Source organism: Telopea speciosissima, chromosome 9 (assembly GCF_018873765.1).
Source record: "Telopea speciosissima isolate NSW1024214 ecotype Mountain lineage chromosome 9, Tspe_v1, whole genome shotgun sequence".
NCBI classification, from domain to species: domain Eukaryota; kingdom Viridiplantae; phylum Streptophyta; class Magnoliopsida; order Proteales; family Proteaceae; genus Telopea; species Telopea speciosissima.
Window position 1 is genome coordinate 8,491,374 of NC_057924.1, and position 58,579 is coordinate 8,549,952.

The following is a 58,579-nucleotide window of genomic DNA, read 5'->3' on the forward strand; positions in this document are numbered from 1 at the left end:
TCCCTTCTAAATCAAGTGAACAACGTGGTTGCACTTGGCATTAAGTAGGCTGTATTAGAAATTCAATTTTTGACTTTTTTCTATTATGAGCAAGGGTATAAATGTAAAATGATTTTATTGTCTTTGACTCTGGACCAAATTTTCCTTCACCTATGAATCTATGATGAAGAGAGAATCTTTAATCCACAGGTTCTGGTAGTTGGATGGGACTTTTGGAAAACTGACAAGAGCATTTCAAACTTCACATAATGGGAAGCAAAGGAAATAATGAAACTCCAATGGCCAGATTATTTTCACCACCGGCGAGGAAAATTTTTCACCTTATTGTGTATTCCCTATCTAATCAAACTCCATTCAAACTATGTTTGATTGTTTCTCATCTTCGCTCACATTGAGAGCGACAAATAAGGTTAAAAAGGAACCTTGAAAAATTGATCAGGGCATTTCGGACTTCGTATAATAAGGAACATAGAGAATAATGACATTCCAATGGCTAGATTCTTTTTGCGACAGATTAGGTAAAAAAGGAACCGTAAAATCCAATAATTCTAAGAAAACTAAGAATTTACGACATCAACTACCAAAAGAAATTGAATCCAAAACCGAAATTCTTTGTAGAAAAAGAAATAAACTCAAAAACTAACTAATATGCAGAATTTAGAAACAAGTAACATGCATCATTACTCAATATTCAGAACAGAACACAATCTGGTAAATCAGATTTGTATACACTCTCTCCTGACCAAACAATGTGGAAAAATTGATTTGTATACAAATTACCTAATCTACCCTTAATGGGAAGTGCAACCACATTTTTTTGAGTTATAATCTCACATCAGTTTCTTTGGATCCTTGGTACCTTAATTCATATAGTTCAGGACTTCTCTCCACATAATACCTTAAGATTTTAGGTCTTTGGACCCTCCCCCACTTCACTTGAAACATGTCTTTTACATATTATTTCTTGGGTCTTTCTATGTGTCACTGTGCCTAATGAAGTAAAATGTTCCAGTATTTGCCACTTTGCAGTACATGAGTTAATCCATGTGATAGAAAATCTCAAATACATTTCAATAACCAAATTCTAATACAAAATAAGTAAGGAAAGTAGTTCAACCTCTACTTCAAAGTTTTATAAAAAAAAATTACCAAAATGACATCAAATGGAAATGAATATAAAATACAAGAATGATATCTTTTATAATTGTGAAAAAGAACATTACCTAGTCACGTGGCTCTTACGATCAAATACAGGATCGTGCAAAAGCAACGCCCTACCCCTAAGAAATCAAAAAAATCCTATACATGATGCTCTTGTAGACACTCTCATTGGCCCCAGCATCACTACTCATTTTAACTTTAAATTATACCAATGAAATACTTGTTTGATCCTCTATTGCATAGATTAACCCACGTACTGTCATGTGAAAAATTAATATAACGTTATACTTTACCCAAGATTTTATTGCACGGTATCGAAATGGATATTGGTAACCTGTAAAATTGATACGATATCGATACGGTATCAGCCTGAATTAACTGTATCAAACAACTTTATCTTTGATTCTCCTTTAAAAAATGAGTTTTTTTATACTTTTATCCCTTTTCGTATTGTGCTACCGATATAATAACAACACGATATTGATATCGATGACTAACAAAATCAGTATGTATCACCTGATACGGGCAATACGATACCAATATCTCAAACCATGACTATACTGCTTAGAGTGATGGCAAAGAAGACTTTTTCTTCTTTGAAGATATTTTCTATCAAATAAGACCGATAGAGATGGTCCAAATTGTAATTGTTGTCAATGAAATATGAAATTAAGTCTAAGATTGATGTTTGTGGTCAAATGAGGTGCAGATAGATATACATCAATATGAAAATGGTGGTCACTGATGAGCTCTGCTATTTTGGGTGGATATGTTAAAGTGGTCCCCAATTATCTTGGATTCTTATTAATTTTGAATCAGTTTTGTCGTTTTTCTGTAGACTACTACTACCACATTTTACCTACCGATAGTCAACTTATCTTATTTGCTTTCACCTAAACCTTGCACAGCACAAGTGGCCAAGTGGGTCATTAGTTTAAGGAAAAAAGATTCCTTGTAACCACTGAGGATTCCTTTCTATGTCATCTCACTTACATGGTTCTAAATATCGGTATCAGATCGCTTGTATGGGGCGGTTTTACATCTTGTCCATCTCAATCTCATATCAATACTGTATCGGTGGTATCGGTTCATCTCCATTTAATATTATTTTGGTAATTTTATTAAGGGAAACTATTCTTTGTGTTGGGGTATAGGTTGCGCCTAGACACATGGAGGGTGGGCGAAATTATCGTCCCACCTCCCTGAATAGCGGAAATACCACTCTCATGTGCATGGGCACAGCCTATGATGAGGCACAAATATCATCGACCATATTATTAAAATTTTGAATTAGAGTTTGAGCATCTCTCCTTCCTTACTTGAGACTAAAATTTATCCATTGAGATGTATGCTAAGTCTTCTATCACATGGACTAATTACTCATAGAGAGGGGGGAGGGGGACCCCACCTGGGCAGGGTGGTCATGCAGGGGTAGGGTGGTCATTTCTAACCCCCTATTTGAGGAACTTGGGGAAATGGAGTTGCCCATGACATGAAGCCGATAATGATTTTATGTACACCATCTACATCCTCAATTATGCCTTTTGAGCCACTCACTTTTCTTTTCCTTTTTGCATCTTTTTCCATCTTTTCTTTATTTTATATTTTTTTGAACCATAGATGATTTGAGGTAACGGTATCAGATTGCTCGATACGATTGACACTGCATGGTATGAAGATGATCGATATTGATACCTGGTTGGTACCATATCATTTAAACTGTACAGACAAGGGGTAAAATGAAAAAAATATAAAAACAAAAATTTAAATAAAAATCAGGGGATTAACTTATCTGATATGGTCAATCTATGCCAATATCATATCAATGTTGTATCAGTTTTGAGGATGACCAAATCTTTAGGGTGCCAATTCGGTATGGAACCGGGTATTTGGTTCGATTCCAAGTAGTGGCAATAGGATCCAGATCTGCACCAAGTCCCAGTTCAGTTCTAGAATTGAATACTCTAACTGATCCTAGTTGGTTCAATTCGGATCTTGTTACAATCCGGTTCTTGTATTCAGTTTTTATTTGATTACTACATCCGTTTACTGTATCTTGTTTAAATTCAGTTATGTCTCCGGTTCTCGTTCAATTCTGATATTCAGGAGACAGAGAAGATGAATCGATAAAAAGAAAAAGATAGACGGAGAAGATTAAGCAATAAAGAGAAAAAGGTGAAGAATTGAAGAGTTACAGTAGATATCATTATCGTGAAAAAATCTGTATTTAGTAAGACGTAAGGATTAAAGAGGCACTAAGGAGGGTTAAGTGGTTAACAGCAAACTTAAAGTCTTAAATCATTAAAACTCTAAACCTAATAAACTATTAGGATTTTGAATTAATTTTTAATTAAGTCCGTGTCCCTTTAATGGATAGATCCGATTCCAAATTAAATCAAATTATAAAGACATTTTCAGATCCAAGATTTAACCATATTAAATTTGATCCAGATCCATTTAGATTCAAGATCCAAATTCGGTATTTGATTGCTGGTTAGTCATTACACTTATGTTTTTATCAAAAAAAAGGCTCATTACACTTATGACCAATACCATGCCCATACTGATGGTCGAGACATGTGATGCAGCGCATAGACAAAAGTGAAAAAGTCCGTAGGTCCAGATTTCCAGTATGTCTCATCACCGAAGCTTTAATTTCCATCAAAAAAACAAACAAAAGAAGCTTTAACACTCTTTACTTTTTTGTTTTTGTGGTAATGCTGCACGCCTGCAACTTCAGGATCTCTATTTTAGGTCCGCATGTTTTTGTGGAACATTGTTCCAACGTTAATAAATTTAAAGAAGAATGTTATTTAATTATTGTATTGGCAAAAGTTTTTCTTTGACCGTGTGGGGACTGGGGGTGCATAGAAGAGAATCTTATCATTGAGTATTCTGCATGAGCTAGGTTTACCAAATTTTGTTTAAGAGAGGGTTGGTGCATTAATTTCTCTAAATGCCAATCGGTGTTTGGTATATGCTTTATTTTATTGGTAATAATAATATAGATTATTGTTTTTCAAGAAATGTGGTCTCTTTAAGTCTTTAGTGGATTAATGGTATAGTTTATTGCTTTTCAAGAAATGTGGTCCCTAATATAGTGGATTAATAGTATAATTTATTGTTTTTCAAAAAATGTGATTCTTTTGGTAGATTAATAGTATAATTTATTGTTTTCCAAGAAGTGTGGTTTCGTTCGTAGTTCTTTTAAACTTGATCCTTTATTATATAACACTCTTTGTGTTTTTAATTAAGAGTGCATCAATTATAACAAAAATAGTGAAATTAAGAAATTGTAATCCTCTTTTGATTGTTTCATATCTTATTCTCAAAAAGGTAGGGTATTTATAAGTTGGTTTTGCTCGACATAATCAGTATCCATATCTTCAAGCACAAGACCATCATTAATCAACAGTTTTTATAGTTTGTCCTCAAAGCCAGTACTACCATTGATTGCTAATCGGTCGGTCTGTGACAGATTTTTAATCAGTCTTTCTTAAGATTACTGGAGATGATGGATTGCATAGTAAAATAATAAGAAAAGCAAAAGAGAGAATCAGCAATAGAGAGAGGGTGATACATTCGACATCCTGATCCAACCATTCCAACCCCATCTCATTCGACCACGGTCCGAGCTTGTACTTCTACTTTCTATTGCACCAATAGCTCTCTCTACTTTGTTGGAAAGTCGAAACCAAACATGGCCCTTGTCCAACCATGATCCCATGCTTCCCCAAACAATCTGACCTTGTGCCACGGCACTTCAAAGGGAATATGAGAGAACTTACCTTAAGCCATTAAATGGTCAAAGTTGCAAGGTTCCCACTAGTTAATTGGCCTTAAACCATTAAATGGTCAAATAGTCCAAGTAAAACCAATTGATAGAAAATCCTCGCTAGATTGGGATCTCCCTGGACTTGAACAATTTATATAAAGGGTTGAGGTTACCTAGTCGAGGTCGACCACAGCCATTTCAAGGTCGATTGTGAGGATTGGGTTGGCAAAAAATGAAGCCATTGAGGCAACACAAGAAGCTTGAGGTTGACCGCACAAGTCCCAACAGCTAGAAAATTGCTAGTTTTCTAGCTATTGGCGGAGTTGGGCTATTTAAAGGGTAATTATGCATCTCCGCCCCCATCAACTTAGATCATTATTTTGTTTAAATAATTAGTATCTTTTGATCAATTGTCAAGTAGAAATCAAGTGAGCTACTAACTTATAAATCCAACCATTGAAGAGAGAGAGTTTGCGATTTGGAAGAAAGGAAAGACAACCCAAATCGTTAGAGAGGGAGAAACTAACAATATGAGGCAATATGTGTGAATTCTCTGCTCCATTCCTCATCTATCTCTTAAATTAATAGATAAAGATGTTGCAATAACTGAGTGCAGGGAATGTTCACGTATATAAACATATGTGAACGATTCACAGATGGAATCCACTCTATGAAAATGTTCTATTTGAACGGCTGTGAGTTATTCACGTGCATTAATGTACATGAACATTCACCCCCTCGTAATAACCCTACTTTGCTTTGATTGATAGAAGGTGGGAGATCCCACTGGGTTATCCACCTAAGATTCCTTTATTAGAAAGATCACTAATTCCTAATTAAAGAAATTTGCATATATGGATATAATATGTATGCCTCCAAAGAAATAGAACAATCAAGATCTTTCACTCGGCAATATCTCATAATGTACTAACTGGCATGGAACTAATTACTGCTAATACCCTAATCTGTAAATCTCTTATTAAGAGAATCTGAAACATCGATTGTACAATAAATACTTTTCAAAAATATTTAAATAATAATAATTTATTATAAAATATTATTTTTACAATTTTTTTAAACTAATTACAAAGCATACCACCGATAGCGAAATTTGGTCCAATCATGAAATGTCATTCTCAAACTTGACTTTCACCATGTATGGAAAGTGGATTCTTTATCGAATGTCTCTTTCATTTATAGGTGAACCCGTTGAGTCCAGAACACAGATATATAGTGGGAGAGACATCAACCGTTGATACACTAAAACCTAATATACTCAACTGCAACGATAAGGACCTCTCATGTTTGCGACAAATTGTAATCTAGTAATGAATATTTTATTTCTTATACAATTGACAGTATATCTATTCAAGATTTTCATGTGATCCGATTGTATACACACAATATATTTATTGCTACTTGTGTCTCAGAATCTCGATTCTTTAGAGCATGTACAAGGTGAAACAACTATAAGAACGGAATGCCCAACTCTATTCCTAGTCATAGACAACTTTTAAATTAAAACCTAATGACAACACACAACCATTAATATTATATAAATTAACGAATATTAAACAGTACTTTAAGAAAAAAGAACGTTGCTTGATCGTGTAGTCTTTGCACCCAAACATGAAAGTGCACGAAATTGAACAGAATGCCCAACTCTATTCCTAATCATAGACAACTTTTAAATTAAAACCTAATGACAACACACAACCCATTAATATTATATAAACTAACTAGTATTAAACAGTACTTTAGGAGAAAAAAAAACAGAACGTTGCCTGGTTGCGTAGTCTTTGCACCCAGACATGAAAGTGCATGAAATTGAACAGAATGCCCAACTCTATTCCTAGTCATAGACAACTTTTAAATTAAAACCTAATGACAACATACAACCCATTAATATTATATAAATTAATGAATATGAAACAGTATTTTAGGGGGAAAAAAACGTTGCTTGGTCGCGTAGTCTTTGCACCCAGACATGAAAGTGCATGAAATTACCTCCCCGTCCCCCATGAAATGAAAAATGCCATCCATGTTAATGACTCTACACATGTTTTCATTCCTTCCGTTCTAGTGCAAGAGCTATGCAACCAGGCAGCGGTCTCTTGCCTTATTAATATCAATTTGATTGACACACTTCTAACATAAACATATATCAAATTCATTTTGAATCTTTCTTTCTTGTCATCTTCATATTGTCACGATCATGACATTGACTTAAGAATATAAAACTGCCCAAAGTAGTACTCAGCATGAAGAGTCACTCGCTCCTCCATGTTTTTTTTTTTCTTTTTGTATCTTCGATTATAGGAATCATATGCCAAAGGTGATGCACCCAAAGAATCCGGATAGGAGGGAATATTTGCAGAGAACTTTCCAAATAATGCCAAAGATTTTGGAGATTAAGACCGTAGAAATAGGAATTATCATAGTCTAATCACTCATTTTCATTTTTGACAACTCAAAATGATCATCTTGAGACTCTCTCTCTCTCTCTCTCTCTCTCTCTCTCTCTCTTTTACTAGTTTTTGTTTTAATATATACGTGATTAGGGGTTTCAATTGGTCCCGATCAGTTTTGGTCAGGTCTAATCGGTCCCCATCAATTTAAGGCCATGCATTGTTGTCACATCAGGCCTCATATGCTTAGACATGGATATGTTTATATTCAGTCGGTCGGTTGGTTGCTGGTCCATAATTGGGACCAATTTAATTGGACTAATCAAGCTCAATCTTTAAATGGGTTAATTGGATTAATTGTGCTATAAATAAATAGACCATAAACGAGTTGATCAAACTACAATCACATGAATAATAATTGATCTAAACCGACACTAGACCATTTATTAACCAATCAATTCAATTTCAAGTTTTAACTTATCGCATCAAGACTACCGGTACAGGCTAGCTTTTGACATCTAAGAATGTAAATGGATATTCGAATTCAATTTGCATCAATGTTCATTTAGGCGTATCTGGATTTGAATTCGAATAATTTTGAAAAAGAAATTTATCTGATCCAAATATACATCCAACTAACAATGAAAATTAAATAAATAATGATCTTAAGGGTTTTTGAAGATTCAACAGGTTATAAAAGAACAAGGAAAAGATATTCAAGAGACTAAGACAACTGAGAGACTTGGATTAAGAGTAAATCATATCCATCAGGGAAGGAAGGTCCAGACTACAAAAGTCAGGTATGTAAACAAATAGTCAAAAATCCAAATTCGATTCGCATCATTTAAAGGAAAAAAAATCCTGTACAGTGCCCTAATCTGAGGGTACATTGCAGTGCGGGCCTGAGAGCTTAACACATGGAAGATACCCACATTGCAGAGGATTTTAATCCTTATTTAAATCGAATCCAAAGTCCAAATTGGTAGCAATCTAAAGGGATCTTTTGCATCCTAAGTCAAAAATCTCTGTGATTTTGTAATCTCCAATCTTGAGCTTTCACACTTTTTTTTTTATGAAAAAGAAAACTATATATTACTTAAAGATTGGCATGATTATAATGAGAAATGGTACATCGATCCCTTGTGGCTTTGAGTGCTAAACGTTACATCCTACTATAAACAAGTCCGTCACTACATCAGTTAATTCTAACTTTAGTAAAATTGTTAGTTGCTTCAGTTAATTGAAAAAAAAAAATTAACGAGGTTCCATGGTAGGTACGTACTTTTGATCAATTGGGTGTAGGATAGAGTATAGAGATCCCTATGTTGGCACAAAAAACCTTCAAGTTTGATTTTAGCTTTCGCAACATGTTTCCATCCCTGCAGAAGTCCATATAACTCAGCCTCCAATGCATCGTGGGTTGGTAGACAACCTGCAGATGTTAAAACATCCTGTCCAGCTAGCAAAATGCAAAATGCTCACCCGATTAATCTTAATTGATCGAGGGTCATATATGTTTGCGCAAATTAAACCAAAGAGTTATAAATCTGGATTAGAAACATAATACATCATAGAGATGGGGTGTGTGATTTGTGGAGATGCATTTAAGATTGATGCATTGGATGAAGGGTGGATATCAGAGAGCCATTTCAGTACATCCTTTAGACCAACATAAGATCAACCTTGGCCAATCCTTTAAGAACCTTGTTCCTTACATTCTATATAAAATAACAATCAATTATAAAAATAGAAAAGAAAAATAAAAATAAATTGAATATTGTTTATCGATCACTTTAGACTTAAGGAGAGAAGCACACAAATGTGCCAAAGGACTAGAGAGAAGTTTTGTTCTCAATCCGAGAGGGTCAAATGCCCAGATACGCTTAGGACAATCACATGATAAAAGAAGGTGGCAAATGAATTCATCACAAGAATCGACGGACATCCATTTTGAGAGTAACTTTGACAGACAGTCCTACATGTACGACACGCCATAAGAACATTTTAAATTTCAGATGAATATTAAATTTTCAAAAAAAAAAAAAGTTCACAAATTGGTAAACATGGGGGTAGAGTGAAGGGAAAAAAGGTCTCAAAGGAGGACTTAGGGTCTCGATAGCACCTCATATTCATGCTTCAGTCATTCACATGCATGCATGCTTCCTTTCTCTCAATTGGTGTATCGTCTGTTAATAAAATTGTTCTAAATCAAAAAATCAAAAATCTTTTTCAGAAAACAATCAACTGCTCAGAATGCACCACGTGATTGAAAGGTGTACATTAGTATTCTTCTTCATAGCGTATTTTACGCCGTATATATATGGAACAAGCCGTACAGGGAAACTCCACTCAACCCAAATCCCAAATGGTATTCCTTCAATATTAATACCGAGAACGGAAAACCCGAAGGCTTCAGATATTCATTTCTGAGCCTTCTTCACCTCTTTCCATTCATTCCATCCAAGATTGCAAAACCCGGCGTCGATGTCTGATCCCGGCGACCATGACCTCACGTCGGCATTGCTATCACCGCCGAAGGAACCAACCGATGAGAGGATCAGTATTGATGATATGCTTCAGAGATACACGGGCGAGTTTGGATCGTGGCAATTCAGGCACTTCGTTCTCACAAGCTTGGCCTGGGCCTTGGAAGCTTTCCATACCATGGTCATGATTTTTGCAGATCATGAACCTGCCTGGAGATGTACTCAGGGTGAAGCAGGGTCGAGTTGTTTTGATCAGTCGATGCGGAAGGATATGTGTGGATTGGAACCCACATCGTGGGAATGGGTCGGTGGTTCTGGAAGCTCCACGGTCTCTGAATGGGGTCTCATCTGTGAACATAAGTACTTGGTGGGTTTGGTTCAATCTACTTTCTTCGCCGGCTGTATGATAGGTTAGTATATCTTCCCTTCATCCAACCATTTACTTCAATTTTATTCTTCAAATCTTGGGAACTAATTACAAGAATCTCTTCTCTTAAATTCATTATTTGAGCTAATTCTGTTTCAGAGATTTTCATTTTGGGGGAGAGGGGTTTTGAGGATTTTTTGTGTGTTTCTTCTCCATTTATGTTCTTGAAGTCCTGGACTTTAACCTGTTTCAGTATATCCTAGTTACAAATTCTTTCAGGGGTGTTTGAACTTGGAAATCCTATGTAAGGATCTACATGTTTTACCAACTTAATCAGGGATTAGTGAGCAACTGATTCCAATTACATAGGAAGTTTAAGACACATCTTAATCGAGATGATAAGCTTGGATTGGACATTGTGGTGGGACCTGCAATCTTCCTTTCTAGAATGGAAAACCCTTAAGAAATTAGAAAATGATGAGTGGTAGAGGAAATGCCCAAACAGTAGGATATTAAAGGAGTGATGTAAGCATACACGTCTCTGGAGATGGATGGGTTGGGTGGAAGAGTGGAGCATGTGGAGATAGAAAAGGGGTAAGAAAAGGTTGGTGGGTTGACTGATAAAGCATGATGTGATGAACTGGGTTTATCTTCTCTTTGGTTATGATAATTTATTATATAAAATGATGATAACAAATGGATGGATAAATCTTTAACGGGCAATTATGGTAATAAAAGAAATCCTTTGTTTTGTAGTTTAGCCGGTGCATTAAAATTTGCCTTCTCTAGAACATAAAGTCCATCAGTAAACAGTAACTACTGATGAGAATCATACACTAGGAAGGAGATCTTGAAGCCAGATCAGCCCTCCTTCCCTTTTTCTTTTTTTTTTTTTCTTTTTTTTTTGGGGGGAGAAACTCGGACACATCTTTTCACCGAGGATCTCATATGGTCTTTATTGACTTAGAAAAAGTTTATGATACAGTCCCTAAAGAGTTAATTTAGCAAGTACTAGAGAAGAAAAGTGTTTCAAGTAAATATCTGAACATAATTAAAGATATGTATGATGGTATGATGACTAGTGTAAGAACTGTGGGAGTTCAAGGTTGTGAATTCCCAATTACAATTGGACTACATCAAGGATCAACTTTAAGCCCTTATTTTTTTACGATTATCATTGATGATTCACCCAATAAAGATGAACTGTGATGTATGTTTTTTTGCAGATGATAGTGGTTTGGTAAATGAGACAAAAGCAGGGATTAATGCCAAGTTCGAGTTATGGTGATCAACTTTAGAATCAATAGGTTTTAAGATAAGTAGAACGAAAAGGAGTATGTAGTGTGTAATTTTAGTTATACGAGGACAAATAACGAGATGGTGAAAATTAATAAGAGGGAGATTCTGCAAAAATTGAATATTTTAGGTATCTGGGCTCAATCATAATCCAAGAGATGTATCACCAGTTGTACACATAGTATCAATGAGAAAATCATCTAGGTGGTTGTTGTATAAATCTAGAGTTTATTCATATAACATTGCACATGTAAACAAGGTTACTTCATTAATCTTCTAAACTACATATGTGGTGAACAGTAAAATTGCTTGAAGGTCATGATACAGAATTGAATAATAATATGATTGATACATTTGAATATTCCTTCCAGGTGCAGGAGTATTTGGTCATCTTTCAGATTCATTTCTCGGAAGGAAAGGTTCTCTAACAGTTGTTTGCATCATAAATGCTATTTCTGGGTGTTTGACGGCATTAGCTCCATCCTACTGGGTCTACATTGCTCTTCGTTTCCTAACTGGCTTCAGCACTGGTGGGGTGGGGCTTTGTGCCTTTGTACTTGCCACCGAACCTGTTGGCCCCTCTAAGCGTGGTGCCGCAGGAATGTCAACATTCTACTTCTTCTCCACAGGCATTTCAATTCTTGCAGCCATAGCATATGTGTTTCGGTCATGGCGTGTTCTTTATGTTGCTTCCTCTCTTCCTTCCATCCTCTTTCTACTAATGGTCATCCCCTTCATTTCTGAATCCCCTCGGTGGTACCTCATTCGTAGAAAGGTCAACCAAGCCATGAATGTCATGCGTAGCATCGCTCAATGCAATGGTAAACATCTTCCTGATGGAGTTCAGCTTGCTCTAGACGAGGATATCAATGACAAAACCTCAAATGGTTTCAATAACAAGGAATCAACAACTGAGGCTGTTACAGGTTCCCTCTTTGATGTCATTCGATCGCCTGTTACTCGGATGCGCCTATTTCTAACAGTTGCCATCAGCTTCATGTGCTCTGTTGTATACTATGGATTGAGCCTGAACGTCGTCAATCTTAAAACCAATCTTTACCTCAGTGTAATCCTTAATGCTATTGCAGAGATGCCAGCATTCACATTATCAGCAATTCTGCTGGACAGGTTTGGACGGAAGCCATTGGCAATAGGGACAATGTGGTTTAGTGGATTGTTCTGCTTGGTGGGGAGTTTAGTTGGGAACAATGGCATATGGAGGTTGGTGCGGATGGTTTGTGGAATTTTTGGTATATTTGGAATGGCTGCAACCTATAATTTGTTGTTTATTTACATAGCTGAACTGTTTCCAACTGTTGTTAGGAATGCAGCCCTTGGGTGTGCAACTCTAACCGGGCAAATGGGAGCAATATTAGCACCATTGGTGGTGGTTTTGGGTGGGGGGTTTCCATTTGCAGTATTTGGTGTGTGTGGAATTGCTGGCGGTTTGCTTTCATTCTACCTGCCAGAGACTTTGAACCACCCATTGTATGACACCATGGCTGGAATAGAGGATGGAGCTAATGTATGGAGAGGGCCATGAAGCTGTTTTCTGATCATAAGTTGGATGTTTCTTACACCATTTTTGTTAATCTCTTTTTAAGAGCCATATGCAACAAGAACAAATTTCAATACCATATGTTCATGTGTAAGGTAGTCAATTATCTTCAACAGTGCCTCTATTCTGGTTTTTGGATTCACATTTTTGACAAACATGAATTAAAGCTCACACCATAGTAAGACTAAGGCAAGCACAAAAAATTTTACAGAAAATTTGTAGTGCTGTGAACGGATAAATGCTCTCTTTCATACTGCACTTTTTAATTTGGGAGAGGTAGGAGGCAGGCCGATTACAAACCAGACTGGAGTGACTGGTGTGAGACTTGCCTGTGGAGGAAATCAAGTTCTTTCTGCTGTAATAAAGTGGTGTCTGCAGAGTACAGACAGAAGAGATTGGGCATTTTATTTCCAATTTCTACAACAAAGCATTTCTCAATATAAATCCTTCTTCAGTAATGTTTGAATGAATCTCTTTGGCCTTTTGTTGCACTGTTAATCCCTTTAAGACGGTTGGTAGATAGGCCCTAGAGTAAAGACCCAAGTATCAAGTGGTTTCTTGTTCCCCTGGCAAACCATCTACCATTTTGTTCGAAGGCACCCACTTTATATGAACTTTTAACGTTTATCTCATGACAATTGCACACCCTCTAGTAGACCTTATTGTTAAGGCACAATCTCAATGGTCACAAGAAGAGTTCAAACGCAAGCCCTCAACCAACAAAACTCCTCAAACGTCTCTCCTAAATTGAAGTTAACAAACTTATATATATCTCTTATACATCTCATAGATTTACAATTTGTTTATAAATACAAAATTCTCAAACCACCACACAATGTGCTTGGGATAATTCAAATCCTATTCAGTTTCAAACGACTACACATGTAGGAGCTTGAAACTGAATAGGCATAGACGTATGAAGAATTTTGTTGGTTAAGGACTCGTGTTTGAACTCTTCTTCTGCCCAACATACACATACAAACAGTTTCCAGAGGATTAACATGATTGATTCATTTTCCATGGAAAAGTTGAGCTCCTCGGAGTACAAGTGAAGAATCTGCAGTCAAGCCATGGGATGTTCTGATACACCGAATCACAAACTGCAATCACCACACCCTTCTTTATATTACCCAAAACAATGGCAACCTCTCTTGATGATCTTAAACAGTCACAGCTTTAACCCCCTCTGTTCCTGTTGAATGAATAATTATACTAAAACAGAGGGGTTTTGGGTTTGTCCTCACCTCATTGAACTGGAAATAACAGAGATTGTAATACAATGGAACAAGAAATGCTTCACTTTAAAGAGGAAGAAAATGCTTCCCATTGGATTCTTTGAAACTGTTCAAATGAATGGATCCATAAAGGGATAAAAGAGAAGTGGTAAGACGGGATACAGAAGGTGAACATGAAATGAAACCTTTCTCTTTTTAGATTAATTATAAAAAGAAAGAACCAATGTTCTACTGCTGAACAATGAATACGAATTACAAAGAAGAGAACTAAACTGTACAAAGGAATTGTGGACAAAGAGAAGCACAGGGGAATCTCTTGTTTTGAAATGATTACCAATTCCCAGGTTAAATGGGACAGCTGTGAAATAAAACAAAATAATCATTCCAAAACAAATGGAGGGGTCAATAATCCCAGGCCTCCCACATTCACTGGTCCCACATAGCCTGGAAAACAGCAGGTCTGCTTTTCAACCAATGTACCATCTCCTTGTCCAGTGGGGACTTCATAAGAACAGCATCCAGCATCGGACTACCAAAAACTTGTGGGGCACTGTTGAACGACCATATCCTGTCCTTGGGCCATGGTCTCTGCTGCTGTTTCTCCTGATAAGAACACAAGAAATCTTATAAGCATCTCAACCTAGAGACGAAATATTAACTTACAACCCTTCATCCCCACTGGTAGGTTTAGATTGGCAGTCCAATAGAACTGCTCTATCCAACAACCCAACCTGATAATTGGGTCCTGTCACCAATGCATAGGAAAAATGAGAGGGTCAGTATATATACTGTTACAACCCAGAACAGGTACCATCTATAGAATATATGGGAAAATCTAAGGTGTGGCCAATCGAAAGTGCCCCTAATTTCTCCAACAGTTCAGAATAGACACATTATAAGCCATCTCACCAATAAATTTTTACAAGTTTAGCCTTCCACAGCAGTCTCATGCCTTTGACAACCCTACTTGTTCTTAGTTTTCGACAACAGATTTATTCATGTAAAGAAACATAGAAGATCAGTTTGTCCAATGCAAAGTGTCGTACACGCAAAGAAGAGTGTAAAAATAACAGCCAAACACACGTAGGCATGATTTGGAAAGAAAAAGAACTAAGCAAACAAACAGCACATGGACCACGTCTTTGATGCCAAATGTGAATCATCAGTAGCCCAATATATGGAGGGGTTAGAGACAGGACACTTTGATCCTCCTGTGATCCCATCTTGGCCACTAAGTGGCTGTGTACATGTTTATGCATACACTACACCGAAACCTCTTGTCCTACATATATTCTTAAATTAAACATGATATAACCATTTGGATTTTGAAATGTATCAGATATATTGTTAGTGGCTATGACATCATCTACCCAGGCTACTAGTCCAACAAAGGAGAAATAGATCTATTGTCAGCTCAATTCTTTGTTGGGTAGTTTACAACTCAAACCAACCATTAGAAGGCCCAGCCCATCACAGATATATCCATATTTCACTCTTATTCATCATCCCAAGGCCCCCAACACCCCACTCTCCCAGAAAAAAGAAAAAGAAGGAAAAATTAGTGAGTAAGAACTATAGGAACTGGAAGGTGAAGTCAGCATGTACTCTCACCATTCTTGCAAGCATAAATCTGAGGGTTCTCTGACCATAAACACGTTGTCGCATTGATGGCCTCTGGGCCTTAGCATAGAAGGAGGCAATGTCAGGCAACAACAAACAACCCCTTCTTGCTCTCCCAAGCTGACAGTCTGGATCAGCATAATTCTGAATATGCCAATAAATCAACTGCCCTAAACAATAATTCTCACCATATGTCTTGCGATACTCCTGGAAACCTGATCCCAATTTATCAGTGTACTTTGGGCCCAAGTCAAGAGGGCTAATGTAAACAGGGGGAGATGTTAAAGTCTTATACTCCTGCATATAGAAAATTCTCCTTGATCAGAGGAAGAGCAAACTATAACCTAGCTCATCAAATTAATTTATTATAAATCCTGAAAATTTTTGGCTGAAGAATTCCAACTCACATGGACTCTGAAAAAACATTTTGTATGAGCGTAAATGTGGATCAAGTCAGCAGCAGCATCATGCCGGCACTTATATGTACAAGGAAGATTCCGGACCTCATCTCTCAACCTTATAAGAGTTCAAACAAGAAATTAGTGAGAATCAGAACTAGGGAAGGTTGTAATGTAACAGAAGCAGCAAGACCATTCACTCAGTTTACCATAATAAAGATTTTTTTAGTTCAGTCCGTAGATCATCGGAACCAGATGGGTCATGCACAGCAATCTTGGACTTGAGATCATTTAGCAAATTCCCTTCTACATGAGGAGCCATGCACTGAAGTAATTCTTCGACGAGTGATCCCTCCCCTTTCCAGAGGACAGAAACTACTTCCTCAGGACTTAGCTTCTCTAGTGGTGGGGGGGCTTTCTTTGGGTCACCAAATACACTTCTCATTACATACCTCACCTGAAACATTAATTTCATGCAGAACAAACTAAATTAATCCAGATAATAGATCAAGGCAATGAAACCAAGAAACCAGGAAAGTCCAATTTCATAACACTATAATGTGAACAGGAAGACTAAACTACGGGGGAGAAAGGCAAGCACCTTGTCAAGAGTTACAGCCAGATTTTGAAGTCTTTGGTTGTAGACACCCTCAGCCTGCGGTGGAAATAAATTGAACATTCATAAGCTAACCATAAACCTAATCCCATGCATACAAGACCGTCATCATACGTGATGTGCATCTATCATGTGTGCACCTGCACGCGTGGACTGGCACACACACACACACACAGTCGGAGTCAGAGTCAGAGTAAACAACAGTTACCTGGACCTCGGCATCACTCTTCTCAGTATCTAGGCAAATATCTAGAAAGAATTTCCTCTTCTCTTCAATATTATGCGTCAAAATCTCCTCAGGAAGTTTTGTTCTCTCAAAATTTATAAACCTCACCTTCACCCACATATACAAGTATTTCAGACACCAAACTGAGAAGGTTTATTCAAAATATGTTCAAACTTCAAACATAGAGCAAGGAAGGCAGCAAGGACACCTACCAGACGAGCTGAATATGCAATCACCCAATCAGGCAACCCATCAAGCAAACAAGCACCTAAACCAGCTCTTCCCAAGTCCATATAGTCATCTTCAGAAACTAAATTCAACTCACATGCCTCTAACATCAACTGATGACGGTCTAACATTCCATGAGACTCTTTCAGTATCTGACAGACATGGAACTCCGGTTAACAAAAAGACCATAATTTGAAAAAGGAACTGCGAACATAGAAAATGTTTTAGTACAAATAAACATTTGACTAAAAAAAGTAAAAAAAAAAGTTAACAATAAAACATTGGGCAGAGAAAGGGGAAAAATAGGTAACCATAAATAAGCCAGATCATGGTAGGGTCCACCAATGGTCCCCTTCGAATATCTTTTTTTGTCATTGTTCTTTTTATCTTGATTGGTTCCTCTACTATAGATTTAATTAATGAAAAAGTAACGAAAAAATTTCCCTTGCAGTTTGCACCTTTTGATAAGCCCCTTCACCAGTCAAATTCAAATAGCTTCCCCTGCAGACTTGGCTGCCGCACAGACAAACAGAAGCTTCATACTCTTCCTTACTCTGAAGCAGAAACAAGTGAAATGAATTAATAGGTACTACCCTTTTAAATACATAGGACACAAAAAGACGGAAGATACACACCTCTGTTACAGAGTTATAATCAAATGTGATCTCCTCACCATAACTAATTGGTCTTACAGTGTAAACTCCAATTAGGTACCGACCATCTACTGCAGTAACTCTGTTCCCACAAAGAAGATGGGTAAGTACAACATTAGCAAATTAGGAACCAAAGCTCTTAATAGAGTGAACAAGGAAGAATTGTACAAAGGAAATACGACTTAAAGCATAAGATTCAGAATATAAGTGACAAGATGAATCCTCAGAATAAAAATAAGGGGGAGAGAGCATTCTAAAAGCACATCTGCATGTAATTTATTCCCTCCCCCCCCCCCCCCTTAAAAAAAAGAAACACCAATTTGAATGGGCAGAAAATCCCTATAGATGTGACTTGGAGCAGAGTAAACACAACATTAACACTGCAGAAAATCTTTCACTATATTAGCACTGCAGCTAGAGGCCAGCCTTGTTAGTTGGGATTAATACTAAAATATTCAGGTCACTGTATATATCATGCTTAAATGTGCCTAGAAATACAAAGATGAACATACAGACAGAGATATTTGAAAAGAATCATTTAATTAAGTTACAATAAAAGCAATTTCATTTTGAGCACTGGTAAAGAACCCAATTCCATAGAACTGCACCGCAACATTCATGTAACCCAAGCAACTCATTTCATTCCTCTGCTGGTATAATTAAATCCAATTAAAGGTTATCAAGAATTTAAACCGAGTTTAGAAGCTTCTAAAAAGCATTAATAGATATCATCCTGCTGCTGGAGCATTCATATTCTATTTGACTTAGTTGCAACCCCCTTCCCCCAAAAACATAGGGAAGGGGGGGGGGGGAAATAGATATCCCATTTATTCTGTTCATTTCTTACATGGCAATGTTCATCAATTTTTCTCCCTTCCTTGCAGAGCAAGTGACGCCCCCCTGCAACGGAGCAATGGAGAAACAGCACAAACAAGAACAAATGAATCAGATATGTGAGTCGATGAACCAGCTGAATACTCAGTAGACTCGAATTGAGCAGAGTTGGGGCATACCAAACACTCTACCTTCATCTTCCAAAGAGCAACAAGAGAGGAAACCTCCAATCAGAGAACCAGAACCTGAAATTGAGGTTAATGTTGAAGAAGTTTTAGCAATCTATGTCATCAAGGAAGAGCCAGTCTTGATGTTTCTGTTTAGAACCGTGGGATTGGAATAATTTGTCTTTACTTTAGGGTTTTATTGTTTTCCTATTTTTTCCCTTTTTGACTAGTTTGGACTTGGGCTGTAATTCTCATCATAAATAAAGTGTACCTCTGTCATTAATGAGATGTCATAATATTCTCCCAACTCTGATTCTGAACTTGGTATCAAAGCCCAAAACCCTAGGAGATATTTCTCGTTTTTCGCATTGTTCTTCACCATCACCGCCTCCGCCTCTCGTTGGAGGCCGTAGCCTCCTTGTCTAGCATGGTAGACAATCACCGCACTATGCACTCTTGATTTTCCCATTCTACCGCGTCTCAATCATCGCACGTTCTACCACCCTGTTCACCAACCTTCCTTGCTGGTGTTTTTTTTTTCGCCACTCCACCTCGCCGGCCCTCTTTGCCGGTGCCATCACGACAACCAGTCATCGTGCCTCATCAGCCACGACCCACCAGTCGTTGCACCTCCACTATCGACTTCTCTCTCTGTCGATGCTGCCGCCACAACCAGCAAGTCGTTGTGCCCACCTCCATCGGCGCACCCTTTCTCCGGCGCCGCCACTGCCACAAATCACCAGTCGTTGTGCTTCTTTCAGCCGGCCTCTCTAGCTGTGATTAGTCCGTTCGGCGTTACCGCCTCGCTGCCTCTTTCAGTTGTAAGGTGATCTTCCTACCTTATTGTTACCATGACTGACGAGAACACAAGTGTCACCTCCACGGGTACCTCTCCATTGCCATCTCTTGGACGTTCTGGTACCTCCACTGGGCATTCGAATACTCTCCAACTTGGCCGTATAAAGTTGAATGGCCAGAATTATCTCACATTGTCCCATCCCTATCTTCTTACCCTTCGAGGACATATATGCAGGACTTGTTACAGGAGAAACTCCACAGCCTACAGATCCTACTGGTGCGGCTACATAGTCCTCCAATGATGCTTTGGTAATGTCTTTTCTGATTAATTCCATGGAACCTTTAGTTAGTCCCAGCTTTGTCTTCTTTAATTCCGCCAAAGACCTATGGGATGCAGTCCGTCAGACTTATTCGTAAGCAGGAAATTATGCCCAGATCTATGAGATTCGTCGTCAAGTTCGCAATACTTCTCAGAAGGAGCTGTCTCTCACTGCCTATTACGCTGCCCTGACTACACTTTGGCAACAATTGGACTTCTATCATCCCTTTCCCATGGTTCACACTAAGGATACTGGTACTTTCCAAAAGGAGATGGAACGTGTGTATGAACATCACTGAACTGTTATGATGCCCTCCACAAAACTGGTCAGATCTGCTCTGCTTACCACACCACCTGCATCTCTTCCCATGGATTCCTCAAAGGCTATTGCACGAGAACCTGTGAAATGTGATCATTGTAGTCAGCCCCGTCATACATGGGAAACTTACTGGAAGCTTCATGGGTGTCCCAAGGGTGGATGCAACCCTAAACCGGTCAGTACTCGATCCCAGTCTCATCTCTCAGAAGTATCCAACACAGGCCCTGCTCCTCCGGCCACGGCTCCTTTTTCTGCGGATTAAATGGCTGCTATCCAAAAAATTGGTGACACAAGTAACTACTAGTTCTACTTCTCCTGTTTCTAACCTTGCCAAAGTCAAGTAATTTCCCTGTCTCCTCTATGAGTCCTTTCTAGTTAATAGACTCCGGTGCTACTGACCATATGACTAGTGACTCAACAGTTTTCCGTACCTATTCTCCTTGTTCTGGCCGGGATAAGGTACATGTTGCCAACAGGTCTATGTCATCCATCTCGAGTAAAGGTTCCATTTCTTGTGGTTCCCACCTTCGTCTTTCCTCAGTTTTGCATGTCCCAAAGTAATGTGCCAATCCTTTGTCCATTTATCGTTTAAATTGTTCCATTCACTTTATTTCCACCCATTGGTTGTTTCAGGATCTGGTGACGGGTGCAACGGTTGGGTATGGCTGGGTCTGTGATGGTGTCTCTATAACTTGGAGTCTCCTCCAGCTGTCCCAGCACCATCTTCTGCTCACACGCTTCGTTCTGGTAGGCATAGTACTAAAACTCACGAAATTTCGGTCGAGATATCGAATATTTCGGGTATCTCGACCTGTCCGAAACGAAACGCAAGTCCAATATGAAAAAATGCAATATTTCAAAATTTTCGGTCATCTCGTTTCGAAAATCTCGGAAATCTCGATCATTTTTGGCATTTTACACCCACAGAAAAATACCATATTTCGACGAAATTTCGTCAAAAAAGAAATTTCGGTATCTCGGAAATTTCGGTCAGACCAAAACACCGAAACGAAACGAGATTTAGTACCATGCTGATAGGTGCTATGCCAAAGCTTCTTCACTGGCATCGCCGTTTGGGGCACCCTTCATTTCATATTTTACGTTCTATGTTTCCTGATTTGGTTCGAATTTGTGGTTTGGAACAATTAAATTGTGATGTGTGAATTTGCTAAACACACAGGAAACTCTTACCCTATTAGTAACAGTAAAATTGATTTTACAATCATTCATTTTGATATATGGGGTCCCCCTAGGACCGTTGATCGCAATGGATTTCGTTGGTTCATTGCTTTTATTGATAATTGCACACGCCTCACATGGGTTTACCTCCTCCATCACAAATCTGATGCTTTTTCTTGTTTCAAATCTTTTCATAGCACGCTTTGTCTTTGATTTAATGCTACTGTAAGAGTACTTCGTAGTGATAATGGTACGGAATATGTTGACAATAATTTTCAAGACTCTCTCTCCTCCCATGGTATACTCTCACAGACTTCCTATGTAAAGACACTAGAGCAAAAAGGCATCCCTAAAAGGAAGAATCGTCATCTCCTGGATGTGACCCGTGCTTTGATGTTCACCACTGGTGTTCCCAATACCTATTGGGGAGATGTCGTTCTTACTGCTGACTATCTCATCAATAGGGTTCCCTCCAGGGTCCTTAACTTTAAGGCACCTCTCTCCTTTCTTCTGGACCCTAGCATTGCCTGTAGTCCTAGGTGGCAAGGGTACCAACTAGGAGCCAAGCAGCAGGATCTGCTATGAACAGGCAGTCCTATTGGGCAGAAAATGGAATTTTAGTCTAAATTTAGGGTTAGGGTTAGGGTTAGGTTAGGGTTTGAAGGTGTGGTTTTGCTAGGCAGGTATAGGGAAGTCTAACAATATTGGTCTAGTGATGAATTGGTGAGTGGAGGTGTAAGGATTCAGCTGGCAGCAGATTAGGGTTTTGGGTTTCGGGTTTTTGAAAAGAGGGAACTGGAAGATTTTAGGGTTTATAGTAGGATTTAAAGGTGGGGCTTTGGATCGAGTTCTCCTAGGGTGGAGATGAGCACGCGGCCAAAGTATGGAAGGTTTTTTATGGTTTGATTTGTCTAGGTAGAATTTTAGGGTTTTGGGGAAATAATGAAGATGAGGGAAATTAGGGTTTCAATGATGGGATGGGGCAGAAGTTAAGTTCGAGTGGAGGAGGTACTGTGAGGGTGCTTTGGTTCAAAATTGGATGAAATTTGATGGTGGGTTAGGGCTGTGAGTGAATTAGGTTTAGGAAAATTTAAGAAAATAAAAGGGGAAGGTTAGGGTTTTGATGATGGGTTTGGGGCAGAAGCTAGGATCGAGTGTAGGGGGTATGATGGAGATGTTATGGTCAAAGTTTGATGAGATTTGGGTGGTTGGTTAGGTCTGTGGGTAACCTAGGGTTATGGAAATTGAAAACAAAAGGGAGAACTTAGGGTTAGGGGCTGTAGAGGATTAGAAACAGAACTGGAGGATGGGGAATATTTCATACTTACTTGTAATGGCAGAATGTAATCGGCAGCAGCTTATTGATGGATGAACTTGAATAAAAATCGAATCTTGGACAGAAAACTTGAAGGAGAACTTGAAGAGAACCACTTGGGCCTCACACCGCAGAGTGTCGATCGGATTAGACTCCAATCCCACCAACGAACCACCCGGGCTTCACACCGCAAGGTGTTGATTGGATCACAAACCAATCCCACCTTGCTTTGATCACACACAAAGCATATCTTCAGGAGAAGAGAAGTTGCAGCAGCTTGCAAGAGAGAAATTTCATAAACAGTAGGGTAAAGAGGAGCCCCACGGTTTGCCTTTATTTATAATGGCCAAAGGCCTAAATTCCTATGCAGCCTAGGAAAGGGTTAGGGGCTGTAGAGGATTAGAAACAGAATTGGGGGATGGGGAATATTTCATACTTACTTGCAATGGCAGAATGTAATTGGTAGCAGCTTATTGATGGAGGAACTTGAATAAAAATTGAATCTTGAACAGAAAACTTGAAGGAGAACTTGAAAAGAACCACTTGGGCTTCACACCGCAGAGTGTCGATCGGATTAAACTCCAATCCCACCAACGAACCACCCGGGCTTCACACCGCAAGGTGTCAATTGGGTCACACACCAATCCCACCTTGCTTTGATCACACACAAAGCATATCTTCAAGAAAAGAGAAGTTGCAGCAGCTTGCAAGAGAGAAATTTCATAAACAGTGAGATAAAGAGGAGCCCCATGGGTTTGCCTTTATTTATAATGGCCAAAGGCCTAAATTCCTAAGCAGCCTAGGAATAATAAATCCCAGGCTGAGTCTAAATACAAAACACTCCCTCTAAATTCGTGTAGAGGTGTGGACCCTAAAATAAAACTTAAGTTAAAAAGATTCTACCCTAAAAGAATATTCTAAAATCAATTAAATTGGACCAGTGGAGCTTACAAATGCTCAACGAAGCACGGCACGATAGCATCGCATTTAAGATGATTCATTACGAAGGTGCTCAGGTTCACGAGTAAAGATCCATGAGATCCAGTTCCAACAATTACCCCCTACCTAATTAATATATAATAAAGAGTTTCCTGGTTCAAGCAAGACTGACTTTGGGCAAGGACTTTAGGGTTAGACATGGTTACCCGATTCAAGTACGAAGAGAGTGAAAGGAAGCCAGACACCCAAGAGGGGGTTCGAATCTAGCCTAACCAACTTGAGTTACTGACCTACCAGAACAAAAGCACTTTTCAACCGGTTCAATTTAAAACACTCAAACATGAAAATAAACTAAGTATAGGGCTAAAATCCCGTATGCAACCTATGTACCCATATTTTAGGCCCATTAAAGTGGCCTATTACATAGAAAACCCATGGGCTCAAAGGCCCAACATGTCCATAACCCAACCCTAGCCTTATTTCTAGGGAAAGAAGCCCAATTTGGTGATAAACCTACATCACCTCTTCCCTTCCTCCCAAAATATTTGGGTGTGTTTGCTTTGCACATAATTCCTCTCCTTCTCGGCCTAAGTTGGATCCCCATGCTCTTCGGTGTGTTTTCATTGGTTACTCGGCCACTCAGAAGGGTTACAAATGTTATCACCCTCCTTCCCGCCGTCTCTATGGCACCATGGATGTCACCTTTCATAAATCTAAACCTTATTTCACGATAACTCTTCAGGGGGAGAGTCTTGAGGAAGAGTTGACGACAGGTCCTGCTTGTTGATAAAATTTTCCGCTGATTATTCAGGAAAATTCTGGTTAGGAGGAGCCATCTAGTCAGGGGGAGCCTACAATTGACAACAATGGCAACACGAATGAGAATATTTTTGCCCCTTTGGACATAAGAACCTACACTCATAATAGATACAAGAAACAGAGTACATGAACAACCTACTATTAACCATTGTGGCGCCTCCACCAAATTCGCCCTCACAAACAGGTAATAGTTCTCCTACTTCTGATAATTTACCTGATCTTGCTAACCCTTTGCATGATGACCGCCCTATTGCTGTCAGGAAAGGTGTTCATTCCTACACACAACATCCCATTTCCCATTTTGTTTCGTATGAATCTTTATCACCCTCCTATCGGGCGCCTTCGTTTCCTCTTTGTCTCTTGTGGCTATCCCACAAGATTGGAAAGACACTATTAAAGATCCAAACTGGAAGGCTGTTATGGTAGAGGAAATGCAGGTTTTGGACAAAAATGGTACCTGGGAACTTGTTCCTCACCCTGAACGGAAGAAATTGGTTGGATGTAAATGGGTGTTCAAAGTCAAGCAAAGGGCAGATGGCACTGTTGAAAGCTAAAAGGCACATCTGGTTGCAAAGGGCTTCACCCAAGCCTATGAGATCGACTATCAAGAAACCTTTGCTCCTGTAACAAAGATGAACTCAGTAAGGGCATTACTGTCTTATGCTGCAAATTTGGGTTGGGATCTCCAATAATTGGATGTCAAAAATGCATTGCTGAATGGGGATCTTGAAGAAGAAGTCTATATGGACCCACCTCTTGGCTTTTCTTTTCCCTATGCTGTTGACTGTGTTTGCAAGCTGAAGAAGTCCCCGTATGGTGTCAAGCAATCACCCAGGGCCTGGTTTGGATGATTCCTAAACGCTCTGCAGAATTTTGGATATAGGCATAGTCAGGCTGATCACACCTTGTTTGTGAAAAGAATTGGTTCCCAGATTACAGCCCTCATCGTGTATGTAGACGATATGGTAATTACTGGGAATAGCAATTATGAAATTTCCCATCTAAAATCTATACTTGCAGAGGAGTTTGAAACTAAAGACTTGGGATCTCTTTGGCACTTCCTTGGGATTGAAGTTGCAATGTCGGACAAGGGAATTTTTATCTCCCAACGAAAATGTCTTGACCTTCTGCAGGAAACTGGCATGTTAGGTTGTAAGCCTGCAAATTCTCCTATTGAGGTCAATCATTAGTTATGTAGTGGTATGCGTGACCCAGTTGACAGGGAACAATACCAGAGACTTGGTGGACGATTGATCTATCGATCTCATACCAGACCCGATATTGCCTATGTTGTGGGCATTGTCAGTAGATTTCTCCATGATCCGAAGACGTTTCACCTTGATGCATTGCAGCGTATACTACGGTATTTAAAAATCTGCACCTAGGAAGGAAATTCTCTTCTCCAACAATGGGAAAATATTCACAGATGCCGACTGGGCTGGATCCATTGATGATAGACGATCCACTTTTAGCTATTGTTCTTTCCTTAGAGGAAATCTTGTCATGTGGCGTAGCAAGAAACAGTCGGTCATCTGCCACTCCAATACAGAAGCCGAATTTCGTGCCATGGCATAAGGGATTGGTGAACTTAAGTGGCTCAAGGGATTATTGAGTGATTTGGGAATTGTTTCTGAATATCCTATGCGGCTCTATTCACTCTTATTCAAAAGGTCCAATAATGTATGTATATTGGACCTTTTGAGGCAATTATAAGACTTGGGAGACAATTCTAATAGGTCAATAAAAATGTGTTTCCATGCCATTGCTTTTTTGTTTTTGCTTAATTTAGCCAATCTATCATGAAAGGAAAAAAAAGGTAAAGCAACCCTATTTTGATTGTTCTGTAACTGAATGTCCTTTTATTTGAATTAGGCTTCTAAGCCCCTCATTCCATTGCAATCTGAGATTCATTCTTCTCCTTGGGATGCGGGATCAGAGTTCGGTATATCTTTTGGAAGAGATCGAAGGCATTCCGCACCAAACCTAACGACTGAACTGGGGGAGGCACTGTTCCCATTTACTGCCGCAAAGCAATAAGGCTATAGTTTCGCTCTAGTTGGGCAACGAAAGGAGGCCTCTTCTGCCATTCTTTCTAAATGCTTTCTTTAGCCTTTGAAGCGCATTAGTCTCTTTTCTTTTCATTAATGTAGTATACATAGTCGTTCAAAATAGCGCATAATAAGAAAGTTGCTATCTTTCTTACCCTAGCCGCCTACTGGGCGAAGCACTCGACCGGAGATCTTCAGTTTTGTCCGGCGGAAAACAGAAGTCTTCTGTATCAAGTGATACATGAATTGCTCAGCAGTGCTTCGCCAATTCCACTCGCATACATACCCCCACACACTAATTGACATAGCGAATTCTTCCCCCTCCGATTTGGGGAATAGTGAATGACTCTTCTCCCCCCCATTGATGAAGGGCCCATCCCCACTGCAGAATTTTCAGAGTCTTGATCCTAAGAAGACGATTGTTTGGGGCCTAGATTGATTCCCCCATAGGCCTTTAATAGCTGTTGTATATCATGAGGTACAAAAATCCCTGAAGACTAAGCTTTTGATTCTGGCACTTCTTTTTTAATTGCGATACATCATAGCAGGTCGAGGGTGAGGGTGAACAACACTGATCAACTGTGCGACCGACTTTGCTACAGTGACTGTAAACAGGTCAATTCAAACCTCCTTGTGAAAACAAGGCTGACATTAGTATTGCTCACAACCCTGTCAAGCATGACCGGACAAAACATGTTGAGATTGACAGACACTTCATCAAAGACAAGCTTGAACAAGGAGTCATCTGCGTTCCTTTTGTCAGTTCTATTCATAGTTCAAAATCTTGTCGACAAAAATTTCGGATATTTAGGCCAGGCCGAAACGAGATGCTATGCCGAAATGAAAACAATGCAATATTTCAAAATTTTCAGTTGGATATTTTCAGTCATCTCGTTTCAGAAATTTCGGTCATTTTACACCTAGAAATGGCCAAGCAAAACACATTGAAAAAATAAAATCTTTCGGCGAAATTCCGATATCTCAGAAATTTTGGTCTGGCCCAAATGGCTTTCCGAAACGAGATTTAATACTATGGTTCTATTAACCAACTAGCTGATGTCTTCACTAAGGGCTTGATTTGTAAGGTGTTCCACCCACTAGTCTTAAAGTTGGGCATGTTTGATATATTTGCACCAACTTGAGAGGGAGTGTTGAAAACCGTGGGATTGGAATAATTTTTCTTTACTCAGGTTTTATTGTTTTATTGTTTTACTATTTTTTTCCCTATTTGACTAGTTTGCCCTTAGGCTGTAATTCTCATTATAAATAAAGTGGACCTCTATCATTAACGACTTGTCATAATATTCTCCCAACTCTGATTCTAAACTGTTTCGAATGTCGAGACTTACATTGAAGAATTTGAAGCAAGCACATTTGAGGCAGTGAACGACGTGGAACTAGGCATTATAGTTAACGAGGAGGTTGAAGGAACCATTGAGGAGACTATGAATGACACAGAAGAACTTAAAGGGTTAGAGTTTGAAGTAGAGAAGATCGAAGACACATTCGTGGATGACCCCACGGACACGATTTATTGAAGTTGATCACATAAGAGTTTGTGATCCCACCTGAATTTTTTGAAGAAAGCTCCGCACCTTGAAGACTACATTCCTAACATCCACAAGCTGCCTGAGTACTGTTATTGTTTGAAGACGGATGTTCACCATACAAAGTTGATTCCTCCATTTGGCAAAACTCATGGTCGGGTTTTTTTCAAGCAGGGGAGAATTGATGCAGGGAGCATCGCAAGCAAAGAGGGCCAAGTGTCAGCCTCCTGGCTGGTCCAACGTGACTTGATAGGCCCCTTCAAATTCCAGCATAGCCATCCCCTTCACCTCCCAATTTTTGGGCTCTGGATGTTTGACTTTTTATATCCCCACGGCTCCTTGTGTGATGAATGAGTTGTTGGACTCTTCAACTTCTCAAGGCCTCTTTATTTGTATTTTTCCTACTAGTAGTTATTGTCTTTGGAAGCTCCTCTCCCCCTCTCCCCATGTCTTGGGAATTCCAAAAGATCATTTAATGTTTTAATTGTTCATGTATTCAGCCTTTAGAATTCTTCCCTTTGTTTGGGATTGCAAATTTTGACTAGGATGTAATCAATTGAGGCTCAGCCTCCATCTATAAATTGAAATCATGGGTGAGCTCTCAATCATCCAAGAAAAATCTGAAATAATGACTACTCATAATGTAGTTCTAGATAGGCTAAAGCCCTACTAGAAACCAATTAAACCAGGACCAATAACAAGGAACTAAGGGGCTGTTGGTTCTGCAGTTTCAGTAGGACAGAATTGCAGTTTTAGGTCAAATCTAGGGCTTAGGTTAGGATAATGGAAGGGGGGCTTAGGGGGAATGGCTAGGCAGGTTTATAGGACTCTAATAATATAGGTATTATAGAGTTTTAAGTGTTTTGAAAATTCTGTAAAACTGGGCAGCAAGTCAGGGTCGACTATAGGTTTTGGGGAAATTAATGAAGGATGAGGGGATTAGGGTTTTGATGGACAAATATCGCTGAGCAGCAAGATCTAGAGTTTAATGGAATTAGGGTTTAATGGAATTCAAGCAAAAATAAAGGGGGATCAATTGGGGAAGGGAGTAGAGGGTTAGAAGAAGAAATTAATGAACAAGTTGCAGCAGAAATCCACTAACAGCAGCTTGGACAGAAGTGAAGGATAGAACCACCTTCGAATTAGGATCCTCCCGGCCGTCACGGCGCAAGGAGTCGATCAGATTCCACCAATCCCTTTCCACCTTGATAGAACCACAAGGATGCACACTCACAAGGAGCATAGGAGCAGCAACAATGGCAGCCAACAAGCAAAAGCTTTTTTCATTAATCAAATTCGTATTCAAGGCTTTGCCCCCTTACAACCTTATATAAAAAACTCAAATAGACTTCCACTCTAAAAAGGAAAGGCCTAACCCAATCCTTAACCTATTAGGTAACTTAAACTGACTAGGAAACTAAAATACTAAAAGAAATAGACTCAAAACCTGGCTGGACTTATAGAATCCTAATCCAGCCCAATTTACATCACATGATCACTAATTACATAAAAATCAAAACTAAAGAATTAAAACAGCTAATCCCGTATGCAACCTAATTACCCATATTTTAGGCCCATAAAAGTGGCATATTACATAGGAAACCCATGGGATCAAAGGCCCAACATACATATAACCCAACCCTAGACTTATTTCTACAGAAATAAGCCCATTTCGATGATGAATCTGCATCAACTCTCCCCAACTTGAAAAAATTCGTCCTCAAATTTTGCAGTGATGAGGGGGAAACAACATATGAGTAGCAGCTTCAACCATTCCCAAACAAAATTCTGGTGATGCAGGAACATTAGGGATGAAGTCTTCAAGGCGTGGAGCTTTCTCTTCGAAGAACCATGGTGGCATAACAAACTCTATGTGTTCGATCTCTGAATCACCCGTGAATGCCCTATCCATAGAGTCTTCAGTGTTAATAACCTTCTTAGACACCAGCTCCACCCCTTCATCTTCTACTATATCAGCCTTATCTACATTGGTTTCTTCAATATAGACCACTTCAGTAGGATCTTCTACATGTTGATTTTCCATCTTTGAAGCTATAGGAGTGGTCTCTTTCTTTTCATCACAATTCACTGTCACTTCAGATTTATTTTCAACTTCCTTTGGCAATGAAAATATGTATTCTCCATACCTGTCTGTGTCTTCTCTGTAACCTTTGAATCTATCCCTGTGATCTTTGGCAGGGGTTACTCTTTGTTCTCCCAATCGTTGCAACCTATCCAGGATGGCTTCATTTGCAGCCCTTTGTTCAGCAGCAAATTTCTGGAACAATTCCAACATAGCAGCCATAGGATCTGCTAATGGATTTACTACTTGATTACCATGTTGATCCATGGCTTTTATACCAAATAATGTAGTTCTAGATAGGCTAAAGCCCTACTAGAAACCAATTAAACCAGGACCAATAACAAGGAACTAAGGGGATGTTGGTTCTGCAGTTTCAGTAGGACAGAATTGCAGTTTTAGGTCAAATCTAGGGCTTAGGTTAGGATAACGGAAGGGGGGCTTAGGGGGTATGGCTAGGCAAGTTTATAGGACTCTAACAATATAGGTATTATAGAGTTTTAAGTGTTTTGAAAATTCTGTAAAACTGGGCAGCAAGTCAAGGTCGACTATAGGTTTTGGGGAAATTAATGAAGGATGAGGGGATTGGGGTTTTGAAGGACAAATATGGCTAAGCAGCAAGATCTAGAGTTTAATGGGATTCAAGCAAAAATAAAGGGGGATCAATTGGGGAAGGGAGTAGAGTATTAGAAGAATAAATTAATGAACAAGTTGCAGCACAAATCCACTAACAGCAGCTTGGACAGAAGTGAAGGATAGAACCACCTTCGAATTAGAATCCTCCCGGCCGTCACGGCGCAAGGAGTCGATCAGATTCCACCAATCCCTTTCCACCTTGATAGAACCACAAGGATGCACACTCACAAGGAGCATAGCAGCAGCAACAATGGCAGCCAACAAACAAAAGTTTTTTCATTAATCAAATTCGTATTCAAGGCTTTGCCCCCTTACAACCTTATATAAAAGACTCAAATAGACTTCCACTCTAAAAAGGAAAGGCCTAACCCAATCCTTAACCTATTAGGTAACTCAAACTGACTAGGAAACTAAAATACTAAAAGAAATAGACTCAAAACCTGGCTGGACTTATAGAATCCTAATCCAGCCCAATTTACATCACATGACCACTTAAACAAGTCACATGATCACTAATTACATAAAAATCAAAACTAAGGAATTAAAACAGCTAATCCCGTATGCAACCTAATTACCCATATTTTAGGCCCATAAAAGTGGCCTATTACATAGGAAACCCATGGGATCAAAGGCCCAACATACATATAACCCAACCCTAGACTTATTTCTAAAGAAATAAGCCCATTTCGATGATGAATCTGCATCAACTCATTTTGTGTTAGTGTTTCCTTGTGAGATGCAAGAAGGTTTGTGAGACTCATCCGGGATCAAGGTGGGACTCCTTTGATCGTGACCTCGGTGGACTCCGATGGTTGGCAACCAGTGGGACTCTGGGCTGCACCTATCCACCTATCCATCTACGATCTTACCTCCATACCATCAGCAACCCTTCATATTCCACAACCTGACTTGATCTGGTTGCCTTTAGAATTGATCCTGAAGTGCAGATTCCCTAGGATCTGCCATCAGCAAGAGATACTGTGATGCAGTATCTAAGCACCAGGAAGCAGAAGAGGTCCTGAAGCAAGCCAGGGCTTGCTGCTGTGCAGTTTTTCTCAGTTTTCCTAAGCCTGCGGTTCCAGATTTTGTCCAAGAATCCAGAATCCTGGTCACTTCAGGAAACTGGAAATCATGGAGGCTTCTTAGCAGCCTTATCTTTTGTTTATTTATTTATTGATTAATTATTTCTAGTTTCAGGCTGGATTCGGACATATAAATTCCAGTCCTGTTTCAGTCTTTCTTCTTTATTAAGTAGTTGAGTCTGTTTAAGAGTCCCCAAACACAGCCTGCACTTGGGGAGTTTCCTAGTATGTTTTTGTTTCTTTTCTTCACTTTCAAGTCCAAGACACATTTACCTTATTTTAAAGATGTTTTATTTTCTTCGCAGTTGAAGGCGGATCTTTTCAGATCTTTTTACCTTCTCTACCTATTCTGCTAATCTGCCAACCTTGTGGAAGGCCATTGATACATCATCTGCGGATAAGAGTCATTAGATTTCAACAATGGCAGAAAAAATGAGACACAGGACCAACCAACAGCTAATGAAGTTCGTGTTTAAATTTTTCAAATCTCAATTTTCTGAACATTGGATCTGATTCTTCTAATTCTGGTTGCTGAATATTCATTGATCCTCAAGTTTATTCATTAATTGCATTCTCTTTTGAATGCTTAAATCCCTTGCATAGATTCTAATATTTTATTTGTCATTCAATTTCCTACTTCAAGTAGGAATGTAGAATAACACCATATCTTGTAATCTGACCAATCAGATTTGCATCATATTTTACAGTCTTGCTTTACCTATCAGTAACCGATCAGAGTTTTGGCCAAACCAGATATGTTGTCATTGAATTACTGAATTTTCTCCTAATCTGGTTCTGGTTGCTGTCCTGCGATTCTGGATTTAGGAGGTTTTCTAAACACAAATTCCTTAGGTGACTAGAAATCTGTTATACTATCTTGCTGCTGAAGCATTCATATTCCAGTTATGTGGTACCCTTGGTTAAAAGGAATTTTATTTACGCTAGATTAGGTGCCTCCTATCTCTCTTTACATATAGGTACTCTACAGTTCCAAGACTTTCAATGCCATTTCCTTTTCTAGGGTGGTAGAGCCATGTTTGACACGAAGAAAAACTTGTAACCACTTCTCACCTCTCATTAACATAAGTAACAAATGGTTCTGGAAAGCCTGTCACATAGCTGAGAAACAACAAGGGAAAAGCACAAATTGATAGAAGTAGAACTTACTTTGCTTCACAATTAGGTCTGCACGAGTGACAAATACGACTTGCATAGTTTGCCTTGTGCATGGCATCGACAACAACTAAATCATACCCATCACGATCTCCCTGCCAAATGAATCCATTTAGTGAGGCATCAAAGAAGAAAAGAACATATATGATCTGAAACCTAAAACAACAAAAAAACTCATGTCCAAAGGAAATTCAAATTTATAATAAAAAAACAACCTTTGGCCTCTCTAGATATATGTTGTAGAACTCCGGAGCTGGATCATTATTGTTTTTTTGCAGCAATCGAATGCCATCTTGCTTCTCAAACCATTTCCAAGCTGGATAAACCTAAAACGTAACAGAAGTTTTGAATTTCAGAGTATAATTTCCAAAGGAATTCTCCACAAATTTTATTACTCCCAACTCTCATAAAGATGATATGGTAGGGAAAGAAGAGATGAGATACTGAAGACCAATAGAGTAATTGCTTCAAAAAACTAGAATACAAACAACACAATTCAGAAGCCATCAATAATAAATGGAATATGAAGTCACCTAAAAAGGACATTGAATCTTAATGACCATGATGATACTGCCCAGGTATATCATACACAGAAACATTGAATGGCACACACACTTTCCAAGAATCACAAATATTCTCATTTGGGGGTGGGGGATGGAAAAGGGAAATGAGAATAAGACCCATTTCAGAGACAGAAAATAGATGAAGAAATGTGGAAACATAAAGCCAGCATTTGTATACCAGAAAATTCCCAAAAATCTACTTGCAAGAGATAAGATCAAGAAATAAGATCATGCAACCAATGAAAATATACAATTCAAATGGTTGAAAACATCAGGATGATAAAATAGCATAAAGCATGTCAATTAAAACAATGAAAACCAAAATTGGGCAGGGCACGATGCCTAAAGTTTTATAATATATTCAAGATTATACATGGAGGTTGGATAGTTTTACCAAAACAAGTGGTTTAAGAACATGAGAGAAAAAAAATCAAAAAATCTTAGCTGTTTAACATAACTGAAACCAGCAGCTATGACATCTTTACCTCTCCCAGAAACTCCACAACAAAATCATCGTTGCCGAAACCTTCTTCACTATTGCAAACTACGCCAAGCCCCTGGTAATCGCATCCAAACAGCCAAATAGTAAACCAAAACAGAACCGGGATCAGTAAAAGTCGAGCCAAATCATATGGTGAGGTGAGGTTAACATAAGCTGATAATCGATTTTAGCTCATGCAGGATAGTTAAGACTAAAGCTATACCTTTCTATAAGCAACATAATTGTCTTCACGACGATCTTCCATGGACTTCAAGATACATTGGCATATTTTCAAAATGCGTTTGTCGCCACCTTCCTGAGAAGTCTTTAGGATCTCTTCAACAACACGCTGCAAAGGATACATCATGGGAGTGTTTCCAGTACCCGTGAAGGACCTGACTTGCTTATTCAGAACTCGCAGAAGCACATCTTCAACAAACTTATGCTTATCTAGAAGTGTCCAATCCAAATCGTCTGGCATGGAGTCGAGAAGAAGATTATGAGTATAAGGATCTATACCATAGACTTCCTGCTCTAGGACCTCATTTCCAACTTGTTTCCTGGGTTTGTAATCCTTTACTTCAGGGATTTCCATATCTGACTCCTCAGTGATATTCTTTTGTGCCTTCAGCTTCTCAGAATAGTCCTCAGGTAGACAAACCCGCATCTTTCGTTGCACTTCCTCCTCGTCTGCCACGATAACATATCGATCAATGACTTCATACTTCCTAGTAACAGGAGGAACGAGGCTTGCTTTCGTCATCCGAGCACCCCATTCACGGTCATCAGCAATAGAATCTAAAGACTCATCCGCCCCAAAGTATCTATCTCCAGTTAAATCACCAGTTCCTCCTTCAGACTGGAATCCTATGTCACTTTCTGTATCCGAGGAAGGACAGTTCCCATCACCACTAGAAACTTCAGAAGACAGATCAGGGTCATCAGAAGTCTCACTTCCTGAATCTAAATCTCTCTTGTTTAATTTGGATAAGCGTCTTCTTATTTCCCGATCAGATGCACATTCTCCATAATTTATACCACCATTGACATACGATGTGCCATTACGCATGATTTTCCTCTCATTCACTATTTTATTTAGTTTCTTTCCATACTTGGAGGCCACTGAGCAAAACCCAGCAGGTGCATTATCCTTAAATATCTTCATTATTTCATCTCTTTCATGAGAGGACTTAGAATTCTCATCCAAGCTCCTGGCAAGTCGAATGAATAACATAATGATATGATTCATATCTCCAGCATCACCACGATTTTTGGCTCTGCATTCAAGCAAAATATTACACACAGAAAAGTTGAAACCGCGACAATAAATAGTAGTATAAAACAACCCAATAACTAATAGGATCACAGCAGCATCGTTAACAATAGTTTTATGGGAGGCAACAAAATCACCTTCACCTGCCCATGTTTCTAGAATTGGAGGAAATTGCAAAAATATCCTGCTTTAAATAGGGAGATACTGAAGGACATCTTCTCTGTTACTTATTGTGCAATTTTATAGTAGTAGTTATGAACGAAAGATGTTCTTAATGTTTTTAAATTAAAGAAGTAACAAATGTAGCAAGCAAGCTTACTTTATTGCATCTCGACACATTCGACTGATATCCTCCTTAACAGAGTTCAAGCCATGACCAATGTAATAACCATTCTTCATCCGATCTTCAATCTCTGCAACCTGATCAATGGAAATTGACAAGAAGGGATGATAATCAGAACTGAGGAAGTTCAAATGGTTGAATAGCATTTGTATTTCTACAAGGTCAAGTACCAAGCAAGTGACCGCACCTTAGGTACAAAGAAATCATAAGTGTTCTCCTTCATGATGTCCCTAAGACTGAGAGCAAGGAATTCTTCCATTTTCTTATACCCATTTTCAGATTTCTTGCGAAGCAACCACCTTAATTGAGCATCCCTTGATAGGAGGGACCTGGGCATTTTGACATCACGTAGTTTCGTGCGTCTGTAATAGCTTTGTCGGAACGATTGACTGACTGAGTCTCTCCTATTAACAGTGGCATCATGATCTAGAGAATCTCGAGGCTTATTGGAATCATCCAAATGACTATTTGAGCCCTTGAAAGCTTTAGAAACTGAGAAACTTTTTTCCGTTATCTGACTGAGGCTCTTCATCTTTGAATGTGTCTCTTCAAGATTCCTAGCGTCACGGGAAACGCGGTTTTTTATCCAGTTCAAATTTGGAAATTTCTTTGTCAATTCACTGAACTGGCTGCAGCCCCTGATATCTATAGAAGATAAACAAGGGAACAAATGGAGAATTTGTTCAAGTGCACCAGCACTCACGTCGGTGCACCCAACTAGGATGATTGATGTTATCTTCTCTTTCTTATAACCATCCTGCAGGCAAAATCAGGATGTGCATTAACACAGAGAAAACTGTGAATATCCTGATGACCAGTATTAGCAAACAGGAAGAAAGCCTACCATGATGCACCGGAACATGGAGTCAGTGCACTTTGGGCCTGCAGACGAAAAGTTGATCTGCCTGGAGATATCCCTGTAAAATCTGACAGCATCATGCCAGCGCTTACAAGTAGCCGCAGAGAATGCTAGAGACTTCAAGTCAGTTCTCAGAAAATGGAAAACTCGTGCCAGTATATTGCCATTGACCAGCCCCCAGGCCTCCTTCTCAAGTTCAGCACTTGCACCTTTTCCTTCATCAAAAACAGTATCACCACATAGTTCCTCAAAGGAGCAGCCATCTTCATGTTCAATAAGGAGATCTTCCACTTCATCATCTTCTCCATTTTCATCGACCACCATCCGAGCTCTTTTACCAGCACGGACAGATGCTTCATCCTCTGTTATGGAAAAAGCACCAGAGAAATTACCAGGTAAAACAAATGAAGCAGAGTGATGAACTGTATAAAAGAATAGATGATAACATAAGGCCCAACCCTCGAAGAAAAAAATTGACAGGAGCTGAATGACAAAGCTCCTGACCTGGGTCCTACAGCTCTAACCAGGGCAAAACTTATAGGTCGGGAGTTTGCTCAGGTGATGATCACACCACCCAAGCTGTAGGGGTTTGCTATGTACCATTCTCTATTCCATGACCCACCCAACCCCTCCGCCCACCCCCTACCCCCCCCCCCCAAAAAAAAACCCTCGTTCAGTTCAGCTGATTAAATTCTGGGTGGGGCTATAAAGTGAAGGATCCTTGTCACTGGCATGTGAGCAAAAGATACGACCCAGAAGAAGCAACTCCTCAGCCTCCATCTAAAATTAGCATTTCTATTCACAAAATAAAATTAAATGGATGAACTTCACACGACCGTTCAAGGATTTACTCCTACCTGATTTTTGGAACTTGTACATTGCAAAATTTTGTGAGAGAGAACTTTTCGTGACAGCTGAGGTAAAAGGCTGTTTGTCTAATTCCTTCTTTGGTTGTTTAGCATTGATCCATGGCTCCAAGACCTCATTTATAGCTGCAGCGAATTCCCGGCTCTTATAAGATTTCATGACTAACTCGTGCAGTTTACCACGTGTATAACCGATGAATTGAGGATGTAAGCTGTGAAATGAACTGGAAGCTATGTTGTCCCCACTCTGTGCTGCAACCTGCGACTGAGCTACAGAAGAATCAGTAACTGGTGCAGCATCAGAGGCTTGTGCAGCAGAGACAACTGGAACCCAGATGTTATCGTCCTTCCTGAAGACACTAGTGAACCTCGGAATAGTACCTTTGTCAACCAAAGCTTGCAGCTTAGAAAATGATAGCGGCCCATGTTCATGGCCAGCACCATCAAAGTAGTACCAATCACCCAAATGCAACTGCAATTCATCAACTGTGCAAACATGATCTTTTGGGGTTTCAATGGATGTTACGCTTTTCTGCAAACCCTGTAAGTTTCGCTCACTATGTTTTCTGGATCGAGAAGCACCCTCTGCTGACAAGTTCTTGCCATCACTACTTCCAGAGAAAGACCGATGGGATCTTGATGAGTGGAGCTCATTTCCTCTAATTCTCATGCGGGGCTCAGAGATAAATGAACCATGGTCTTTGACTACACAAGCATTTATCCTGACAACTGATAGCATGGTTCCCTTCACTCCCCTTGCATTAAGTGGCTTGATTTGGCCTGGTCTACTGTTACCCTTGCAATCATTCTTCTCTTCTGACCAGGAAAAAGCCCAAGGAGGTAGGTCAAGCCTTCGGCTCTGGGAGGGATAGTATAACTCATCTTTCCTGTGCCACCGAGGGTCCTCACGGCCAGACTTTGGCAACTGGCACAGTGGGCAACCATCATTAAGGACAAGTTTCTTCTTAGATGACCTATCCAGAGAAGCTTCATCATTCCTTTTCCAGTCACCACCCTTGCAGGACCATCGGCTGGAAAACAAGTCATTATAGTCAGCACTGGCAAAGACATCAGTTGACCTTGTATCTGTAACTTCTTTTGACATGGCATCAACAGATCCATCGAAATTCTCATCTCTTAATTGCGCGGAATACCCAGCGGAAGGTTGAAACCTCGTGAAACCTGTGATGCAGTTAATCACCATAATGAGATCAAGATTGTTGGAAAGTTGAGCATGCATAGACTTTTCAAGCTAGATACTGCATGACTTAAAAAGTACAGTTCTACTTATTTATTTTCTTGTAAAAGAGATGCAAATATAATATTGCCAATATTTTTTAAATTGATAGTCTTTCCATCAATCTTATATTCCCCAAGCAAAACTGTTAACTTAAAAAAGAGAACTGGAAGCAAAACTTAGCAAACATAGGCAGATACATTAGATTTAGAAAAGGAAATACCACCCCAATACTTTGCCTTATGAGCTGACAAGACTGCACTTATCAAAAGACACCCCCATGTTACTTTAACATCATATTATCATATACAACTTGCATTACACCTCTAACCAAAGGATTGGCACTAATTTCATTTCATAGAGATGATATTTTATAAGGAAGCTGCAGGAAACTTGTGCTTCCTTCTTCCCCATTAGCTTTCACATGATCCATAGGGCTCTCCTTAACCATACCCTTATATAGTCCAATAAATGGTGTTTCTTAGGTAATTCAATTGAATTTCTTTTCTTTTTTTTAAAAAACATATAACATTAAAGAGCTATACCACTGAATCTGGTTTAATTTATTGAGTCAGAAATCTGTTACGTGGGACCGAATAACTAAAACAACCAAACCCCTCTCTTTCTCTCTACATTTGTTCCACAGCAACAAGAACAACTAATGGAAGGAAAAAAACACAGAATCTACATAACCATATTCCTCAGAAATACAAATTACATGTGCACAAAATACCAATATATTAAGTAATACTGAACCCTAACAGCATTTTTTTTGCACGTGAGTATGAAATGGAATGGTACAGCAACCTCATTATAAAACAATTGTTCCAGAAAAATAAATGAAATTTTACAATGCAAATGAAGAGTTACCTTCAGAGCTACCCCAATTTTCCCAGTCTGCATGCTCAAATGTCATATGTAAAGCTTCTGCATCAACATAGATTTCCAGAAAACAGCAAAATATTCAAACACCCAATCTTAAATGAAGATTAGGAAAGAGAAAACAAGTTCTCTAGAAAAGAAAATATCAGAATAAAGAAAAACCAAAGAGATGAGGAGTAGAGGATCAAGGGAGAACATACCTCCAAGAGTCTCGAGTTCCCTCCCGGTGATAACAGAGTACCCACTTAGCAAGGTTCCAACCCTTTCATCAATGCAGAGATCCTCTAAAGGCTCTAAAGGACTTGAAATGTCATGTAGGTGGGAAAGTGACTGCAGTGAAGAGGCAGGCAGTTCCTCCCCCTGCGGATCAAAAGATTGCCCAGCATCAGCAACATCTGTCAATAGATTCCCAGGAGCCTCAGGAGGACTCACCAACTGAGTTATGGCATCAGAAACAACTGATGGGAAATTCCCAGGCACCAGTGGAGAGACAGCATTTTCAACAGTTACCCATCGGTCACTCTCTGAATGCTTTATCAAATGATCTGACAGCATAAACCCTTCCTCCACAAGCCTCTTAAGGTCACACAATTTAGAAGGGCCTTCCTCGATACCGGAATGATCAAGATAAAACCATTTTCCTGCGTTTAAATCTGACATAACCGGAACATGAGGTGGTGTGTCACTGATATCCATGTCCTCTTCCATGGACAGCAGCTCTTCAGGAGCTTCATTAACCTGACGAGGAGGTTCTTTGGAATCCATACTTGCATTCTGTAACTCTTCGTCCTTGTGACACTGAACAGTGATATTTTTATCAGCAGAACCACTACCACTGCTACATACGGTGCTGCTATTGTGGGGTTGAGAGGTTGATGAATGTTTGTGAGATTCCCTTTCAGCTGATTCCCTCTGGCCAAGCTTCTCTTCATTCCCCTGGTTTGCATACCGACTGTGCTGTCTTTCACTTCCTCCACTCTTTCGACTAGAATCCTGGTAATCTAGGGGCCTCCCTCGGTCATGCGGCAATCTCTCCTGGTAACCTGGAGTCCGGTCCCTGATATCATCCCTGCAGTCATCCCTCCGGTCATAGTGCCGTGATCGGTCACGTGGAGACCGCTCCACATGAGCAGAACTTCGGTTTTTATGATCATGGTAACGGCGCCGATCATGTGGCGACCGCTCGGAGCGGCCTGGACTTCGGTCCCGGTGGTCATGGTGCCATCCCCGATCCTGTGGGGACCGCTCAGAGCGGGCTGGACTTCGACCATGCCTGTCATGCACTACCCTAGATGACAAAGAAGAATCATAATGCCTAGAAGAGAACCTGCTGGAGGATGGCAGCCTTGATGATGAAGAAGAATTTCTGCAAGAGCTCTCCTGTAAACCTCGTGAATAGTGTTTCTCAGGGCCAGCACGGTTACTATCATCAGACATCCTCCTGCTTTTACAACCTGGATAATCTTCTCCATGGTATTTGCGGCTGCTACCCTCTGATTCTGTACAATGACGTTTCAACCATGTTCCAGATGGGCGCTCTCTTCCGTGATTCTTGCCATCACTGTATTCATGCTTATATGAACCTGATTCCCCGTCTACAATTCTCGAACTAGTCTTTAAGTCCCTATCATGACCATGATCCCACCTGGAACTGGAAGACCTCTTTCTACGTTCACTTCCACTGCCACTGAATTCTCTTCTTTGAGAAGCATCCTCATCAAAGAACTTCGTAGAAGGTGGTGTTCGGTCTCGCTCGTACTTCCATCCCCTGTCCCTAGCATTGTCGTCTTTCTCCATTTCCCATTTCCGTCCTTTTGCTGAACCATAGTCTTCTTTCACCACTTCACTTTTCCGCCATTTATCAGGGATAAACTCTCCTTTCTCAAGTTCACCTCTCCGAACTCTCCACAAGTCCGACTTTTCCACTTCCCCTCTCCTTCCCTTTTCTGTTATGAACTCTCCCTTCTCTACTTCTCTCCGTGCTCTTCCTGTAGAAAGTTCTCCCTTTTCAACTTCTCCTTTCCGCCACTTCTCCGGAACAAACTCTCCCTTCTCCACTTCACCACCTTTTCTCCACTTATCAGGGACAAACTCCCCATTTTCAATTTCTCTTCTTCGTGACCTCTCGGGAACAAATTCGCCGTTCTCCACTTGGCCTTTCACCCCCTGCAAAGAACCCAATTCTCCCTCCTCCACTTCTTCCTTGGGCAGCTTTTCGGAAACAATCTCTCCCTTCTCAACTTCCCCTTTCTTCCCTTTCTCGAACTTCCGCCCTTTCTCTGATCCAAATTCCTCCTTCTCTACTTCCATCTTCTTCTCATGCTTACGCTGAAGATGTGATTCTGCATATTGGAGAGACTTGGAATTGAAACTACCATTGCTTCCGCAGAACGTATCCGAAAGTGGAAATCTTTCCATAACATGCTGCGAAGGCACGCAGGCGACTCCTCCATCGCCCATGGAAATCCAAGGACTGCAGAAAAGAACCCTAATTCTCCCCTTCCCTGGGGCTATCGATGCTCATATTGCGATTTCTTCGGCCCTATTAATCCAGGCAACGAACTTGAAAACCTAATTTACACCAAAACATGGAATGAAACAAATCAGCACAACAATCCCATCAATGCAATGTAGGGTTTCGGAAAGAACGAAAAATAAAATAAGAGAGGCTGGGAACGGCGAATCAAGAAACAGAAAGGAGAACCCAAAAAAAAAAAAACGAAATTCACTTCCTCCCACACACCCCCCCCCCCCCAAAAAAAGTTTCGAATAAAATAAAAATAGGAAGGGATAGAAACGAAAACTATTAACAGCAAGAAAACTTACAGCGAAACTCGAAGAGCTCAGCAACGGATCCGATAAGAGATTTCAGGAGCTTCGACGGGAACAAGAAACGGGCGTAGACTCGGGTGTGAGCGGATCGAAATACAGCATGGAAGACCTGAAGAAGCTCGTCCTCTCTGCTACCTCGTTTTCTCTCTCTCTCTCTCTCTCTGTATCCTCTCTCTTCACCTTCGTCTCCTTTCTCTATAACCTCTCTCTCTCCCTCCGGAAGGAAAGCTTTCGTCGTTTGTTTTTCGTTAATCTTTTTCCCTCTTCCGTTTTCCTTTATCTTTCTTCCCTTGCGGTCTTTACCGATTTACCCTCTTTATAAATACCGTCGAGTGTAAAGAATACGACGGATTTTACCCAAAAAAAAAAGAATACGACGGAATAACGTATACGGGGTCGTATATCCATACTGATAATACTGATACATGGTCGGTCAGTGGTCAGCTCAGCCTGCTCGGATATTGGGTAGCATCGCCATAATATGAGTTGGATACTTGGATTGGATTTGGTTTAGTAGTCTTTCAAAATCTAAACCAATTGCAAAGGAGAAAAATGGGAAAAAGAACACTATATGGTGGCGTAGCTCTTGCACCCCCACATAGGAGTACCAGAAACGGTGAAAAGTACTGTCATATCTCAATGAAATAAAAAATTGCATCTATGTTGTGTCATATGTGTGCTTTCATTGGCCCCACTTTGTTGTAGGTGCTACATGACCAAACAACGATCTCTTGCCTAGAAAAAATTTATTGCTATGTGGTAAAGTGCAAAATTTTGTGTTTCCTATTGGGTAACAAGAACTAGAGAGCGTGCCTTTATCGATTCAATCAATAGGGGGGGGGCAGAAAGATCATTTTGTGGGGGAAGAGAGAGAGAGAATAGCTACAGCCCTAGATAGGAAACACTCTCATATGTATGAGAATGGGTTTGTTGCCAATTGTATGGCTCCTATACCAATGTGATGGTCAATGGGAGCACATGCACAAGCATCCAAGGGGAGGGGTGTTTTGGTAGCATATGTCAGCACCTCCCTCTATCTATCTCTCTCCTCCCACTTTTTTTCCAATATGTCATTTTATATGGAAAGGAGAGAAATAGACACAACTAGATGCTATAATACGCTATGCAACCTGACAATGTTTTTTTCCTATATGTGTTGTATGTGTGTGTGCAGTGAAAAATAACACTAAATGGTCACTAGAGAAGTTTTTAGTTAGATCGACTAACTCAATATAACCTTGTTGGCTTCCCACGTACAATACCATTTTATCGCACCTCATTGGTATACTTCCCAATGTCACTTGCTCATAAAACCCTCAAAATAAAAGGATTCTTTGAGCAAGCGACATAGAGGATTGCACCAATGAGGTGTGACGAAACAGTTTTGTACATGGGAGGGCATCAAGGTTGTTTCATGTGAAGAGGGAGAGAGAGAGAGAGAGGGTGTTAGTGTAACCTCCCTTGGCAACTCAGAGAATCTTTTCTCATAGAAAAAAGATTATCGTATATATCGATAGTGTCGGTATGTTTTCCTATGCCCTCTCACATCCTGACCATGTGGTTTTGCAATTATACTCTATCTCTTACCTAACCAAGTGAGTTTCTTAGACGAAATTGTTTCACATGTCATGATTGGTGCAGGGTAGGTGATTTCCCTCACAGTGTCAAACCTTTTAATTCCCTTTAAGTTCTCTAAGTAAATGGCATAGAGGACGCACCAATGAGGTGCTACAAAATGGTTTTATACATAGGAGGGCAGCAAAATCATTTCATGAGAGAGAAGGTGCTAATTTACTTTACCCCGAGGGCTCAAAGAATCTTTACTCATTGTATGGAAAAGGTTTTCTAAGCCAACCACAAAGGAGACACTAACACCCTCTTTCTATCTCTATCTTCACATGAAATGAACTCTCTACCGCCTATGTACAAAATCGTCACTTTAGTCATGTTTGCCTTATATGCGAGCAAGCCCTGAAACAATGGAGCATGTGCTCCTTTATTTCCCCTGGCCCAACGGGCATGGTTTTGCTTCTATTATAACTACAAGATCTTCTTCATTTCAAAGTCTATTGTTCTTTAAGCAGATCATCAAGTGGGACACAATGTTGGGAGCTACAAAGAAGGACCAACATAAATTCTTCATCTTGCATGCCATTATTGTTTGAGAAATCTGGAAATTAAGAAACTCTAGAGTTTTGGATTCCATTCTGCGTTCTTTGTTCAGTTAGCACTGACTTCTACTCGTCTAGCTGGTCTATCTTATATTATTGTCTTCTCTGACTACCAAGTGCTAATTAACTACCTCTCCCTTGGCTCTATGCCCCCCCCCCCTTTAAAGTATTGCTATCATAGTTAATGGATATCTTGATTTTGTACGTGTATTTTTTTCTTGTTGTTTTTTCCATGTAAGTAGATCAACAAATGCTCTGACTCATTGTTTCTAATTGGGTCATTTCTTCTCCCCGTAGGGGGATTGTGGGAGTCCTCCTTCCCTAAGGATACTCTATTCATTGGAAAATTATCATCTCCATTTATCTGCCCTTCCATTTTTTCCATTTCATTTAATAGGGAGGGGGGGGGGGAGTGGACCCCACTCGGGCAATGTGTTCGGGTAGGGGGTAGGGTGGTTATGTTTGCCCCCTATGAGATGAAATGAAGGAAATGAAGCAATAGATAAGTGGAGACGATAAAGATCCCTAATCATTCTAAAACTAAAGCAGTTCTAATATATTTCTTCCCATCTGGGGTCTTAAAAAAATTCCTCATCGGTGTGCTCTCTCGTTAGCTTGATTAAAGAATCTTCTCCCATATACATAGGAGGAGAATTTTGTCATTTTAATCATATCTTATTTTTTTTCTTGTATGGATTACAAAAGAGTATTTCGTCGAATATTTATCCCCTACAATTCCCTGTCCATCCATTTTCTTAATTTTCTCTAATAGGAGGTGAACCCCACTTGGACAGTGCGTTCGAGCAGGGTGTAGCACGATTATTCCCCCTATTAGAGAAAATTAAGGAAATAGACGAGACAGAGAATTTAAGGAGATAATTTCCGTATTTCGTCTAGGATTGAGGCTGGCGCTCGTCAGTTTAAAAGAATCTTTTGTCAAATTTTGGAAGTGGTGAAGGCTGAAACTCGAATAAGAATTGGACGACTGTTGGTGATTTAATTTTGTTTAAGGGGCTGATGAGTCGGAATTCGGGAATCTAGAGACATTCTCTCTCATTCAAATCTTTTTAATTTATTATGGGAATAATATAACGATTGGTGACATGGGGAGTTAGTGGTTAGGCAGTTTAAGTCCATCCTCCTTCCCACCCAATTGTATCACTGTGCCTGCGCTCTTCCGCAGGATTTCTCCCGGTTTGTTTTCTTAATAAAGCGGTTTGGGTAGCTGTTGCTGCCCTTCCTTGATCAAAAACAAAAATCTCTTTACAAACTACAAAAGGGCCTAGAGAATTGCCAACTTAACGTTAATGATCAGGTTATTTACAAATTACAACAAAGGGTGTCTAACAAACCGGTCGGGTTGGTTTGGTCAGGCAGTCCTTAATCGGTGGATGGTCAGACCAATATGGATCAATTATGTAAGCAGCAATCATCAAAGCCAAGAGTGAGGCCAACTAAAAATTGTTGGGAGAAAGAACTGGGCGCATGCGGTGCATTGCCCCTGCACCCAGACACAAGGGCGGGCTAAATAATCGTCGTGCCCCCATGAAAAGGCAGAATTTATTGAACTAATTGAGTTTGACCGAAACTAACCGATCGATTTATTGGACTAATTGAGTTTTACTGAGACTAATCAATCAATACCGAAAACCGAAACCTAATCAATCCGATTTATTTCGAGCTTATTTGGGCAGGGTTGGTCGTGCCTATTGTTGTGAGTTTTGGGTTTGACACCCCTAGTTAAAATATTGGCTTGGGGTACCAAAGCAAAGCCATACCAACTATCCCCTCATTTATAAAGAAAAATTAAAATTGAGACACAATTTTCGTTAATTAAGCCCTGTGAAAATGAGTCGAAACTCGGATCACCCGCTGAAATTTGAAAATACTCAGATCACCCCCTGGAATACAGCCCAATACTCTGATCCAACCCTGACGTTAGTGGTCCACCGTTAGAAGTCAGATTAAATAATTTTTAAAATCCTAAACTACCCTTGCACATTTTTAAAACCCTAAACTACCCTTGTGCAATGTAAAGTTACGAAAATACCCATGCAGAGAAAAACCCTCCTAAGTCTAATGTTTTCTTCTTCATTCTTCACTCTCTTCCCAAATGACCTGCAACTCCAAAGCTTCATTCTCTTCCCAAATGACTTGCAGCTCCAAAAGCGAACTTCGCCGGACTGAAGAAAGACAAGGAATTTGAAAAATGGGTTGCCGAGACTGCCTTGACTCACGCCCTTATTCAAGCACCCTTCGTTCTTCACTCTCTTCCTAATTTCTGACAGAGACGTTGCTCGGCCAAGAAAGAGGAAAGTTACATCCGTGCAAGAGTAAATCGAAGGTAAATCTTGAACCATTGCCTTCAATTTCCCCATCCTTTTGTTCAAATGCTAGTAGTAACTTCAATTTTTTGGCTCAATTTGGGGTTTGCTCAGACGGTCACAGTTAGGGTTTATGTTATTAGGGTTCCCTTTTTGTTATTACATATTAATCCTAATGTTTGAGATACCTAATTAAAAACATAGAAATGGTACCATGATATGCTTGTGATAATTGGGAATTTTTAGGCCAAGGCTGGGCTTCTCCACCCTTTGGTTTCAGCCCTTTATACTTTGTTTATTGCTGAGAATTATTCAATTAAATTGTTGGACTTCATCAGTCAAGCACAATAATTTTGCAGTTATCTTGTGTAAATTTTTGTACTTTTTGCTTTATAATAGAGGATATATGCATTAATAGTATCATTGAATTGTAGAGTTGCCTTTGAATTGCAGAGTTGTCTTTCAAAGATACAAGCAATGGATTCCAAGATACCAATATTTTACTACTACAATGGGCAAACAACTGAGAAATGGATAGATGTAGATAGGTATGGGTATTTGGATTTAGTATGTGATGTTTACAATTCAGTGATCAGAAATGAGGCCCCTGTGGGGCATACAGTATATTTCAGTGTGAGTTGTTTATTACCACATGAATCCCAAGAGATAGATGTTATAAATGATGAGACTCTATTACTATGCATTGGTTTGCATAAGAAAGAAAAGCAGGTCCCTTTTTTTGTGCATGGTTTACAAGTGTCTGAGTATATGGTTGAGGGAAATACAATTAATGGCTTCCCTGCTTAATTGGTTCCTAGAGTAATTGAAATAAGGATTGAGACAAGCAGGAATGGAAAGCAACCTGTGAGAAGAGGGAGTATTTATAGTCATTCTGTTGGTAGGGCATCTAGTAGTGCTACTGGAAGTTGGAGAAATGCCACTGCTCGTGTAAATAGTAAGAGTGAATTTACTGGATCAAGATTGTCCAGTAATATGGATGCAGCAGCTGGTGGAAATGGTGGCAGTTCAGGTGGTGCCAATGCTAACATTAGTACAACTGGTAAAACTGGAAGTACATATCCAAATAAAGAAATGTATGGACAGCAAGGCAATAAAGAAGATTATGGAGGGAGTGATAACCAGCTTCAAGAAGAATATGGACAGCAAGACAATAAAGAAAATTATAGAGGGAGTGATAATCAGCTTCAAGAAGAATATGGACAGCAAGGCAATGAAGAAAATTATAGAGGGAGTGATAATCAGCTTCAAGAAGAATATGGACAGCAAGGCAATGAAGAACATGATGGAAGTGACCCTGAATTAGACGATGACTTTGACAGGGAACTCAATGTCTCATCAGATGAAGAGGAAGAGGAAAGGGAGATGGCATTGAAAATTATGAAGTGGATGAAGAAGAAGAAAATGTAGAAATGGATGAAGAAAACTTAGCAGAATATGCTTCTGATGAATATCATGGGCAATTTGATAAAGAGTTTAATGTAAATGATGATGCAGGTGTTGACTTTGGCTTGGAATTAGTATTTACTGATGTGCACTACTTTAGGGCTGCACTTGGTGAGTATGCTATAAGAAATGGTTTTGATACATTGAAGACCAAAAATGAAAAGGGCAGAGTAACAGCCATATGTGCTACAGATGGTTGCCCATGGAGGGTGCATGCATCAGTGATTTCAGATAAAAGAACTTTCATAATCAAGACATACAACTCACAACATATGTGTAAAAGACCTGGAAAAAATACTAATGCCACTGAGAAATGGATTGCTCAGAAGCTTGAATCCAGGTTGAGGACAGAGCCTGATATGAAGGCTAAGTCTATGGTGGACATCATTAGAGAGTTGTATGGCATAAAAGTAGGTCGGATGCAATGTTACAGGGCAAGGTTGATTGTGAAGGGAGAGAATGAGGTATTGCATAAACAGCAATATGCAAAATTACCCCTGTATGCAAAACTTTTGACAGCTAGGAACCCTAGTACAGTGTGTATAATCAACTGCCATGAAAGACTTGACTTTGCTGAGGCTTCAAAATTTAAAAGAGTATTTATTTGTCTTGATGCATGCAATAAAGACTTTATTAATGGATGTAGACCTTTTATAGGTTTAGATGGTTGTCATTTGAAGGGTAGATATGGAGGAATACTATTATCTGCAATTTCAGTGGATGGGAACAATGGGTTGTTTCCCATTGCATACAGTGTGGTTAAAGTTGAGAACAAAGATAGTTGGAGGTGGTTCTTGTACAACCTAGAAGAAGCACTTGGCTCAGACAACCTACCAGTTGGCCTGACATTTATGTCAGATAAGCAAAAGGTATGATTTATAAATTGTGTTGTGTAGTTACAATTCTGTTAATATGATATCGTCCTAATATAATTTCTAAATTGTGTTGTAGGGCCTTCAAGATGCACTAGCTGAAGTTTTTCCCCATGCCAACCATAGGAATTGTTGTAGACATATCTACAGTAATTTCAAGGAAAAATTTCCTGGTGTATGGTTGAAGATACAATTTTGGGCCACAGCCAAAGCACCAAATGAGTTTCTCTTTTAGAAGGCAATGCAGAAAATATTGCTGTGTGACAAGGAAGCACATGATTGGCTGATGAGAAGTCACCCTTCCACTTGGAGCAGGCATGCATTTGATTTCTCTTGTAAAAGTGATCACATAACTAATAACATGACAGAGTCCTTCAACAATTGGATAGGAGATGTAAAGAGTAAGCCAATTCTATCATTAATTGATGAGATTAGAGTCAAATTGATGAGAAGGTTTTATAAGAGGTATTCACATGCAATGAAACAGGAGGGGATTGTGACACCTTCTGTGTAGAAGATGATCCGTTCAATCAATGAACAAGCAAGAGATTGTAATCCTATGCAAGCATCCGACTATGAATTTGAAGTCCTAAAAGGGAGGACACAATTTGTTGTGCATTTACAAAATATAACTTGTTCTTGTAGTGTCTGGGAAGCTACAAGAATCCCTTGTAAGCATGTAGCAGCATGTGTCATGTATAATAGGGAAGACATTCACATCTATTGTGACCCCTGTTATTCTATTGAGAGATACAAATTGGCATACAGGGAAGTTATTCACCCACTCACTAGTCTGGATGAACTGGAAGTTGTCCCTGGTGATGATATGGTACTACCTTCACCTTTGAAAAGACAACCAGGAAGACCAAAGAAAAATAGGAGGAGGGAACCAGGTGAACCAGACCCTTCAGATTTTAGAAGGAGAAGTAATACTGTTAGGTGCGATGTATGCAAACAAATTGGGCATAATAGTAGGACATGTCAAGGTAGAGCAGTGAAGGTATTAGTTTCAACACATCTTTTAAATAACTTATTTTAATTGTATTATGTTATATTTGTTTAATTTTTGTACTGCTTAACTTATATTGTGTAGAGAAAGAGAAATGATGATGCAAGTGGCTCCCAAAGCCAACTTACCACACAGGAATTGAAAAGAGCACGTAGAGCTACCAAGCAAGCAAGGAGATTGGAAAGGAGAGCAACTGGCAGTGGTCCAACAACTGCCAGTGTACCAGCACCAAGGGGGAGAGGTGCATCAGTAGCAAGGAGCAGAGGAGTAGCAATTGGTAGAGGACCAGCAGTAACAAGGACCAGAGGAGCAGTAACAAGGAGCAGAGGAGCAGCAACTGGCAGAGGTGCTAAAGTAGCAACGACCAGAGGAGCAGCAACTGGCAGAGGAGTTGGTGCTGTTGGTGGCAGAGGTGCATCAGTAGTAGCAGCAAGGGGTGGCAGAGGTGCATCAGTACCAGCAACAAGGGGGAGAGGCAATCCTCCAGTACCAGCAACAAGGGGGAGAGGCAATCCTCCAGTACCAGCAACAAGGAGGGGGAGAGGAGCAGCATGAATGTTTTACGTTTATTGTTTTTTAGGATGGGTTTAAAGAAACTGTAATGACTATTGTGTTTTAACTAATGATCAATGGAATATTGGGTTTTTAAGTTCTAATTTCTTTATTTATTGGGTTTTAATTTCATTACTACATATAATTTAATGAGATGCATGATTCCATTTGAAAACAAAGATATGTTACTGTCAATGCCAACTTAAAGACTAATGGAACCTCTGAGCATTGTAGCCAGTCATAAACAAAGGTTCAATGGCTGGGATTGAATAAAGGGGTTTAAATGTTGTTGGGATTGAGAAAGGGAATGTATAAAGGATGCATATAGGGGTATAAATATGGGTAGGATTGGCTGAGATTGGGTCAGGGATTGTCTAATGAGTTATAAAATTGCTGAGAATGTCGATTCGGTATACCAGATATGGATCCGGTATACCGTTTCCTAATGTCCATCAGATGTGAAATTCCAGAGAAAAAATCGGCACACTCCGGATTGGAAACGATATACCGTTTTAACTTGGATGTTTGTTAATAGTGAATCCGGTATACTGGATTCTAATCCGGTATGCCGTTTTTATATTTCCATCAGATGTGAAATTCTAGAGAGCAAATCGGCATACTCTGGATTGAAAATGGAATACCGTTTCCATTGATGCTTGCTTATATTGAATCCGGTATACCGGATTGATGTTCATTTTTCAATTTTTCTAGTCGTTGAAGGGGTATTGTGAGCCAAAATTTGTCCAATTTTTCATATGATTCAGTATACCGGATTGGGATTTTCAGGCAGTTTTCTGCCCATTTTCTAGCCATTTGAGGATATGTTTTGCCTATATAAAAGGCACTATTTTGTCGTGTTCTTCACTTTTTTTCACTCACTTTTACTCACCTTGTGCTAAACACATCAATTCAAGCATGAGTCATAAAGGGAAGGACCCATTGCCTCAAGATGCCCCACCTTCTAAAAGAGGACGTGGAACCACTTCAGGAGCACCTTCTCGTGTTAGTAGAATCTTCCCCAACAATGAATGTCGGGAGTCTTGGCCTCTATTCCGTGATAGAAAATTTGAAGAAGGACGCAAAGTGGATGTTGCCTCTTTCCAAAGTCTACAACTTGAAGAAAAATTCAAGAATTTGGGTTGGGATTCCTTCCTTCATCTTACGGAACCTTGCTACCCAAATCTTGTTAAATACTTCTACAACAATCTCAGATTTAGCGGATTGAAAAGGGAGTTGAAGATAAATACTTTTGTAAAAGGCAATCACATGGTCATTTCGATCGATGATCTTGCTAGATATCTTAATATCTCTAGTGAAGGTCCGTGTATTTTTTGGACCCCCAAGAGCACTTCCTTTTGTGACCTCATCGATCATGAAGAGGTATATTCTAACATCCTTCAAGAATATCATGGAGATGAGGGATCGGTTCCTATTTCTCGCCTCAAGCTCATTCCTCACGTCATTTCATACATCATCCAACATAACTTCGTTCCTAGAGGAGGAGATCGGAGTAAGTGCTTGACCCCTCAAGCTTACCTTACCTATTGTGTCAACACCTCTACTCCCTTGTGCCTACCTTATTTCATTATGCGGTACATGGAGTCTATTGCAAACCCAAAGAGGTCCACAAACCTTCCTTATGATCTCCATCTTACACGCATCTTCAAGGCATATGACATTAACATTGATCGTGAGATGGAATCTACAACTTCATTCTTTCCCATCACTCGAAATTCTTTCCATACCATTCATATTCTGGACTCTGATAAAGAATATGAGGAAGGAGAACTCAGGAAATGAATGTGAGCACCAACCAAGGAGGCGCAACCCCGTCAATAACCTTGGGCACCCGAAGTTTTTCAAACTTGGGTTTCCAACTTGGAGGATTACATGGAGGAGACCAACACAAGAGTGGAAGATCTTGAAATAGGACAAGAGAAGCTCCAAGAAGATGTGTTGTCTTTGCATCAAGAAGTTCGAACTGGTTTTGATTCATTAAATTCTAAATAAGACCGGATCCTCACAGCGATGCAAAACTTGACTATGAATCTTGGTTTCTTATCTCTTGACACTCCGGGAGTGACTCCGCAAGGTTTTACACCTCAAGGTTTTTGACCACCTTTTCAGGCACCCTTCCCTATAGAATCTGGCTCTATTCCCTCCATTCCACCCTTCCCTCAAGATCAACCCAATCCTGAAGCCCATAAGTTGTTTTGTTTTTAACACTTTTTGATAATGTAAGGGGGATAATAAGTGAAAAATGGTATGCACATGGTTGAAATATAATCTTGAAAGTCTTTACTATCTATGCAATGATCTATTATTTATGAAATTTATATTTGAAAAATAATTTATGCCCTTGCCAATTGGACACCCCATATCAGGCCTTGTAAGGAATTGCAGCAAATCAGATAATTAGGTATACCGGATCTGAATTCGGCATACCGGATTTAGATCCAGCATACCACAGTGAGATTTCTTAAATTGGGCTGGATCATATGATTGGCTTCTGATTCCCACATAGTCATTCACCAAAATATATGAATTATATAACTCATATATAACTCAATTGGGTATAATTGCTCTCAAATAATTAACAACAAGTTGAGCAAATACATGACAAAAGAAGACTCCAAATTTTCATTGAAATATTAAACATTGTCATTCCTTACATTAAACATTGTGATTCCCTTACATTAAACATTGTTAATACCAAAACAACCAACCCAACTAACTACGAAGTCAACCCAATAGTCATTTTTTTACAATCATGGAAAAGGTCTCAGATGTGGAGGATTGTCCCATCTCATTTTTCTTTAGATGTGGTAGTTTGGTTGGCACTGCATATTTGTCACAATGAGGTCTCAGCCTGATGATATTTCATGAACAAAAGGCTGAAAGGGTTGGGTGGTAGGGATTCTTGACCCAGCCCATGGCATGGCCTAACCCATACCTTTCCCACGGCAAATAGGTCCAATCATCTCATCCTCTCCAGGTTTTGAAATATTGATCTTCCTCATAGCCAATGGATATTAAGACTGTAATACAACTAAGCTACTTAACAGACCCCAAGGGGCATGAACATCTATGAAAAACAAACCAATATCATCAAATATATTGCACAACATTAAGGATCAGTTTTATTTATATTTGAATAAATTCATACTGCTACTCGAAAAGGGGGGGAAAAAAAGATTCATACAACAATTAGGCTAAAGCTTCTTAAGGATAACATTGATGTTGATTCAAACCCTCGGCCATCCGGCCAAAGCACGAATTATGCCAAATATATTACCCTCAAGAAGGGCCCTCACCAATCTCCGTTTTCTAGGGGTGTATGGTGGGTATCTTGCTGATGCATCCCCACCAAAACCTTGGTACATAACTGCCTTCTTATGGCTAAAAGCTTCAAATGAAAACTTACCATGGTAAGAACCAGTACCACTCTCAGCAACTCCTCCACGAGGTAAAGAGGGATTTGCAAGCTGCATCATCAGATTCAAAATGATGAATTAAGTTGATTTTGAGCCCATGATGAGAAACCTTATTTAATTATTAGGGAGATATATATGTACAAATATATGAAAACCCTATAATTATCCATATACTTAATCAAATATAATGGATTTAATTTGTTTCAATTACAGACACAAACATATTAATCAAATAAAGTGCATGAGTGAGTGAGTTTTGTTTAAAAAAGATAGACAGAGACAAACATACATAAGCACAAAATTAAAGAATGAGGCAATTTAGAGATTCCATGGCATATATGCACATGCAATTAAACTGTTCAGCAAAACTAGACCCCAAAGGTGCTAATCTTCACCTCCCTCTTCATCATCTTCCTCTGCAACATCTCCCTCTTCATCTTCTTCCTCTGTAACATCACCCTCATCATCTTCATCCTCTGCAACAAAAGAAAGAAACTAGATCAATGAAAGGAAAATATATTTGCTACAGTAATATTTTTCCTAAAACTTACGCTCAATCTAAGTAAAACAAATAAGTAATTGTTGGGTTGTTAAGCATGTGTCATACCTTTCCACATTTGCAATGGATCAGAACTGGATAATTTCAAACATTGGAAAAACAAAGAAACAGAAAAAGAATGTTAAACAAAGAGGAATTTAATTAGCTGAAACAAAGTTGGTGATTTGAAAAAATGGTTAAAGCCACAAGATCCAAGTTCTCTAATACTTTGTCTCGGATTTCCTTTGTATCATCCTCACCAAAAGTTCTATCCTATATCAATCAATACAACAAATGGTTAAATCTTATATACACAGAAACATCAAAATAAAAATGAGAGCTTAAATGAAGCTTTTCACATATTCACCTCTTGGTAGCTGTTGAGATGGATGAAGACCATGTGGTACTGTTGAACCATCTGAAGAACCAAATCCGTGCACATTGGAACAGTGAAAGCACGACATTACTAAAAACAGTAATAGTATCTCATAGTCTTGATAATGAAAGGTTTTTTTATTTATATACCTGTAAAAATGCCGTGAAAGTTTGAGGAGTGTCATTTGCTTCAGATCCATCACGAACATTATAAGTAGAAATATCTTGAAATGATAACACTGATGATGTGAAAGATTGAGTGTTCTCCATATTTTGAGATGGTAACTCCAATACTTGAGGGTTTTGTACTTCAATTGAGTTTTGAATTTTTGAAGCTTTGCTACTACTCTTGGTCTGCTTGCCCATATTTTCTCCTTAACTCTTATGCCTCTTGCTCCCACCACTTTTTCTACCTTCTTTTTTTTTTAACACCAATTCAGTGTTGACATCAAGGCAATTAACTAAAGCTTCTGTATTGGGATCATCAGCCTCCAGTGTTGCAAGTTCTTTACCCAACAAATGGTTACTTCTTTGGGCAATCTCAAAACCAGCTTCTAAGTTAGATGCTATGTTTGCAAGCTTAAGAAATGCATGGACAAAAAGCCTAAAACGTTGTGTGCAATCCAAATTAACATCTTCTATAACTTGTTTATCCTTACTATCCTCCAGCACAATGTTTCTGGTTGTCCGTGTCCATCTCCTTAAAATACATTTATCAGGAATACTGTTTAAATCTAGCACCTCAATGATTTTCAAGGCATGACAACATAGGATGTCAAATGTCTTAAATTTTCTATAACTGTATTGTATCAACTGCTCAGATGGCTTATACAATACCACATATTCCCCATCCACATAGTACATTTCATCGTTAACCAATCCAACCACATACTCACAAAAGACATCATCCCCCTTACGGGATTTTATGACATAAGTAGCCATCCACTGATATTATTCTAAAAAATGTTTAAAAATACAAGGAGTGTAAATTTTTCCTACTTGTCTCAATACAAAGTTTTTGGAACAACCAAACTTAGGAAGTGTGTTTCTTGCATCAAACTCAGCCTTCAATGCATTGGCACGTTTATCTTCCACAACCCATTCAAAATGCTTTAAAAATCGCACAAGATCCAAAATGGGTCTCAAATACTCTTTCAAATCACTGGTAATGCTTTCACTTAGCTGTGTGCTCCTCGCACCTAATGTGAAAGTGTATTTCATATAACAACTTGCTCCTTTTTCTTTAATTCCATAAATTCAATCCAGCCATGTAGTATTCTTCACTTTGTAATCATCACATAATTTTTTCCAAGCATTCTCAAATTCCTCTGTATTTTGATAATGAAAGATGCATCTATTCAAATTCTTAAGAAAAGGTGACCCATTCTTCATCAAATTACCATGATGTTGTATCCCATTTTGCATAATGTGCCAGGTATACAATTCATGTCATGTCTTAGGTAAAACCTTAGCTATTGCCTTCGTCATTGCAGCATCCTGATCAGTCAAAATGGTAATAAGATTCTTTTTCCCATGAGCCTCCAAGAATGTCTCAAATAACCATTTAAAAGGTTCAGCTGTCTCATCATATAGCAGTGCAACTCCAAATATGGTTACACTCCTATGATGGTTGAATCCCGTAAAAACACCAAATGGTCTGTACTCTTTGTTTGTACAAAATGTAGTGTCAAAGATAACAACATCACCAAAAATTGAATAATCAATTATCATCCTTAGATCTGCCAAAAAAATATTAGTTATTTGTTCTCCGTTATCACACTACATAGAATATGTGAAAGATGGATTGAGCCTCGTTTGTTTTTCAAAATATGCTAACATACTACCAGCTTCACCATAAACCAAGTCACGCTAACGCTTAGTTTGATGATAATTTCTAAGATCTTCCTTGGTGTAACCGATGTTTTCTATTCCCCTTGCATGCATACCTATTAAATCAAAAGTAGCCTTGGGCCTGATACCAAAATCGTCAACCAAATCTATTTGATGCGCATCTACATTTGTGATTTTACGGTGAGAGCTTATCAAATAAGTAGTTTCTGGTGTATGAAGTGTATGGTTGTGATCATAAAAAAAATCACAAACTTCGTACAATCCATTACACAATTTAGAAATCTCCATTCTTGCATCACAATCGGTTCTGGTTTCTGAACGAGGCGTAGTCATGTTAACATCTCTCTTGTCTTTCTTCCTATGTCCTTGTTTATTACATACAAATCTCCTTTGTATTATGGTAGTCTTATCTTTCTTGCACCTATGTGCATAATTCCTCCTAATACCAAAATCAACCATTCTTCCATATCGGTTGTAAAAATCATATGCCTCAACCTCCGTACTGAACGTCAGCCCCTTCCGAGGCTTATAATCAACATTGTTATCTTTGCTACTGGCTTCAACTGGTGAACTAATTGAATTGTCCATATCAAATATTATGTCTCAAATACAATCTCAAACCCAACCTGTAATAGTTCATACACATGTGTAACAAGAGTAAATGAATATATGATCATGAACTCGAACAACCAATATGCCAATAAAGTAACTTCATTATCCCTCTTTTCAGGGGGAACTAAACTTCTTTCTGGAGGACAGAAATAAAGTTATATAGCTTAGACAGAGAGATGGAGAGAGAGATAACAAAGAGAGAACTCATAAAACTTTGGTAAAAAAAGCAAATACAACAAAATGGTGTCAAGATATAAAACTGATCTACTAGTCAATAAAGTATACAACAGTAGTATCAAAATCCATGTTATAGAACACTCATTACTACTTTCTAACAAGTCCAACTCAAGTTTGTCATAACATGATTCTGGAGCTTCTTTTTTCTCTGAAAAACTTCCAAGAATCAAGCCAATATCCTCACATCATGAGATACAATAATAACAAATTAATAATTGACTGAATGGCATGGTGTTGGGGTTCCACGTGGAAGGCGAAAGTAATAATGCCACCTTGGGTAGCCCAATATGGAGACTTATAGGTAATGCCAATACACATTCTCTTTAACAGCTAGATTTTATGGATGAATTCTATCAAAGTCCCTAATAAAAAGTTTCAGAGCCAAGGTTAAACACAATAAAAAATGGGTTTTGCTCCATTAAGTTGCAACAAAAAAATTTATTATGTTTCATGGCTTTTACAGAGAAAGAGAGAGCAAAGATGGAGATGAACTCTTTCTAATTTCAATGGAATAATCAAATT

The 58,579-nt window shown here is 39.2% G+C and overlaps 2 protein-coding genes across 2 annotated transcripts; one reads left to right on the top strand and one right to left on the bottom strand.

Moving 5' to 3' along the window:
* The first annotated feature begins 9,743 nt into the window (after positions 1-9,743).
* Positions 9,744-13,235, top strand: LOC122640950 (organic cation/carnitine transporter 4). Its single transcript, XM_043834247.1, has 2 exons — positions 9,744-10,240; positions 11,865-13,235. Exons 1-2 carry the CDS (start codon positions 9,829-9,831, stop codon positions 13,034-13,036), a joined length of 1,584 nt encoding a protein of 527 aa, XP_043690182.1. The 5' UTR covers positions 9,744-9,828; the 3' UTR covers positions 13,037-13,235.
* Positions 13,236-14,454: 1,219 nt separating this feature from the next.
* On the bottom strand, positions 14,455-42,854 carry LOC122638564 (histone-lysine N-methyltransferase ATXR3-like). The gene is made up of 20 exons (XM_043831414.1): positions 42,613-42,854; positions 39,987-42,357; positions 39,775-39,831; positions 37,659-38,849; positions 36,787-37,163; positions 36,130-36,699; positions 35,919-36,019; positions 34,550-35,603; positions 34,331-34,402; positions 33,498-33,608; positions 33,277-33,377; positions 18,010-18,109; positions 17,833-17,928; positions 17,359-17,526; positions 17,129-17,254; positions 16,906-16,959; positions 16,514-16,761; positions 16,314-16,422; positions 15,898-16,203; positions 14,455-14,889 (listed from the first exon to the last, which is right to left on the bottom strand). Exons 2-20 carry the CDS (start codon positions 42,244-42,246, stop codon positions 14,713-14,715), a joined length of 7,278 nt encoding a protein of 2,425 aa, XP_043687349.1. The 5' UTR covers positions 42,247-42,357; positions 42,613-42,854; the 3' UTR covers positions 14,455-14,712.
* Positions 42,855-58,579: the final 15,725 nt, after the last annotated feature.

What these genes read in the sequence shown, in the direction of transcription:
- LOC122640950 (XM_043834247.1), top strand. Translation starts at nt 9,829, where the DNA reads ATGTCTGATCCCGGCGACCATGACCTCACGTCGGCATTGCTATCACCG. An exon ending in CTTCGCCGGCTGTATGATAG is followed by an intron (nt 10,241 to 11,864) that starts GTTAGTATATCT and finishes TATTCCTTCCAG; the next exon opens with GTGCAGGAGTATTTGGTCAT.
- LOC122638564 (XM_043831414.1), bottom strand. Translation starts at nt 42,246, where the DNA reads ATGGGCGATGGAGGAGTCGCCTGCGTGCCTTCGCAGCATGTTATGGAA. An exon ending in CCATGTTCCGGTGCATCATG is followed by an intron (nt 36,700 to 36,786) that starts GTAGGCTTTCTT and finishes TTTTGCCTGCAG; the next exon opens with GATGGTTATAAGAAAGAGAA. An exon ending in ATTATAACTCTGTAACAGAG is followed by an intron (nt 17,929 to 18,009) that starts GTGTGTATCTTC and finishes TTTCTGCTTCAG; the next exon opens with AGTAAGGAAGAGTATGAAGC.